Source organism: Musca autumnalis, unplaced genomic scaffold, assembly GCF_047663935.1.
Source record: "Musca autumnalis isolate F117 unplaced genomic scaffold, ASM4766393v1 scaffold_3, whole genome shotgun sequence".
Taxonomy (NCBI): Eukaryota; Metazoa; Arthropoda; class Insecta; order Diptera; family Muscidae; genus Musca; species Musca autumnalis.
Genome location: NW_027411866.1, coordinates 162706908 through 162778996, shown reverse-complemented (window position 1 = coordinate 162778996; position 72089 = coordinate 162706908). Strand labels below are relative to the sequence as shown.

The 72089-nt window shown below is 35.8% G+C and overlaps 3 protein-coding genes and 1 long non-coding RNA gene across 4 annotated transcripts; 3 read left to right on the top strand and 1 right to left on the bottom strand.

The window, feature by feature from the left end:
• The first annotated feature begins 20742 nt into the window (after nucleotides 1-20742).
• On the top strand, nucleotides 20743-21748 carry LOC141396580 (farnesol dehydrogenase-like). Its single transcript, XM_073972148.1, has 2 exons — nucleotides 20743-21470; nucleotides 21541-21748. The coding sequence occupies exons 1-2, from the start codon at nucleotides 20901-20903 to the stop codon at nucleotides 21715-21717; spliced, it is 747 nt and encodes a 248-aa protein (XP_073828249.1). The 5' UTR covers nucleotides 20743-20900; the 3' UTR covers nucleotides 21718-21748.
• A 14796-nt stretch (nucleotides 21749-36544) lies between these two features.
• Nucleotides 36545-37590, top strand: LOC141396579 (farnesol dehydrogenase-like). The gene is made up of 2 exons (XM_073972147.1): nucleotides 36545-37202; nucleotides 37270-37590. Exons 1-2 carry the CDS (start codon nucleotides 36633-36635, stop codon nucleotides 37444-37446), a joined length of 747 nt encoding a protein of 248 aa, XP_073828248.1. The 5' UTR covers nucleotides 36545-36632; the 3' UTR covers nucleotides 37447-37590.
• A 10126-nt stretch (nucleotides 37591-47716) lies between these two features.
• Nucleotides 47717-49594, top strand: LOC141398056 (farnesol dehydrogenase-like). The gene is made up of 2 exons (XM_073975177.1): nucleotides 47717-48863; nucleotides 48941-49594. Exons 1-2 carry the CDS (start codon nucleotides 48294-48296, stop codon nucleotides 49115-49117), a joined length of 747 nt encoding a protein of 248 aa, XP_073831278.1. The 5' UTR covers nucleotides 47717-48293; the 3' UTR covers nucleotides 49118-49594.
• Nucleotides 48963-50947, bottom strand: LOC141398060 (uncharacterized). Its single transcript, XR_012411604.1, has 2 exons — nucleotides 50316-50947; nucleotides 48963-49984 (listed from the first exon to the last, which is right to left on the bottom strand). It is a non-coding gene; the product is annotated as an uncharacterized lncRNA (long non-coding RNA).
• Between the last annotated feature and the right edge of the window lie 21142 nt (nucleotides 50948-72089).

Genomic DNA, 72089 nt, shown 5'->3' with positions numbered 1-72089 from the left:
TGTGGATAAAAAGACAACGTTTTTTCCAAAGCGAATATCTCAGCTTCTGCATCGAGTATACCAAAAGCAAAACCTGACATTGAAAGTAGAATATATCACCTTTCTAATGATGTAAAGTAGGTTCTTGTAGGTGATCAAACAACGAAGATATCACAATAGTCGCAAATAAACCCGAAATTTTCATGTTTGTGATTTTAGTTATAATGACGAATATCACAGCTTTGGCTGGGGACTTTGCTTTTGGCAAAGCTGACTATGAAAGTAGAAGATTCCACCTTTACAATGGTTCAAACTAGGTCGGCGTAGGTGACCAAATAGCGGAGATATCACAATAGTCGGTAATTCATCCAATTTTTCCATTTTTTTTGGAAATCACGCTACAGGCTGCAATTTTGATCGGATCGTCACGAATTGAGAGTTAATGGGGATCTCAAAGTGGAAGAAGCCTATTGATTTTGGTGATGGTCGGATAATATTTAGGGGTCGGAATGGGCAAAAAACTTATTTGGATAAAAAGACAACGTTTTTTCCAAAGCTAATATCTCAGCTTCTATAAGGGGTATACCAAAAGCAAAACCTGACAATGAAAGCAGAAAATATCACCTTTCTAACGATGTAAAGTAGGTTCTCGTTGGTGATCAAACAACGAAGATATCACAATAGTCGCAAATTAAACCCAAATTTTCATTTTTGCGATTTAAGTTATAATGACGAATATCACAGCTTTGGTTGGATACTTTCCAAAAGCATAGACTTACTATGAAAGTAGAAGACCCCATCTTTACAATGATGCAAACTAGGTCGGCGTAGGTGATCAAATAACGGAGATATTGCAATATTGGATAATACATCCCATTTTTCCATTTTTTGGAAATCACGCTACTGGGCGCAATTTTGATCGGATCGTCACGAAATTTCGAGAGTTAATGAGGGTCTCACAGAGGAAGAAGCCTATTGATTTTGATGATGATCGGATAATATTTAGGGGTCGGAATGAGCATAAACTTTATTTGGAGAAAAAGTCTCCATTTTATTCAAAAGCAAATATCTCAGCGTCTATAAGGGGCAAAACCTGGCAATGAAAGTATAAAATATCACCTTTACAACAATGTAACGTAGGTTGTCGTAGGTGATCTAACAACGAAGATATCGCAATAGTCGCTAATAAACCACAACTTCTCATTTTTGCGATTTTAATAATAATGACGGATATCACACCTTTGGTTGGGAACCTTCTAAAAGCAAAGCCTGACTAAGAAAGTAGAAAATCCCATCTTTGAAATTATGCAAAGTAGATTGGCGTAGGTAGTCAAATAATAGAGATATCGCAATAGTCGTTAATGCATCCCTTTTTTCCACTTTTTCTGCAATCACACTACAGGTCGGAATTTTGATCGGATCATCACGATCACAGAGATAGAAGCCTATTGATGTTGGTGATGTCACATATAAAATTAAATATTAATTATTTTGGTTCAGTTCGCCTTAAATCATTTGGTATAAAAGCCAGATAGGTGAAAACTTTCGTATCTCTATAAAAAAATGTTTTCGAGTGAAAAGATCATCACGATCACAGAGATAGAAGCCTATTGATGTTGGTGATGTCACATATAAAATTAAATATTAATTATTTTGGTTCAGTTCGCCTTAAATCATTTGGTATAAAAGCCAGATAGGTGAAAACTTTCGTATCTCTATAAAAAAATGTTTTCGAGTGAAAAGATTATTCACAGAGTTAGTGGCCCCGTACCGACTATAGCCTTTTCTCGCTTGTTATACATACATACATGCGTCGCTTTGCCACCTTTTTGCAAAACGATTCCCCAGCCAGGCAAAATCAAATTTTCAACGGTGGCAAAATATCCTTTAGTAAGGTTTGCGACATTATCTGAGTATTTCAGCCACATAAAACTTCTCTACAAGTGGTGTCTAAGGCACGCCGTTCGGACTCGGAGGCACGCCGTTCGGACTCACTCATTGAGGGAAGTCTCCCTTGTCCCTTCTGAGATGTTTGTGAAACAATTATTATATTATTGTTTAAGCTTGGTGTGATACGGTACCAGAATCCACAAAGTTATTTCGTACAATAAGTTTATTTGTTCCATAAAGAGATTTTGATTTGTGAAAAGTTAATTCCCAGTGGTAAAGGTGTAGGGTATCACATGGTCGGCCACCTTCCGACTATAGCCTTGGCTTACTTGTTTTTATGTTAGAACGTGTTTTTTATGGGTGGAGACGATTTTTGTCAAAGAGAGTAACAACAAGGCTCTCGCAGCTGCGGAATGCTGGTTTATAATAAATAGCTGTGTGCATGGGAGGGATGGAAAATTCAGTACAATAGTACTGTTTTTAGTACCATTTCACTATAAAAAGTACCGAAGTACCTCCGCGGTCATTTCAGTACCATTTCAAATCTACTAGATTTGAAATTTTGACAGTTTTCCTTCGATTTCTAAATTTGTCAAAAAATTTAAAAAATTAGGTTCTGGAACAGAACAATAATGTGAGTAATTCTTAACTCTGGCTACTGAGGCAGCTGAAAATATTGTAGATTGAAAGACAAATAGTATACTTCCACTTTTAATGATACTGTTTCCCACTGAAGAACAACATTTTGAAGTATCAACTCCCAATTTCGAGCTTTATCAAATTATTCTGATTTTAAAAGATCTATTAAATGAATTCTGAGAATTATTGTTTACAGATATACTCATATCCAGACATGCCTTTGGCATTTGATCAATTCCACATTCTTCAGTCAATGTTGATCAAATATTTTTAATTCAAAATGCTACTAATACTAAAGAATAAAATCGTCTACAGCTAGAAAGTCTTTCAAATCTCATAGGGATCTTTTTAATAGAATAATTCTTGCCGTTTTGATTATAAAATTCCAGAAAATGTTCTTAAGAAATATGGATTTAATCTTAAAAAAAAACTTCACAAACATCTTTAAGAAAAATTTGATCTCATGTTTTATGATCCTAAAACAACTCTGCTCAGAACGATATATGTTTTTGTTGAAACCAAAATTTATTAATAATCGTATGGAATTTGAGTTCAGTAAAAAAATAGAACATCAAAATATCTTCAAAAAGTATTTTTTTCCTAATTTTTCTTAATGACATCTTGTTCTCTTTGAGCAGGACTGTCCTAAAAGCTATACATTTACCTACATATGTAGTACATATGTACATAGATATATGTATGTTTTGAACGTAATACTCTGTTTTTTGTATTTACTGAACAAAAAATATTTTTGTTTTTCTTATACATATAAGAATAGAATAAAAAAGTACATTTCATATAAAAATGTACCATTTTAGTACTTTTTGAAATTGTTAATTTTCCATCCTTGGTGCATGGTGTAATAGGAGACCCAGAAGTTTTGTGATGTGAATGCGTAAAACACGTGTGTTTCGTGCTTTGTTGTTGTTGTAGTAGCAAGCGAAGAGGAAAAGAAAAAAAATGGTATTAATTATGTTGGTCATTTTTCTTCAGTGTTCTAGAGACAATAGTTGAGTGAAAACAGTAAAGTGAGTGAATAAATCAGTGTTTTGTCTTTTCTTAAAGAAATTGTGCTTTTTAGTAAATTAAATGTCCAATACATTTTATAATTGAATCAAATAGGTGAATGGAAATATTTTATTGGACAAAGAAGAAACCACTTTTAATATTGGTAATTACATCAATACATTTTTCATATACATATTGTAGTATTAATAGTTAGAGTAGTGCTATTTTAATTGATAGCTAGTGTAAGTAGAATTATCTTGTAAGCAATTAGTATCTAAGATAATTCAGATAATTATGTTACTCTCTTGTACATAAGAGAGTGGGGCGTTGTTGTTATTATGTGTGGGGGCATTGGTGATAGCGATTGACCAACGAGGTTATTAAAACCAGTGATTACAACCAGTTCCAATAGAGACACACATAAGAACAAACGCACCCCGCTCGCTTGCAATAAATAATTGTGAATAGAAAATAATAAAGAAGACGAAATAAACAATTTTAAACAAACAGTGTTCCCCTTTAATAAACGCAAGCCTACTACATTTTCAGAAGTGGCATAGGGAAAAATCGCCTACAAAGTGAAAAAAAATAGACATTTTTTTTTTCTGTTTCCTGACACCAATAAATTTGTTTTACCTAAAAAACAAAATAAACGAAATAGAGAAAACCTGTTTGAAATGAATAGCGTCACAGCTAAGCAACAACAAACATCGTGGACGGCCACTAAAGTGCCAACAACAACGTCAACATGCAGAAAGATCGAAATGCAGAAAACAAATACAGAAAATATAACGGCGCAACACAAAAAAATAATTTTGCCATCAGACAGTGAAGAAGAGGAGAGCGGGGTCGAGTGCAAAAAAGTACGAAATAATGTTAAACAAAAAGTGGAGAAAATACATGATATTGAAGAACATGCAGAAATACACTTTAAGGCGCGACTTGTTAGTGGCGCACACACAAACAAATTGCCGATACAAAAAATTAGAGACACCCACGAATTTTTGAACAAAATTGCCGAAAATGAGGAGAAAGCTACGGGATCAAACTGAAGAACAAAGAAATAGAGTTATTGAATAATGAAAATGAACTTCTGAGACGAGAAAAAGACATTTTAGCGAAAGAAAATATACTGCTGAAGCAAAATTTCAACACCAACAACAACAAAACTACAGATGACCACATTTTTATGAAATTATTAAGCAATTTTATTCCGAATTTTGACGGAAGCACAGACGCAAATTTTTGGGTACAACAGTTACGAGGTTTGCAGCAGCTTTACAACCTGTCGGACGACAAGTTGCGTGTGTTGTTCGCTATGAATCTTACTGGCAAACCATTGCGTTGGCTGCATTCCAGCCGCATCACAATGTTAGACGAGATGTTTAGTCAATTTTGCCTGATGTTTGGCTCAAACCACAGTAAGCTAGAGACCAGAAGGAAGTTTGAACGCCGCGTGTGGCAATTTGGAGAAAACTTTGCTAATTACTGCGATGAAAAGATACAGTTGGCCGAAAAATTAAATCTTGAGGAAGATGAACTGGTGGAGTATATAATCGACGGCATTCCTAATGTGCAGCTCCGACGTCAAACCATCATGCGGCGAATTAACAACGTCAACGAATTATGTAAATCCTTGGCTGCGATCAAATTGCCGAGAGGGAACGAGTTAAAACGGGAGCCACGGAAGGTGGGCGATGTAAAGAGAGGTATTGTCACCGACAAAGCAAATCGTGTGGTGGCTACGTGCGGAAAAAATAGAAAGAAAGGCGCAGCAATGAGTAACAATGATTATGTAAGATATTTTAATTATAGTTTTAGTGCTCCATGTAAAATTTATTTTCCTTTGGAAACGTTAATTGATACCGGTAGTCCAATTAGCTTAATTAGAAGAGACGCGTTGCCAGTCGGAACACAAATTTTTCCATTACCACAAACGAATTATTATGGCTTGAATTTTTCACATTTGATAACATTTGGAATTTCTTTTTGTTTTTTACAATATAACAATAAAAGTGTTGAAGTAAAATTAGTGGTAGTTGATAACGGTTCTATGAAATATTCGGTGTTGTTGGGACGAGATTTTTTGAAAGAAACTCACAGTAAATTATTGTTGTTTGGTTGTGAATCCGATGTAGAGCCAGAACAGAATATTATGAACGAATTCGAATTAGGTGACAAATCGATAGGCACTGAATCTAATTTAGATCAAGAATGTGCAAAATTTGAGAACGACATATTAGCGATAGATGTATCTTCAAATTCTACAGACTTCAACTTGAAAGTCGGTGATGATGTGAACCATCATATTTTGCGGGAATTAAATGTTTTATTTAAGGAAACTTATGTAGATATGAAACGTCCTGAATTACCAGAAATACATTACGAAATGAAATTAATATTAGAAAATTCCAAACCTTTCAACTGTCCTCCGAGACGACTTTCCTATGCTGAAAAACAAGAATTACAGAAAATTTTAGATGATTACTTGGAAAAAGGAACAATAAGGTCGAGTGAATCTGAATATGCCTCACCCATAGTGTTAGTGAAGAAAAAAACTGGAGACCTCCGAATGTGTGTAGATTTTAGAAAATTAAACAAAATTACAGTTAAACACAACTACCCAATTCCTTTAATCGACGATCTTTTAGAAAGCTTAGCAAATAAAAAAATATTTACTAAACTAGACCTCAAGAATGGTTTCCATCACGTTTTTATGAGTGAAGATTCCATAAAATATACAGCGTTCACTACGCCGCTAGGACAATATGAATTCCTGCGTATGCCTTTTGGACTAAAAAATGCTCCGTCAGTTTTTCAAATGTTCATAAACAATGTCTTCAAAGACCTAATTAGAACAGGAGATGTCGTGATATATTTAGACGACATTATGGTCGCCACATGTGACCTCAAACGACATTTAGAAATATTAAGAGAAGTTATGTTGAGACTGGTACAAAACAAACTGGAGTTGCGTTTAGATAAATGTGAATTTTTGCGAGATAAAATCAAATACTTAGGATATACGATTGACCAAGTAGGTATACGAGCTGATGATAAAGGTTTAGAAGCCATAAAAAATTTTCCTGTGCCTGATAAAGTACGCTCAGTACAAAGTTTCCTTGGCCTTTGTTCATATTTCCGACGCTTTATTAAAGATTTTTCAATTCTCGCTAAACCACTTTATGACCTAACCAGGAAAGATAAAAGGTTTAGTTTTGGGAAACTTGAGCTCGAAACTTTTGAATTGTTAAAGGGTAAACTTTTAGAATCCCCAGTTTTAACACTCTATGACCCTTCCGCAGAGACAGAACTACATTGCGATGCGAGTGCGTTAGGTTTCGGGGCTATCCTTATGCAAAAACGAGAAGATAAAAAATGGCACCCCGTATTTTATTTTTCAAAGAGAGCTTCGGATGCTGAGTCTAAGTTTCACAGTTACGAATTAGAAACCTTGGCGATAGTTTATGCTCTTAGAAGATTTCGCGTCTATTTATATGGCAAAACTTTCAAAATAATTACTGATTGCAACTCCTTGACTTTAACCTTAAATAAGAAAGAGCTAAATCCAAGAATTGCTAGATGGGCATTAGAATTACAGAATTTCGACTATGTCGTCGAACATAGAGAAGGAAAGCGTATGCAACATGTAGATGCATTAAGTCGTTCGTTAGACATTATGATTGTAGACACCAATACTTTTGAAGAAAATTTAATCATCGCTCAAAACAAAGATACCGAAATTGTAAAAATTAAAGAAATGTTACAGACAACTGACCATAAATATTACGAGATGAGGAATGGCGTACTATATAGAAAACTTAAGACCGGAAAATTGCTTTTTGTTGTCCCTGCTCAAATGGAATCCCATGTTTTGTTTAGGTACCACGACGAAATGGGACATGTCGGTATTAACAAAGTTACAGAATTAATAAATAAAACTTACTGGTTTCCTCATATAAACAACAAGGTTAAAGATCACGTTCAAAACTGTTTAAAATGCATAGTATTTTCTCCAAAAAGCGGTCCTGTTGAGGGATTTTTACACAATATTCCAAAACCGACGAAACCTTTCGAAATGATACACATAGATCATTATGGACCCGTAGATAGAGACAGTTCAATGAAACACATATTCGTCGTTATCGATTCTTGCTCCAAATTTGTCAAGTTATATCCCACGAAAACTACAGCTACCAAAGAAGTAATAAATGCTTTACGTGAATACTTTAGGTATTACAGCCGACCGCGATACATCGTTTCTGATAGAGGGTCTTGTTTTACTTCGAATGATTTCAAAAAATTTGTTGAAGACAATGACATCCAACATATTAAAATAGCTACGTTTTCACCAGAAGCAAATGGTCAAGTAGAACGGGTTAACAGAAATTTAGGCCCAATGATCGCAAAACTCATAGATACAGAAACTAATACTACTTGGGTAAAAACATTAGAAACCGTAGAATTTGCGTTAAACAATTCCTGCCACAGGATGATTAATGAACATCCTAGTGTAATGTTGTTTGGTGTAAATCAACGAGGAAAAATTTCAGATCAGATTAAGGAAAATATTATGAACGAAGATGTTAGAGATTTAAATTCAATAAGACAAAGTGCAGATGATAGACAACGTGTCGCACAACAATACAATAAAAATTATATAGACCCCAAAAGAAAACAACCGGTACTGTACAAACGTGGTGATTATGTCGTAATAAAAAATATTGACGCTACTATTGGTACGTCTAAGAAATTTATGCCAAAATTTAAGGGCCCGTTTGTAATAACAGAAATACTGGAGAATGATCGTTACGTTTTACAAGATGTAGAAGGTTTCCAGCAAAGCAGAATACCCTATAAAGGAGTATGGGCAGCACACAATATGAAGCATTGGCATAGGGGATCTGGTCAGTTAGTTCAACATAATTTACAATGTTCACAGCAAACCGAATTATCGCCTAGTCCAGTTACAGAACAACATTCAGAACTACCTATTACAAATAATGATAACGTTCCATAAGGCAACCGTAGCAGAAAGAGTCAGGTGATCTTTATAGTCAGGATTGGCCGAATGTAGTATTAATAGTTAGAGTAGTGCTATTTTAATTGATAGCTAGTGTAAGTAGAATTATCTTGTAAGCAATTAGTATCTAAGATAATTCAGATAATTATGTTACTCTCTTGTACATAAGAGAGTGGGGCGTTGTTGTTATTATGTGTGGGGGCATTGGTGATAGCGATTGACCAACGAGGTTATTAAAACCAGTGATTACAACCAGTTCCAATAGAGACACACATAAGAACAAACGCACCCCGCTCGCTTGCAATAAATAATTGTGAATAGAAAATAATAAAGAAGACGAAATAAACAATTTTAAACAAACAGTGTTCCCCTTTAATAAACGCAAGCCTACTACAATATGTACATATATACGTATATTTAAAATATGTATGTGAAGAAAAGACAAAATTTTTTAGTTTTCCATAAAAAAAAAATTAAAAAAATTTTTTTAAGCTACATGAATGATTTTTGGTACATACATTGGGAAAAAAATCCCATTCTTAAATCTGTTCGAGATACTAATTTTGGTTGTTGTGCGCAAAAGTTATGGCGGTTTCAATTCTGATAAAAAGAAAAAAAATCTTTAAAAGACTCTAATCAATTTATTGAGAAACTCTCTTAATTAGGGGCTCCCTACATACTATATGGTTACTGAGGTCCCATAACTTTAGTGAAAAAGTTGTAAATTTTCGCGGAAATTAGGAAATCATTCAAAACAATTGGTAGTTTACAACTTGTTCTAATAAAATTCAAGCGGTTTATGCATCTGAAAAATATATAAAAAATATGTACGTAATCTAAACATCGCGAAGATTCAAATGAAACCAAAACTATACAAATCCGTTTAGTGGTTTTCATATTATAGCGAAAACAAAAAAATATATTGAGGAAATTTATAAAATTTTTGTAAGAGAAAATATTTATTAAAATTTATTTTGTGAGTTAGTTGAACAAAATGTAAGAAAAATAGGTCGGAGTTTTTCTTCTATTTTAGTTAAATTTCACGCAATAAATCACATTTTTTATTCTAATCACTTCTCGAAAACACGCTAACATCTAGCAGAAGATATGGATATCTTTCAAATGAATGTTGGGTTCCTTTAAATGGGGTATAATCTTGAAATAAAATTGTATCGGGTAATGTTCATTTTGAAATGCGTGTAAATCGCGAAATCCTCAAAATCACTTGATGCGCATGCGGTTTGACAATACAGCGAATTCTTCTCTTTTAATTTGTACACATTTGCCAGGATTTACATTGGCCGCTAAGACGTAGCATCGTCTGCAGTTTAGTGTGCAACAAACTGTATTACGCTTATATTTTGCACAAAGTGCATACACTTTTTATGCGCATCCGATTTCACTATCAACCGTGAAAAAATACATCGATCTAAACATATTTCAATAAAATCCATCAAGAACCGTGGATGTAGCATCACACAGTATTTTTTGGATAAATCGGATACAGCTCCCATGCCACTAAATTTTTCAAACCGCTGTTTTCGCACAAACGCGAGTGATGATTCACTTTCTTCATTGAAATGGAAACGATCCACATAAAACGCGAATTAGTCAGCGATATTTTGAAAAACATTTTTCGCAAATTTTTCAATTTTTGCAGTAGACATTTCCGCCGTTCTAGTAAATGGATTTTTACGATCTGTGATTCATATGATCCGGATCGTCGAAAAACTAAAATATCGCGGGGTACCAGCACACTCAAAACGATATTGTAAATACTGTACCCAAAAAATAGTTTTTTTAGAAAAAATATCGCACTAAATTTTGGCCTTTGGCAGTAGATTACTCTGCTGATGTGTGGGCTACATACTTAATATACATATCAGATTATGCGAAATCGCGAGTTCTTTAGTCCTGTAATTGGTTTTTCGAAATATCCAAATGCGCGTCCCAGTTACATAAAAAATACACAAAACACCTGAAATCCGGCTTCAAAATGTCAGCATCCATAAAAGGTGGATGCAGTGGAAATTTTGGAAAGTGATACATTAGAAGTGTAATCTTCATTTTGTATTCTCCAACTTTTACTTTGGACAGATGTCCGTCATTTGAATGGTTTAATCAGAAATCGAATAGCAATGTAAAAAACCTGTTTAGATTCAACGTGTTTTTACCTATGGTTTTTCCTTTACGCGGTCGTAACTACCACGTAAATTAAATTTTTTTGCTAAATTTTTGAGCTTTGTACAAAAACATCTAAATTAATCCAGCAATAGTCATAGTTACTGGCAAACTACAATAGTTCGCGTATTATAATAGTGCAAACCTTGGCTTCATGGAAACTAAAAAATTTTGACTTTTCCTCATGTACCTATTTATTACATTTTATAATCATTTGATTCCAGATGCCGATTTACCACTGATGATTTGAACTTTGAAGAAAATGTGTTTTATTTCACAACTAAGGAGAGATGTTTCTATATAATTTTTTTCTTTTTAAAATTGCGACTTTTTATGTTATTTTATTCAGTTTTTTTCTTTTATTAAAGTCTGCTTTGTCTTTCTTTGGAATTTTGTTATGTACCTATGTGTCTGTAGTGCTTTTGTTTTTTTTTTCTATGCCTTTCAATAAAACACCACCATTTATAAATGTGTGTATATGTTAGAAATAACCAGTAAGCGCTTGCTGAGAGTAGGTGAGCATACATTTCGATGTGTTTCAAATTTATATTTACGTCCCCTTGCTCTCAGAAAGCGCCGACTGGTGCATGTGTTTGTTTTTTTTTGTGATTTTTGGGTTTGTATTTGTTTGCACCCAAACATATAATTTGTGTGTACCCAAACATATAATTTGTTTGCATCCAAACATATAATTTGTTTGCACCCAAACATATAATTCGTTTGCACCCTATATCTGTCCAATTTTGATGAAATTTGCAATGTGTGACGGAATTTGGTCTAGAAATAAATGTGCCTAGTTCTATCGAAATCGGTTCGCATTTAGACATAGCTCCCATAAATATTGTACATATTCACAGTGGTGTAGGGTATCATAAAGTCGGCCTCGCCCGACTTTGATCCCTTCTTTACTGGTTAACATAAATAGTAATATATAATTTTAAATAATTGTTGATATACGTAAAAACTAGTGAGCAAAGGCTACAGTCGGGAAATATGTTTGGATCCAAACAAATTTATGTTTGGGACCGGTTGCAAACATAATATGTTTGTGTCCAAACAAATATATGTGTGCAACATTTTGTAACATATCTCAATTTGATATGTTTTGGGTAAAACATATTTTTTATGTTAGAACATTTTTTTCATGGGTGGAGAGAGGATGTTTGTCAACGAGAGTAATAACAGTGCTCTCGCGGCTGTGGAATGCTGTTTTATAATAAAGAGTTGTGTGTATTGTATAATAGAAGCGAAGAAGGGGGCTTTGGTGGCATGTATGCGTCAAACTCGTTTGTTTCTTGTTTTGTTGTTGTTAACCAACTTAGCTGGCGAAGAAGAAAAGAAGAAATGATATGAATTATATTTTTTTCTTTCTTCAGTGTTTTAGTTGCCTTTGTAGAGTCAAGACGGTAAAATGAGTGAATAAATCAGTGTTTTGTGTTTTCTTAAAGAAATTGTGCTTTTTAGTAAATTAAATGCCCAATACATTTTATAATTGGAAATTTTATTATTGAATCAATAAGGTGTATGGAAATATTTTATTGGACAAGGAAGAACTCGCATTTAATATTGGTAGTTACATACATATGTATATTTGAAATATGACATATCCATATTTATTTATTACATTACATAATCATTTGATTCTAGATGCCGATTACCCGCTGATGATTTCAACTATGAGGACAAAACTAAGAAGAAGCGTTTAACTACGTTTCTATATATTTTTCCTTTTTAAAAGTGTGACTATTTACAAATTATTTCAATCAGATTTTCTTTTATTAAAGTGTGTTATGTACATATTTCTTTGGAATTTTGTATGTACCTATGTGTTTGTTGTTCTTTTGCCTTTCAATAAAAAATCACAACATTTGTGTGTATACATCAGGGGCGAGCTTCTTTGCTTAGATCGTATAGTGAGGGCGCCCACTGAGTTGTTTTTGCATTTGCTTCTCTCTCTCACGTACAGTGTAAATAAATGAAAACAAACAAAAACATAATGTGGTTGTTGCTTTTTTCACTCATACGTTCATACATGTCTTCGCTTTGGTTGTATTTCTGTGGTCGTCGCTGGTATACATTGTACTAGTGATGCGCAAAACAGTACTCTAGCGCAGTGTTCACCAGCGAGCCCGTACTGCAATGGTGCACAAGAAGAGAATGCTATTTTGGGTTTTTGTATGGGAAAGAGAGTTGTAGTTAACTTTTTCGTAAAGACGCGTGCATGGCTGCCGTACTGAGAGCAACTGAGCATACATTCAGTGATGCCAGATTTGCCGATTTATCGGCATTTTGCCGATTTTTAGTCCAAAAAAATAGAAATGCCGATTTGCCGATTTTTACCCCTAAAATGCCGATTTTTAGTTAAGGCAACTTGTTCACATAAAATTTCCGTTTTGTATGAAAATTTTTGTTGCTAGAACTAATTTGGTACAATAACAAAGACAATTATATCGTCAAGAGTAGTTTGATTATTAATAACATTTTTTAACATATTATAAAAACAGTTTGAATTTTGTTGATTACCAAGACGTGTACTTCAGTATACTCGTATACGCCAAGGAAATTGTTCAAAAAACGAAATTGTCGAAAAGTGGGTTAGTGGAAATAATTAAAAACTGCACAAACATTTACAATGAACTTTGCTGTCAGATTTTGAAGCGGTTTAATTTAGAAAATAAACTTAATTGCCTAGCTTCAGTAAATCAAAGTTTTATAATAAATGGCACAGAAGATTAATTTTTCGACATTATAAAGGAATACGAATGCTTTATAAACATAAACGAAAAGCAAGTATCACGCAAACTTTCACGTTTAAATTTCAGAAATTTGTTTAAAGATAAAAACGTAGAGTTGCTAGAATTATGGAAAACAGTGTGTGAATTAATATGTGCAAATTCTGAACCATTATTTCCTATTTTGTCCAAATTTATTAAACATATTTTAGTCTTGCCACATTCTTCAGCAAATGTGGAAAGAGTTTCTAGCCAAGTAAATTTAAATAAATACAAATGCCGAAATCGATAAGTTAGGGACTCTATGGAAGGAATTCTCTTTACTAAAGACTACTTAAAATTAAATAAGTCTAACCCCCATTATTACAAGTCTTCTTTTGTTATTTATTGGATTTTTCGAACAGATTTATATGGTTCCGGTTAACTTAAAATTAAAAGTGATCATTAAATTTGAAGGAGGACCTTCTTAGCATTGAATTTTAATGTGTAAATAATATCTTGAAGTCCTCCAAATTGGTTTATTTTGCGATTTTAAATCCATCCAATAGTAAAAGGCAACATTTAATAATGGCCCTAACTGTTATAATGTTGTCATTAAAAATGATTTGTTACAAACATTTATTACAAAAAAATTATTACAGAAATAGAATTTAATTGTAAGCCAAAATTCCAATACAACTAGTAAGAAAGTGTCAGTCGGCTTTGCTGACAGAGGTATACCCTCAGCCTATGTGAATTGAAACTTTCTTCTTCGGACAGATCGAATGTTTTTAAGGTATTTTCAGAATTTTGTGGCCATTTTTAGACATTTAAACTTGCCGAAAAATGTGGATTAAAATATAAATTCAAAAGTGTTGTGGTGGTGGTACTTAAAGAAATGGACCGACATGAGAGTTATATCTTTTCGATAGATATCGCGTCCACTAGTCATTTCAGTGGGTCATCGTATAACTTTTGGAATCGGTTGATCAGTTCGAGAATTATTGTGCTCTACAGCTACAACATTTGGTGCCATTGGGGTTTTACACCTCTCGGGCTATATTCTCATGAAGTATGGACATGCCCCTGAAAAAGAAAGGCAGCGTATACAAATTGTTACAACAAAAACCAAAGCGATTCGAGAGCAGGCCCTAAACTGAACTTATCCGAAATTTTGTGTGGATGGTTCCCGAAGGAGTGGACCGATTGAGTGCGTATTGGATCCTCATCTAAGTCTCGTAGACATTTCACGATGTGCAAAGTATGGACCAAATAGGTTACTCCCTTCAGGGGCTACCGTACGCACAAATTTTCCGAACATTTTCGAACTTTTGTGGGAGAGGTACCTGAAGGAGTTGACAGATAATGCCCATCTTCGAACTTAAACTACATACATACATATGTTCCCACAACATCCCTGAAGGGACAAGGGAGACTTCTCTCATATCAATGAGTGCACGCCGATTCATATTGGCTCAATGATATGGGACCTACAGTTTATCGCCGAATCCGAACGGCGTGTCTTACGACACCACTTGTAGAGAAGTTCTTCATGGCTGAAATACTCAGGAAATGTCGCCAGCATTACTGAGGGGGAATTTTGCCACCGTTGTAAATTTGATGTTGCTTGGCCTGGGATTCGAACCGCAGACCTAATGAGTGCAAGGCGGACGTGCTAACCATTGCACCATGGTGGACAAAATATTACGAAAGCCAAACTTTGGAAAAAAATCGGCTCATCCTTTCGAGAGTTATCGTGCGTCAGCCAGACAGACAAACGGGCGACTCCAAATTGTCTGAAACACATTTCGTCCAAACATACTTGGGGTCTAAAACCATTATTTCGATGAGGCACATTTTGCCCGTATGGAAGTTTATATACCCTCGTTAGCATAAATGGTGAGGGTATATAAAAACAATCACCTTATTAATCATCCTCTTGAGACAATATTTGTATACGTTTTGTTTAGCTTGACTGAATTGAAAATATATTGATCTCATATATACACGTACTTATAAATATATACATACTACATATGCATATAATAAAACCATTTATTTTCATACATATTTTGAATTATTGCTTTGGTTTATGAATTGTTAATTGTTTTGTTGTACTTAAAATGTTATTTTTTAAACCTATGCTTATTAAATAAAGCGATAATTTGAACTGATATAAATGTTTTTAATTTGCCGATTTTTTGCCGATTTTGAAAAATTTTTGCCGATTTTGGCACCCGAAAAGTGCCGATTTTCGACCAAACTTATCTGGCATCCCTGCATACATTACCGTCTGTTTTTGATTGAAAGTTACGATAATTTGCTCTCAGTAGCAGCTCGCTGGTGAACACTGCTCTAGCGTAAATTTGTTTTTTATTCTCTTGCGCTCAGTCGTTGGCGAGACGTCAACGAAAGCACACATGTTTTACTTAAATAGTGTTTGTACATCAACAAGGCGAATTTAACAAGGTGATCCAATAGTTGACGTTAGGTTGTAGTCTTCATTTGCTGTCAATTTTTTTTTGCGCGAAATATCCACAAAAGTTAGAAGAAAACGTTAAAATATTATTCGCGAAGCTTAAACAAAGATGTTGTACACAAATATTTTTTATAGAAGCGAAATATTTGTTATTTATTTTTGATTAAAAATATGTTTTGACAGCAAATGCAGACATCAGTTGGTATTATTGTATCACCTTCTTTCTTACACCATGGTACATCAGTATTAACACTTGTAATTTATTGTTTGTTATTTAAAATGACTTCTTTAATATGACCATATCAAACAAATAAAGAAAATCTATTAAAAATAACATGTTTAAATTTTGTGCTCAATCGGAGAGTAAATTTGGTACTCTTACCACTACAATCAGATATATTGTTTTGTGCATCCCTAGTCTAAACCAGGGGAAGGCATTGTGACTCACAAGAGAGCCCATGTGCTCTAAGTGAGCGTAAATTTGTTATCGCTCACAGCCTGTGTAGATGCTAACACGTTGTGAACAACAACAAATTTACGCTCATTGAGAGCACAAGAGAGACCCAAAAATTTTGTCTGCCTCACTCTGGTCTAAACGGGCTATAAGGCAGCGAAGACTATAATTCAGAGTGAGACAGAGAAAATTTTTGGGTCTCTCTCAATGAGCGTAAATTTGTTGTTGTTCACAACGTGTTAGCATCTACACAGGCTGTGAGTGATAACAAATTTACGCTCACTTAGAGCACATGGGCTCTCTTGTGAGTCACAATGCCTTCCCCTGCTATAGTTTAAGGCTGTGGAAGGCATTGTGACTCACGAGAGAGCCAATGTGCTCTAAGTGAGCGTAAATTGGCTATCGCTCACAGCCTGTGTAGATGCTAATACGTTGCGAGCAACAACAAATTTACGCTCATTGAGAGCACAAGGGATATCAAAAAAATTTTTCTGCCTCAATCTGGTTTAGGGGTGAGCACGCCTTTGTGCTAGCACACCGGCAAATTGTGAAAACGTACTCTTAGTTTTTTGTGAACCATAAACAATTAAATGTTTATGAAATTTTTTATTTACAGTTAGTCAACTATATTATTGCAAACGATGAATTTTTAAAAATTTAGATGTTTAATGAGGAATTACTATAAGAAATTCTTTCAATAACGTTGGGCTTTTTGTAAATATCTGTTGATTTACTTGTTAATGACAACATCAAGCCAATAAATGCAGAAATTGGTCGGAAATAACAAAAACAACTGTAAAAAGGTACCTGGTTTTTATGGTGTCAACTAAATAATTGCAAAATGAATGAATGTGAAATAAAATCGTGGGATTTTTCCCGCGATTTTTTCCAATAAAGGATTTTTATGACTTTTATCGTATGTGGAAATGTAGATCCATAATTTTTGATCAGAAATTAATTTTTGTGTGTGTAACATAGACAGTATATTTAGAAAAAGTGAAAGTCAGGTAAACGTTTTCGGATAATATGCTACATTTGGTCTATTCCAATTAATAATAATGGTAAATCCGAAAAAGCAATCTTTAAAGTCACCTCTCGTAAGCTGAGAAGTGTATACAACATCAGATACCTCACCGAGCAAGAAGTCAGGCTCAAACTGAAGGCGTTACTTGGCAGGCCCAACATAGTAACCACACGAGTTGACAGGAGAATGATTAAAGAAATTGACGAAAGGGCCCTAAGCAGCACCAGAAAATTTGCATTTTTTTAATTAAAAATGATTTTGGAGTAAGTGTGTCACATGGAAAAGTCAGAAAAGTGCTACCTAATAACAAGCACTCATCACGAGTGACTGGGTAAAAACCATTGCCCTCACAGCACAATATATTGAAACTATTCAGACTTGTTGCAGACAAGTTTTCACGCCATCTTTAGTATCGGCATGACGTTATATTTTCTGATGAGATTAAAATTATGCTGTACTATCACGATGGGTCTCAAAAAGTGTTGCGAAAACCCCTTACAGCCATGGAAAACAAAAATTTAATACATACCATAAATTTCGGAAAACTATCATTTATGGTATGAGGTTGTGTAGCACACAGTGACGTTAGTAACGTCCAGATTTTGGATGAAACAATGACAGAGGATGTTTATTTAGGCCTGTTGGCCCTGAAATTTCAAACAAATTACAATATAAGTACTACCAAGACAACGCCCCTAAGCATAAATCTAATTTATGTAGGAATTGGTTGTTATACAACTGTACCAAAGTCATTTACACCTCGTTCCCATGTGTTGATATTAACCCCATCGACAATTCATGGGTACACCTGAAGGAAAAAGTCGGGAATAGGCCGCCCACTAACCTGGGGTACTAAATAAAATGCAATAAAGAAGAATAGCAAAAATACCATTGGAATACGACATTCCGAAACTTCTTTGTTAAATTCAGGTACGTTTACAAGCTGTTTTTGATGCTAAATGTGGGCATACGAAATATTAGAATCAACTTTTCGAAAAATACCGTGAAAGACTGAAAAGTTGTGATTTTTGCAATTCTTTAGTTGACTGTGCAAATAATGAGTTGTTCTCTTTTTTGTTAATTTTATGAAAATGTTTAGTGAAATTTAGCTACTTTTTATTTTATTATATTAATAAACATCTGTAAGAATGATACTGTTAACCAAAATATTAAAAATGATATTTATACCAATAAAATGATGTTTTATTTTAAATATTGTAATAATTTTGGTTTTGCAATAATTAAGTTGACTAACTGTATATTTTTTAATAATTTGCATTGTGGACGATTTTAGACAACATTAATGTTTAAAAATAAAAAATGTTGAAATAAGTAATGAAACATCAAGAAAAATTAAATATTAATTCTCTCTTAAATTTGCCTCTCTCTCGATTTTGCTCAGCATTGATCTGCTTTAAGGCAATGGTGAGCAAAATAGGGAAAGAGAATATTTAAGGGAGAATTATTATTTATTTTTTCTTGTTGTTTCATAGCATATTTCCAAATTTTTAAGCATTAATGTCGACTATAATCGTTCTACAAATGAATTATTAAAGAATAATTACAAAAAATACTTAAACGCCCAAGAGTTGTAGAATTAATTAAATTAAGAGTATTTTAGAGCATCCACCAGTGCAATGGTGGGCAAATTGCGAGAGACTCATGTATTTTTTACACTTTTGTGTGTGAAGCAGAGCATTTCTGCCCATCAGTGCACCAGTGGATGGCCGTGCACACGTCTGGTTTAAGGTTACGAAGTTTTTCGGCATATCACACACACGCGACCCGAACGCAAACTAAGAGAGCAAATGTTTTGATTTTTTTACTTCAGTCTTGTACTAAATGTCATGCAAGCAGGTTTATACCGCTTTATTTGATTTTTTTTTTTGGTACACTGAAAAGATTTTGCAGTTGTACAGCAAATACATATGTGGAGGGAAGAATTTGAAAATGATTTTTTGCTTTGTTTTAATATTTTAAATGACGCAGAATGCCTCGTCTACAATGCAACAATAAAAATGTATATCCATCTTACCTTAGGCGTCATTATAATATGCATACAAAATATCATTTAATGACGGGAAATGAGCGAAAAAAATAATATGGCAGCTTAAAGATAATTTAACAAATAAAAATAATAGGTGTCTTACAGCCTGTTTCTGTATGTCGAAACGAAAATGTGTGCGAATGAAACACACCTAAACTTTAGTTTTCGAAATATTATTACCTTTGCTCTTGCTTAAAAAAAAAACCAATTTGAAAACACACACACACGATTTTGGTAGCGTTTCTTTCGCACACATTTTCGTTTCGACATACAGAAACAGACAGTTAATATTATAAAAGACAAAGGCAATTATGATAATGCCACAATCAAGGCCTCATATAAGATTGCTTTGGAATTGGCCAAGAAATGTAGACCTTTGAAGATGTAGATATATGAAGAAAAATACTCTTCAAATTATGAAGTTATTTATATTATTTTTAATTTAAGTCATACAAAGCGAACGCGCCAACAATATATTTTTTCATTTCACACTCAATATGAAAATCATCACCCTGTTCTGTCAGTGTAATTTTACCCACACATAAACAATTTAAGCGCTCGCTCTTCTTGGTCGGCTATGACCTAATCTCGAGCAACTTCACTTGCAAACAAAACCAAATCTTTCCCACTGCTATGCGTTCGTCGATTCTCGACAAAAAACACATAACTAATTTGTTGGTATTGCATACTACAGCAATAAACAATAAAATATTAAAACAACGACTATGGAATTACGCCTGACTATTTTGAAAAACAAAATAGTATTTAATTTTATTTATTGGGGATAATAAATAGAACTATGTACTTGGATTTGCATAAAAATGTTTCCTTACCCTTAAAACTCGAGATTTATAGGGTGTATGTAGACTTTATTCTGAGACTGTATATTAGTTTTGACTAATAGGCAAAGTGAATTATGTTAACAATTTGTTATATTTTATTTAACTTTATTTAATTAAACGAACCAAATATTAGCTGTAGACAAAACTTTGTCTAACTACATTAACCAAAGTGTTTTATTTGAACATAGAAATAACCAACCAAATATTTGTATTCATTGAAACCACTGTACAATAGATTTATGCAAATATCGTGTCATTTTATTTTGTTTTATTTCATTTAATAACAATGTACGAATATTTGCAAAAAAATTAAGCTGTTCGTGTTGCTAATTATACCGAAATAAAATGAATTGCTGAGGTATGAATTGTATACCCGAATTTGCATAGCCTACGGCGTATACATTTGCGATTTCTGTTGGCAATAAATGGATAGCTTGTTTTGCGTTTATTTTCAATTTGTTATGTTAAAGATAATTAATTAGGCCATCTTTTTTACAACATTCAAAAAATTCAATTTATGAAAAAAATCCTCGATCGATGACTTAGAGAAATAAGTTAAGCGATATTCAGTTCGTATTTAAGCACTTGTGAAATCAGAAGCCTCTTTCTATAATACACATCAAATGGAACGTTGGCAAAATAAAGTTGCTGTTGTTACCGGAGCTAGTTCTGGTATTGGAGCAGCCCTAGTTAAAGATCTTGTTAATAATGGCTTGCGGGTCATAGGCTTGGCCAGAAGAGTTGAACGTATCGAAGAACTTCGCCAGCAATTGTCTGATGATAAGAAATCACATCTATTCGCCCTAAAATGTGATGTTTCAAATTTGGATTCAGTCAATCAAGCATTTGATGAAATCATTTCCAAATTCGGTGGTATCGATATACTAATAAACAATGCCGGTTGCTTGAAAAGTGGACAATTGGTATCAATGGATGTTAGTGAAATGCAACAAATTCTGCAAACCAATGTTATGGGTGTAATCTATTGTACACAGCGAGCATTTAGGTCAATGAAGGAACGCAATTTCGATGGTCATGTTGTTCTAGTCAATAGCATTGCAGGACACAAAGTGCCAGTTACTCCAGGTGTTCCAGACTTCAATATTTATCCACCAACTAAATATGCCTTAACGGCCATTACAGAACTTTTACGACAAGAATTCAGTGGATTGGGCACAAAGATTAAAGTTACGGTAAGATTTCTATGATTTTGCAGTTTGTTTTGAAAGCTAGTTATGTTTTTTTTATTCCTTCTTCTTGAAGAGTATTAGCCCTGGTGCAGTCGATACAGAGATCCTTAATGATTTTCTTAAAAATGCAACCGAGGGTTGTCGTTTACAATCCGAAGATGTTTCATCCGCTATTATCTATGCTTTATCAACACCACCCCATGTTCAAATTCATGAAATGATAATCAAACCTGTTGGAGAAAGGTTTTGAAACGTAAGCAGTATTTTCAAGTGGCATTGACCTGAATCAACAATTCTACATTTTGTTATATATGTATGTATGTAAAATTTTTATTTTGTCGAAATTAAATGCGTTTTAAATAAATGTGAAATGTATAAATGCAATAAATCGTAATTTGCATATAGGACAATATTGAGTGATGTGAAATTATATACTAGAGTTGTACAATCCAGTTCATTTGAAAGATCTAGTTCAATAGTTCTGATATTTTAACTGAACTAGTGCAGTAATCTAATGGGTGATCCAACAAGAGTTATTTTTTCAACAGCCTTTTTTGACAGATCACGCATGATTCGTGTCACGTGTTCATGTTGTATTTATACCCTCCACCATAATATGGACGGTATAATTAAATTTGTCATTCCGTTTCTAACACATCGAAATATTTATCGGAGACCCTATAAAGTCTGTTGAAATCAAGATACAGCTCGCAATTTTTAAGATAGAGCTTTGTAATTTGGTATAGAAGTTTCTATTACTCCTAGGATGTTTGGTATTGCAAATGGGCTATATCGGTCCACGTACCAACCCCATATAACAGTACCAACCGCTTTTTGGTATTTTTAAGGTTTTAGCTTCATCATTCCAAGGTTGTGGCCTCATTTATTCCTCCGAAATGTCTAAAATTTGGTATTTAGTTGGGGGTATTCAACTTTCCCCCAGAATTTTGTTGGTATAGGTCCACGCCTTCGTATATCCCCCATAGAACGGTACCTCTCGATTTTCGGTATTTTGAAGGTTGTGACCTCAATATTCCACCGAAATGGCTGAAATTTGGTATTTAGTCTTCATATCGACAACTCCAAATAATAGTATGCTAAGTCTAAAAAGTGAGTTTTGCAGGAGAAGCTCTCAAAGTTTGGAAATTTTTTTAAACTTCAGTACTATGCTAAGTCAATATTTGTATATAACTTCTGTTCGGATTGACCGATCATTACCAAAATTAGACAGAATTTAAGTTAAAGGACGTTCGACACCTCCAAATAATAGTTTGCTAATTCTGAAAAGCGAGTTTTGCAGGACAAGCTCTAAAAGTTTGGAAATTTCTTTGACCTTCAGTACTATGCAAAGTAAATATTTGTTTATAACTTCTGTTCGGATTGTCCGATCATTACCAAAATTTGACAGAATTTAAGTTAAAGGACGTTAAATATAAAAATGTAAAGAACTTGAAAACATGCTAAGTCGACTTAGCATACTATTGTTTGGAGGCGTCGATATGGATTATAAAACTTTCGCCCAGAATTTTGTTTGTATGGGTCTACGCCTTCGTTTAGCCCCCATAGAACGGTACCTCCCGATTTTCGGTATTTTGAAGGATGTGGGGGTATTCAACTTTCCCCCAGAATTTTGTTGGTATAGGTCCACGCCTTCGTATAGCCCCCATAGAACGGTAGCTCCCGATTTTCGACATTTTGAAGGTTGAGGCCTCAATATTCCACCAAAATGGCTGAAATTTGGTATTTAGTCTTCATATGGATTATAAAACTTTCGCCCAGAATTTCGTTTGTATGGGTCTACGCCTTCGTTTAGCCCCCATAGAACGGTACCTCCCGATTTTCGGTATTTTGAAGGTTGTGGCCTCATTATTCCTCCGAAATGGCTAAAATTTGGTATTTAGTTTTCGTTGGTGGTATTCAACTTTCCCCCAGAATTTTGTTGGTATAGGTCCACGCCTTCGCATAGCCCCCATAGAACGGTACCTCCCGATTTTCGGTATTTTGAAGGTTGTGGCCTCAATATTACACCGAAATGGCTGAAATTTGGTATTTTGTCTTCATTTGGAGCATGAAACATTACCCTAGAATTTTGTCGGTATAGGTCCACGCCTTCATTTAGCCCCCATAGAACGGTACCTCCCGATTTTCGGTATTTTGAAGGTTGTGGCCTCATTATTCCTCTGAAATGCCTGAAATTTGGTATTTTGTCTTCATTTGGAGTATAAAACTTTCCCCCAGAATTTTGTTGGTATGGGTCCACGCCTTCATTTAGCCCCCATAGAACGGTACCTCCCGATTTTCGGTATTTTGAAGGTTGTGGCCTCATTATTCCACCGAAATGGCTGAAATTTGGTATTTTGTCTTCATTTGGAGTATAAAACTTTCCCCCAGAATTTTGTTGGTATAGGTCCACGCCTTCGTATAGTCCCCATAGAACGGTACCTCCCGATTTTCGTAATTCTAAAGGTTATGACGTCAATATCCCACCGAAATGACAGATTTTTGTTATTCAGTCTTCCAGGGGGTTATAAAGTATTCCTGAAAAGAATTATTAGTATATGTCAACGTCTTACTTTATCCTCCTTAGAAGCATACCTCTTAATTTTTGGCCACATTATCTTACCGAAATATCGGAAATGTGGTAATTGTCTTCTTTGAGTCTAAAAACTAATTGTTCCATTTTACTTCAATATAACTCGTGGTGGAGGGTATAACAAGTTCTGCCCTGCCGAACTTAACTCCGTTCTTACATTTTATCATGGAAAAGTTTACGTCTCTACAACGTTTACAAATCGTTCAAATTTATTACGAAAACTCGCGTTATATGGGGAACACACTCCCCAGACGTATTTTGTAACAAGTAAAAAAGTATCAGTCGGCTTTGCCGACAGAGATATACCCTCAGCCTGTGCAAATTGAAACACTTTTTTCACAAAAAACTTATGTATTTAGGGGGTTTCAAAATTTTGGTCTCGTATGAACCGACAAAAATGTTGATTAGGATTAAAGTTCAAAAATTTTGTTGAAAAGGTACTTAAAGGAATGGACCGACATAGACCATGGGGGTGCCATAGGGGGTTTTTACACCCTTCGGGCTGTTTTCTCAAGAAGTATGGACTTGCCCCTGAAACAACTTTTACCATCGTAATTGAGGCAGCGAATGTAAGTTGCTTCAACAAAAATCAAAGTGATTCAATAGCAGGTCTTAAAGTGAACTTATCCAAAATTTTGTGTGGGAGGTACGGGATGGAGTGGACAAATATAGTCCATATTCGAACCTGATCTATATCTGGTAGATATTATGAGAATGTGTAAAGTATGGACCAAATCGGTCTCTCCCATCAATAGTTATCGTGCCCACAATTTTTCCGAATATTCTTGAACTTTTGTGGGTAGGTACCGGAAGGAGTGGAGCGATATGGTTTATCTACGAACTTAAACTAAGTTTGGAAACAATATAACGAAGGCCAAATTTTGGCCGGAACGGGCATTTCCGTTCCAGAATTATCTTGCGCTTCCACCCATAAACATGGTGTCATAGGTTTTGTTTTTCAACTTTCAGGTTATTTTTTCAGGAAGTATGGACTTGCCCCTGAGGAAACTTGTACCTTCGTATAGGGGACAGTGAATACAAGATGGTAGAACAAAAACCAAGGCGATTCGAGAGCAGGTCCTAAACTGAACTTTTCCGAAATTTTGTGTGGGAGGTACTCGAAGGAGTTTACCGATTGAGTCCATATTGGAACCTAATCTAAGTTTGGTAGAAATTACACGTTGTGCAAAGTATGGACCAAATCGGTTATTCCCTACAAGAGTTATCGTGCGCACAAGTTTTGCGACAATTTTTGAACATTTGTGGGGGAGGTACCTGAAGGAGTGGACCGATATAATCCATCTTTGAACTTGAACTTAGTTTGGACAAAATATTACGAAAGCCAAATTTTGGACCGAATCGGCAGATCCGTTCGAGAGTTACCTTGCGCTCCAACCACTACACACGGTGTCATAGGGAAATTTTGTGTGGGAGGTACCCGAAGGAGTGGACCGATTGAGTCCATATTGGAACCTAATCTAAGTTTGGTAGAAATTACACGTTGTGCAAAGTATGGACCAAATCGGTTATTCCCTACAAGAGTTATCGTGCGCACAAGTTTTGCGACAATTTTTGAACATTTGTGGGGGAGGTACCTGAAGGAGTGGACCTACATATATGGCCCATCTTCGAACTTAAATCGAATCTGGACATAATATTTCGATACCTAAAATTTGAACAGAATCGATTGATCCGTTCGAGAGTTATCGTGCGCACCAGCCAGCCAGACAGACAGACGGACAGACTGACGGACGGACATTGCTAGATCTACTCAAAATTGTCTGAAACGGATATCGTACAAACATACTTGGGGTCTAAAACCATTATTTCGATGAGGCACATTTTTGGTCGTATCAAAGTGTGAATACCCTCTTTAGCCTAAAGGCTGTGGGTATAATGAGGCACATTTCTGGCTTCATAGGTATGTTAAGAAGCAAAATTACCAAATTTGCGAAGGAGAACAGCTTAAAGAGATTCAAGACCTGCCACTTCATCCAGAAAAAATAACGGATTGTGGGTCCGTGGAATCGTCAGACCCTATTTCTTCAAAAATGATGCCGATTGGGACTTCATCATCAATGGCGACCGTTATTGCACCGTGATAACCGACTATTTGATGTCTGAAATTGAATTTCGTGATCTCGGAGACATTTGGTTTCAACAAAACGGCGCCACTTCCCACACATCGCATCAGTCAATGGATTTATTGAAAGAACACTTCGGTGAGCACGTTTTTCGGCCACCAAGATTGTTTCATATCACTCCGTTAGACTTTTTCCTGTGAGAATATGTAAAGTCAAAATTGTATGCGGATAAAGCCGCTTCGATTCCGGCCTTGGGGGAAAACATAACATAAACATTCCCCATTCAATTTGATTTTTCATTGTTTTTGTTTTTTTCCTTAAAGAAAGTAGGAACCCCTCTTTTGTTGTTGTTGTAACAGTGTTTATTATTATGTTTGTATGTTCGTTCATCTGTTCAGTCTGGCTCTGGGTCTATCTCCAGTTCCAGGAAAGTGGCTGCTTCGATGGGATGTAACCACAGATCCACTGGAGTTAGATGAGTAGGTTTGGCTGGGCAGTTGAAAAGGTGTTTTGTGTCGTGCGGGCCCATGCCACATACTGGGTAGATGTTTTGCCCGGCGCGGTCGATATCCGCCCAATAAGAATTTAGGCGACTGCAATATCCCGATCGTAGCTGAGCCAAAACTACTCTGGTTTGTCGTGGCAGCTGACACTCCTCAACTGCAATAGATGGGGGATGTATTTCGAGGACTTTATTCACACTAAACGTGCTTATGGGGGGGCCACCGTGGTGCAATGGTTAGCACGTCCGCCTTGCACTCAGAAGGTCTGCGGTTCGGATCCCAGGCCAAGCAACATCAAATTTTCAACGGTGGCAAAATTCCCCCTCAGTAATGCCGGCAACATTTCCTGAGTATTTAAGCCATGAAAAACTTCTCTACAAAGTGGTGTCGTAAGACACGCCGTTCGGACTCGGCAATAAAAAGTAGGTCCCATATCATTGAGCCAATATGAATCGGCGTGCACTCATTGATATGAGAGAAGTCTCCCTTGTCCCTTCAGGGATGTTGTGGGAACATATGTATGTATGTATGTATACGTGCTTATGGCCTTAGCAACTGCATCCGTGTGAATACTATTTAAACCTGCTTGATATGCCTGTTGATCTAGGAGTTCTCTCCTGTATCGTTGGACCTCTTCCTCTAGATCGTGGATATTCTCCTTGATCCGCTTGAATGTGTCGGGCCTAACCAGCATATGGTGATTGGGATGGCTCTCACGGTAACACCCAAGCAAGTACTGCAACGAAAGCATCTCACTGTGTTGCTGTACTGGAAGAATCTTTGCCTCCTCATGTAGATGGTCCACAGAAAACTTGATGAGGCACCCTGTTGCTGTTCTCATGGCGGCATTCCGGCAGGTTTGAATTCGTATCACATAATCCCGGGGACCAAACTGGCGCCACATAGCTTACCACACACCGACCTATCGCGTTATATGTGGTCAACAAGGTTTCTTTATCTGCACCCCAAGTGCTGCCGGCTAGGGACTTGAGGACCTTGTTCCTACTTCGCAGATAGCTGTGGCGTGCGCGCACGACGTGAGAGTAGTGTCGAATGTGACCCCTAAAATTTTGGGGCAGTTTGTGGTCGGAATTCTGCTACCGTCGACCACGACATTCAATTCTCTTCCAAACTGCGCTGTCTCTGTGGTGAACAGAGTGGCTGTTGATTTTGTGGCGGAAATCTGCATATTCCTCGAATGGAAGAAGGTGGTAATTTAGGTTAAATAGCTGTTTAGTCTCTCACTGATGTCATCAGGATAGGTACCTGACGCCAGGATCGTGCAATCCGCATACGTTACGATCTCGATGCCGTCTGGAGGGGGCGGAATACTGGAGAGGTAGAGGTTAAACTGTTCCGGAGATATCACCCCACCTTGGGGAACTCCCTATTTCACTCTACGGGGTTTGGACTTCTTGTTCCTGAATTCCACGTACGACTGGCGTCCACACATATAATTGACTATTTAACGTTTCAAGCTTGGCCGGAGGGTTGTCCGCTCAATGTCATCAAACAGCGTGCAGTGCCTGACTGTATCAAAGGCTTTTGATAAGTCAAGCGCCACCATCACTGTTCTATCGCACGGCCGTCTCTGGTTGAGTTCTTGACAAATATGTATGGTAATGGCCGTGGTGCCACCGTGGTGCAATGGTATGCACACCCGCCTTGCACGCTAAAGGTTGTGGGTTCGATTCCCAAGCCATTCAACATCAAATATTCAACGGTGGCAAAATACCCCTCAGTGATGTTGGCGACATTTCCTGAGTATTTTAGCCATGTAAAACTTCTCTACAACTGGTGTCTTAGGATACGCCGTTCGGACCCGGCAATAAACATATCGTTGAGCTAATATGAATCGGGGTGCACTCATTGATATGAGAAAAGTCTCCCTTGTCTCATCTGGGATGTTTGTGGAACAATTATTATTATAATGGCGTGCAACACAGTTGTTGTGCTGTGCTGCTTACGGAATCCATGCTGATGATCGGCAACTTGATAGCTATTTCTGATACTGGGGAGGAATAACGCCTCAAGGGTCTTTGCTACGGGCGACAAAAGCGAAATCGGACTATACGATTCACTTTTGCTGGCATCCTTGCCGGGCAAACACTACGAGACCACCCTGCCCATTTTCCAGACTTCGGGAACAATAAGGGTGGATAGCGACAAGTTGAGAACTTTAGTGAGATACTCCACTCCCGGCTCATCCAGCTGATTCAGCATTACCATGGAGATTCCATCAGGGCCCAACGCTTTGGATGATTTAGCGTTCCGGATGGCATTGGCAACATCATCCATTGTAAACTGTGGTGGTTCCTCCTCGGCAGGAAGAGATCTGATGCGACGTAATACTCTTCTCTTCGCCCTGTCACTCTCGGGGTGCTCGACAAACTGTCGATTGAAATAACTTGCGCACCTCTTCGGGTCGGTCAACGTAACGTCGCCAAACGTGACTGAGGTCCTATCTTCCCTTCTTCCAGGGTTCGAGAGTGACTTAACCGTTGCCCACAATTCACCTATACCGGCTCCAATGTTGCAACTCTTCAGATGATTTAACCACTTGTTCCGCGTATCCTCCTTCCTCTCTTTTGTTGTTCATAATATATGCAATTTATATAGCCAATCTCTATAAATTCGATTGCATAATTTTTTATGAATTGTCTGTACCTCCATCTGCATTAATCACTTCTGTCGGTGCAGTGGAGGCAAACTTATGAAAACTCATAACTTTTTTTTCTGGAAAAGAAGTAAAAATGTATCCTGCTTGTGCGAGTTGAGATTTTTATCTATATACAGACCGAAGATGGGCTACAAGCCAATTTTTATCCTAAAAATTGTATAGTCAGCGTGTGCCCTTTTTGGACGTATAAACTTTCCGACAAAAATATCGAAGCATTTGGGGTATATAACTTCACCATTATGGACGTTGCAATTAAATGCTTATGTTGTGTTAATAAGTTTGACTTCGATGAAAATGCAAAATTGTTGAGAAGAAACCTGAAAGAATTTTGGAAGTCATTCCTTTTGATAGATATCGTGTCAAGCCGTTATTTTAGTTGGTCACTGTAAGATTTAGAGCTTTTTAACCATTATGTCAGGAAGTATGGACTTACCGACAAAAAAATAGAATATCGCAGTAAACAAGACCGCAAGGAGTACCATTGGTCAAAATGTCCAATTGATCCTCGATAAGCCATTTATCAGCACATATGTTGAACTTTTGTAAGGGAGGTATCCAAGGATTTTGTCCCATATAGACCCTGTTGGTAATTGATATAAGTATATCTGGAACTAATTTTAGGATGATCAAAGTTTCGGTGAAATCGGATATTTGAAATTTTGTGTGGGAGGTACCTGAAGGAGTGTACCGATATAATCCATCTTCGAACCAAATATATATCTCGAAGAAATCGACTTGAACCTTCGATAGTTATTGTGCACATCATTTTAGCGAAACATTTTTAAATATTTGAAATCTTGTGAAGTGTCCGAAGGAGTGGACCGATATGACTCAAAGTTTGGATAAAATATTGCGACATCCAAAATTTAGACCAAATCCGTTCAAGAGTTATAATGAGCTCGAGCCGGACAGATGGACGAACTGGACTAAATCGGATCATAATTGTTTGTAGCGGATTTCGTCAAAACATATGAGAAGTGTCAGACCATAAGGTGGTGATACAGGTGGTACAGTCAATGCATTGTCCCAATTTGAACTTTTCTATCTCAAAAATTGTGAAAGCTACGAAAATATCATAAAGGTCAATCTGGTAGAGAATTTTCACAACTACAACATTTTTTCAAATCCTGTTTCGGTAGGACTTGCGGTTTCCAAGCAAAATCGTGAAAACCTAAAAAAAATACATAAAATGTTAACTTTGACCGCGATTTATTTAAAAAGCCCCCGGCGATTTTTTATTTTTCTCAACTGTGAACATTGCTGTTTCAGAATCTGCAAAAAATCAGCTGTAAGCACCTTCCATTTAAAATTGGTTGAGACGCACCGTGAGAATTCCAAGACCTTTTATTACTTGATAATGAAATAACATGTCATGAAGAAGTAAGTCAGATTTTACCAGACGTTTCTCTCTCTCTTACGTCCCTGTCGTAGTTATACCATGGATTCCTTGGTGGAGGCCTCTTTTGCGGTTGTTTGCATGAATTGGGCAATAATTTGCCACTGTGTTGAACTGTTTTTGGATCGTGTCATCGTTATCCAATCGCGACATTTGAGTGGAATATGTTGTGGCTATCTGTTGTGGTTGCAGCTTACCGATGTCCAACTTCGGTATTGTGCCTCTTTGTACTTTATTTTCTACGTTCAATGGGGTACGTACCTTTGCTGCAACAATGTGGTGGTGCGAGTATATGTTTGTCCTCGGAACGATCGTACATCCAACATGCTCGTTGAATGACTTCTTGTTTTGTGTCGGGATGCTTAAATCTGACACTGCTAACTACCATGTTTTTTTGTCGATAAGAAGTTTATCAGCTTCATTCCATTGTCAGATGTTTCACTGTGAAGATATTCTCCTTTCCAATTTTGGCATTAAAATATCCTAGAATAATTTTAATGCCATGGGTTGTCACATATATTATTTAAGCGCTCGTAAAATATCTCTTTGGTCTGTCCGTCCTTCTCGTCAGTGGGAGCATGAGCGCAAATAAAGCTGATGTTGAAGAATTTTCGTTTTATCCGTATTTTAGCACGTCTTTCATTCACTGGGGTGAAGCTGGAGATCAGGTGGTTTAACCTCAGGTGGTTTAACCTCAAATCCGCAACCAAATTCATGATTTATGTCATGGCAGCTATAATGCAATGCGTCACCTTTAGGCTTGTTGTGACGCCGTCCTAATACATCGTATTTCTTCTATGACAGTAATATCGGCCTTGTACGTTGAAAGTACTTCTGACAGTGCGAACATTCCAGGTGCAGATTCGTAGATCATGGCCCTTGAAACGTTTGCGGGGGTCGTCTACTTTAGAGGGGTTTGTTTATCTTTTTCTTTGTTTTTTCGTAGTACGTTGTTTTTTTAACCCGACGCCCAAACCATAGTTTTATGGGTGAACGCGCGGAACATGTTAGCTCACTACCTTTAACGGGTGTAAAAACACATGATCCTTTGTATCTTTCATCACCTACGTCATGTACGTACTCAAAATTTCCCGATAGTGCGTGCGATCGTTAAAAAAACGTATAACTATAGTCTAGTACGAACCCTAACCACTATTAATTCGTACACAGACCAAATTTTAACAATGTGTTATTAAAGTATGTATATTAGGGCGACCCAAAAAAACAATTTTGATTATTAGTTTGGAGCTCCACCTCCTAAATTTGTTTCCATTTTATCCAAAAACCTTATATACGAAATTTTACGGCAATCGGTTAAGTGCCAACCGAGCGATCTTTGTTTCTATAGTAATTTGTATGGGGCCAAAGGGGCATTTGAACGAAAATTCTCTAAAGGCCGCAATTATCCAATACAATCCAGTCCAATCGACGAAAAAACCGTACCAGTTCATTGTTGTTGCTAACAAACGATTTCTACAAAAATTTATGACGATCGGTTAACAATAACCCATCCCTTTGGCCGCTACATACTTCACAATAAGCATCGAATGTGTGACGTCATAGATGTTTCTATACCCTCAGCATTTATGCTAACGAGGGTATATCACGAATATTGTCAATTATATCATATTCCATTTCAGAAAAAACGGATAATTTTTCTTCGCGCAAAATCAAAGACTTTTGGAATATACAAAGGTTAAGAAAAAACTTTCCAGTACGAATCTGGTCGCGAGCCAATTTTTGGTTGTTGCGGACAAAAGTTATGGCGGTTTTGTTTAGGCTTTTAAGAAAGAAAATATTATAAAAACGCTAATTATTTTAATGAGCACAATTGTTACTAAAAAGTTCTCTCGTAGTGACATCAGCGATTAGATTGCATAATACATTTAAAACTTTACTCAGAATTCGCGGAGTGTACATACAATTGGTAAATGATTGAAAATAAGTCAAAGTTTACCCAACTAAAGGTCCAATTACCGGTCATAAAATTACATAAAAAATTGTGGTGGATAAAAACTTCACGACTAATTAAATGAGGCTAAAATCATACAGATTGGTATTATAGTTTCGATGTTACAGCCAAAATAAGCACATATTTTGGTCAAAAAATATATTTTTTTAAGAATACTTCCTTCATTTTGCTTAAATCTCCCAATAAAATAGACGAATTTTTAAAGCTTTCCCATTGGGGAAGATAATTGGGTTGCGGAGGATATATCTCAAGGCTTCAGAAATGGAAATAATCAAATAAATCATTTTAATTTATATGCATTTTAAAATACATGTAAATCGCGTAATTATCAAAATCATTTTGTGATTTTCATTTACAGCAAGACCATATCTTCTAAGATGTATATATTTTTCGATATTTAATTTGGAGGCTAAGATGTATCATCGGCTGCATCTTATCATCAAAAACCTATAAAATATCGCTAATTTGCCCAAAGTGCGTACAATTTTTGTCCGCATTCGATTTCAATGTCCACCATGAACATCTATATCGATATACGAGTATATCTATTTCAAGGCGATCAATCAAGAACCGTGGATGTAGCATCACACACAATTTTTTGGATAAATTGAATGTAGCTCCCTTTTCAGTGAAGTTTTCATATCTCTTTTTTCGCTAAAACGAAGATGTTGCACTAGTTTTTTCATTGCAGTGGAAACGAGCCGCAGAAAACGTGATAAAAATAAAACAATTTTAGGTGATTTTTCTAAATGGATGGATTTTAGTAGATGGATTTTCACGGGGAATGATTTATTGGATCCGGAACGTGAAAAGCCAAAATGTGCAATTTAGTACGAGGTATTTTAATGACAATGGCAAATATTAGACCCGAAAAGTGTGATTTTTAGAAATATGTTCACACAAAATTTCCGCATTTGGATGTAGATTTCTATGATTTATTTAAAAACCTGTTTGCGGAATGAAATTGAAATTAGAAAAAAAATCAAAAAACACTGTAAATCTGGGTTCAAAATTACTGCATCATTTAATAGTAGAAGCAGATTAAATTTCGAAAAGAAATACATTAGTGAAATTATCCTTATTTAGTTGGCTTCTACTTTTACTTTGACAGGAAAATCGTGAGAAATGTGGTCTACTCACAAATCGGCAGAAAACAAAAAAGACAAGTTGGCTTCAACACATTTTTACCCATTTTTCGACATAAATATAGCCACAGCATCCACGCAAATTATCTTTTAAGGATAATATAATAAGGATAATATAATGTCCAAAAACATTTCATTTTATTCAAAAATATTTAATTTGTATATTATACAATCACAAGTCGCGTGTTCTAAAAGGGTAAACCTTGGCTTCAGGTATGTTAAATTTTCAAAAATATTGGTGCTATACACTTTCATACGGGCAAAATATGCCTCATTGAAATACTGGTGTTAGACCCCCCAAGTATGTTTGGACGAAGTCCGTTTCAGACAATTTGGAATTGATTCAACCATGTCCGTCCGTCTTTCTGTCTGTCTGGCTGGAGCGTACGATAACTTTCGAACGGATCTGCCGATTCGGTGCTAGTATGGACCCAATCGGTCCACTCCTTCGGATACCTCCCACACAAAATTTCGGAAAAGTTCAGTTTAGGGCCTGCTCTCGAATCGCTTTGATTTTTGTTGTAGCAACTTATATACCCCCCAACGACGGTACAAGTTTCAGTCCATAGCTCCTGAGAAAATAGCCTGAAAGGTGCAAAAAACCCCTATGACACCGTGTGTAGTGGTAGGAGCGTAAGATATCTCTCGAACGGATCTGCAGATGTGGTCCAAAATGTGGTCTTCGCAATATTTTGTGCAAACTTAGTTTAAGTTCAAAGATAAGCTATATCAGTTTACTCCTTCAGGTACCCCCCACAAAAGTTCAAAAATGTTCGGAAGAATTGTGCGCACTCTTGAAGGGATTGACCGAGTTGGTAAATACTTTACACATCCCAATATAGACCAGATTGAAATAAGGACTATATCTGTCTACTCCTTCAGGTACATTCCACACAAAATTTCGGATAAGTTCACTTAAAGACCTGCACTCGAATCGCTTTGATTTTTGTTGAAGCAACTTGCATTCGCTGCCTCAATTACGACTGTAAAAGATTTTTTAAGGGGTAAGTCTATACTTCTTGAAAAAAAAAACCCGAAAGGTGTAAAATATCATTATGCCACTATATGTAGTGGCTGGAGAGCATGATAACTCTCGAACTGATCAACCGATTTGGTTCAAAAATTGCCCACGTCATATATTGTCCAAACTTAGTTTCAGTTTGAAGATTTCCATCTTTCTACAACTTTCGGAACTTCCCCCCATTATTTAAAAAATGTCACTAAAATGGTGTGCACGATATCTCTTGAACGGGGCAACCAATTTGGTCAAAACTTTAGATCTCCTAATATTTTGTCCTAATTTAGTTTAACTTCTAAAATGTGGACGCAATATCTAACGAAAAGATATGACTCCCAAAATAAGATCCACTTTCGCAACACTATTGAACTTTAATCCTAATTCACATTTTTGTCTAAATGCTTTCGATCTGCCCGTAGATGAAAGTTTAAATTCACATAGTCTGAGGGTATATCTCTGTCGACAAAGCCGACTGATACTTTTTACAGTGCTTTATTTGACTTACTTTGGTGTCCGTTTAGTTCAAATCTGGTAACTCATTTTGAACACAGTTGCAGTTGACCAATCGAACTGAAACTTTGCACACATTTTTTCCTAAAGCCCCCATATTAGAGCTGGCAAACCATCGATATTCCCAACATTAGATATTTTCGATATAATGTTTTAAAATATCGATTGCTATCGATATTATCGTCAAGTTGTCATCGCCATTAATTTGGGGATGAAAATGGCCGAAATGTCAATGATTTTCTTGAAATTATGCAAAAGTAGTTCACAAAAATGTAAAGGAGAATAAACAACTGCTTTTATTTTATAAAAAATGTAAAAAATACATTTTATTTTACCGAAAAGTGTATACGTGTGACTACGGACTTACTTTCTTACACGCACATAACCGAAAAGCAGCGAAATTTCTATTTATTTCAGGTTAGTGGTTTTTATTCCAATAATATCGATAGGCAAAACTATCTGTCGATATTGAATTTTTAAATAATAATCGATATTATCGATAGTGCCATCGATTTTTTGCCAGCTCTACCCCATATAACGGTACCACCCGATTTCAGGTGTTTTGAGGATTTTGTCTTAATTTTTTGTCCGAATTGGCTGTAACTTGGCATTTGGAGCTACCAATTGTACAGAAACTCCCCCACCAAAAATTGTGGACATTGGTCAGATTTTGGTGTAGCCCCCATATAACGGTACCACTCGATTTCAGGTAATTTAAAGTGTTTATCTACATTTTCGGCCTAAATTGACAGTAATTTGTTATGGACTTCTCAGTGGTCAAAAAATGTATTTACTGAAAAGTTAAAAATAAAAAATAATTAAAAAAATTATGTTACTGTGTTTTATTTATAAATGTGCTACGAACTAGAAAATAATTTTTCATGATGGAATCACTCAAAAAAACGCTTGTCTTTTAATATTGTCACAATTTTTAATTTAAATGCAAACGTTATATTTGAGAGATTCCATCGTGAAAAATTATTTTCTAGTTTATAGCGCATTTATGAATAAAAAACTGTAACTTATTTTTTAATTATTGCTTATTTACTTGTTAACTAATTAAATTTGCACTGTCATTAATGTAATCATAGGTTACACTCTATTAGGACTCAATACAACTTCCTACTTCATTTATCTTATCATATATTTGTTTGTAGCTCTTCTGACAAGCGTTAGTGCAATAATATAAAATATCGTTACAAATTGAACGAACGTTCATTAATAAATGAATAAAAAACGGTGTAAGTAAAAATACAAATCAATAATGGAACGTTGGCACAATAAAGTTGCCGTTGTTACGGGGGCAAGTTCAGGCATTGGTGCTGCTATTGCCAAGGATTTAATAGAGAATGGCCTACAAGTTGTCGGCTTGGCAAGGAGGTTAGAACGCGTCGAAGCCATACGCAAACAATTACCAACAAAGATGCAAAGAAATTTAACTGCTCTACCATGTGATGTATCAAACTTGGAATCTGTAAATAAAGCCTTCGATCAAATCATAGCAAAATTTGGAAGCATTGACATTTTAGTTAATAATGCCGGTTGTTTGATACTAGGTCAATTAGTTAGCATGAGTGTAAGCGATATTCAGCAAGTTCTACAAACAAATGTCATGGGTGTTGTTCATTGTACACAGAGAGCTTTCACATCAATGAAAGAACGCGATTTCCCCGGTCATATTATACTCATTAACAGCATTGCAGGGCATGATGTTAAAGTGGTACCAGGAGTACCCGAACACAATATATACAGTCCATCGAAATTTGCCATAACAGCCATAACAGAAATCTATCGTCAAGAATTCAAGGGTTTGGATACTAAAATAAAAGTTACGGTAAGTCGAAATGATGTGAATCAGAAATAAAAGAAACAAGTAATACAATTATTTTCCTTTTCAATAGAGTATTAGTCCTGGTTGTGTGGATACGGAAATACTTCCCGACAATATAAAACAATTAATTGGTGAAACTATGCTAAAGTCTCAAGATATTTCATCAGCTGTAATGTATGCCATTTCAACGCCTCCTCATGTCCAAATACATGAAATGATTATAAAACCTCTTGGAGAGATGTTTTAAGTAAACATAACATAAAGTTGATTTAAATATATTGTGTATGTATAATATGATTATTTAAATATATATAAATAAGTAAGTGTAGGGAGAACGTGAGTTTTTTCTTCAAAATATATCTAAAAACACGCCTTTTTCGGTAACATAGGATATTTTCAGGTATTTGCTTTGAATCTCGAGGTGAATCTTAAAGGTTAATAGAATAAGAAATTTCCAGATTTTTGTTCAAAATCATATATTTTTGTGGGCTTACTGAGTGTATACAAATTCCTTCTTCCAACGATATTTTTTGTTTAAACTTTTGTCGATTAATGTCCAAAATACTGCCAATTTTTTTTAAAATATCTTGATCGGTCTATTCTTATTTGAGCTGTAGTGGACATTGCAAACCGCTTCAATTAAAACAATAGTTCGTAGTGGAAAATTTAAAATTCAAATTTGGTAAAATCGAAATTTACTTGTCACTTTCAAAAAATCGAAAAAAAATATTACCCAACAAACCAGTTGCTGATATTTTTCGAATGTTTGTCACAAGTTTCGAAAACGATATCATTTTTGAACGTTTGGCAAATGTTTTTTCTTGCGTTTTTCTTTTGTTCGCCAAAAGTTCGAAAACGAACATTTGGTGAATGTTTTTTCTTCACAAGAAAAATTGTTTCGAGAAACATTTTTTACTTTGGAATTTTTTTTGTTTCGTAGAAGCTATTGTCATTCATTTGCTAATAATATTATTGCCGATATTCGAAATCGAAGATTTTCCTGCCACAAACTGAGCGACGAATGAATCGTTTTCAATTCATTCTCGTGTGCCGTTCTTGAACAAAGTATCCGCAAAACTATCGACAAACATTCGAAAACAATATCGTTTTCGATAGCAATGGTATAGTGGGTAGCTAATTTTGAAGTACTGGTAGTATAGAGTATACCGTAATAATTTCAAGTCGATCGGACAAAATTTGGCTGAGATATGATATACTTGAATGCGTTTGAAGGCAAAATATTCATTGTGATTTGTATGTGATTTGTATATAGAAACATTAAACGCGTGTATTTTCGAAGTCGGTTTTCACTCTAGCTTGAAAATATTTTTGTGGATTTATTGCGTACATCAAAATGTTTTCATTAAACGAGGAATATTTTTAAGTATATGGCCGCTTTATCCAAAAAAAAAAAAAAAACAACTGGTCAATTGTTTGCTAAAAGTTTAAATTTTTAATTTTGACAGTGCGCCAGTTGTTTAAATTAATATTTTTCAACCCCCTTACAAGATTATTTCAAATTTAATAAGCCCACCAACTGCGAATTTAATACTTAACTCGAATCTATTTCTCGGCGCAATACTAATCACATAAACGTTATAGATTAAATAACTTGTGTTTTGAAATAAATGACATACTTTTAGGCTTCGATAATGTGGACACTAAAGTTGCTATTTAAGCTGGGTACACATTGTCAGTTTTGAATGACAGCTTTGTTGGTGCTTGCTAGTGTGGCCGTTCATTTTTGTCATACATCATGCAACCGCAAAATATTTTGTGGTTGCTGGACGGTTGGACAGTTATCGATAATTGCAAAATATCGTCATTCAAAACTGACAATGTGTACCCAGCTTTATGTACGTCGCACAGTGTTGCCTTAGTGGACAAAAATCGAAAAATGTGATGTTAACTTTTACATACGTTTATGTTTCTTTCTTATACTAACACATCAGATACCACGAATCTGAAAGAATTTTGTCGATATGTGCATCCATAACGAATTTATAGCTCTTTAAATATGAAAAATATTTCCCAGGTAATCTAAAGCGATAATCAGATGAAAATTAGGCGACCACTAAAATAATTATTTCTGAAAAAATTGTTGATAATATTAAAAGTTTTTGGATGGGGATTTGATGGGTGGTCTATAAATATAAAATTTTAGTACAATAAGTTGATATCAACTGGACATGGGCAAAGTACCGTTATCAAGAATTAAAAATTTAAATTTGATAAAAAATATAAATCTATATACATATGGAAACGTTATAAAACGCAGGAGCTCCACGAAGCTTATCGCTTGGCAGGAATCTCAGTAAATAGTCAAATTAGGTCAGCCAAAACTGAATATTATTTTTCAAGGTTTAGCTCCGCTCTAGATGCTAAAAGCAGATGGAAAGTTATCCGAGACATTGGTGTGGGAAGATCAAATACTTCAAGATCCTGTAATGTTGATGTGGATGAACTTAATGAAACATTTACAAATATTCCATCAGTGCAAGTTGATCCTTCGTTCTACAGTACATCTCAAGAAGATTTCAATGACGTATCTACTGAAGGTAAATTTGAATTTCGATGCATCACCAATGTAGATGTTATAAATGCTTTTAAACAGATAAAATCGAATGCCATTGGTACTGATGAAATTGATCCAAGGTTTATCCGCATACTTCTTCCATGGTTGTTGCCTTTCTTTACATATTTTTTCAATACAATTTTGACTTCAAGCCTGTACCCCAAACTCTGGAAACACGCAAAAATAATTCCTTTTCCGAAAACGAACATAGATTATCGGCCAGTGGCAATTTTATCATACCTCTCTAAAGTTTTCGAGAAATTAATACATAAACAGATGTCTGATTACATACAACGTGAATCATTGCTTACTGCGGCTCAGTCGGGTTTCCGTGCTGGTCATAGTTGTATTAGCGCTTTGGTAGAAGTTTCGGAGTCGATTAGGACTGCCATAGATGGCAATGAGGTATGTTTACTTGTACTCCTCGATCATTCCAAAGCCTTCGATACCGTGGATCATAATCATCTTTGTTATAAACTTCGTGATCAGTTCAATTTTTCAAACACTGCTACAAAACTTATAAAAACTTATTTGTCCGATAGAACACAATCAGTTTATTCTGGGAACTTAAAATCGAAAGTTTTATCGGTTGGGAAAGGAGTTCCACAGGGCTCCATAATTAGGCCTCTTCTTTTCTCTTTGTACGCAAACGACCTCCCTCTACAACTTGTACACAGCAAAATACACATGTATGCTGATGACGTACAAATATACATAAACTGCCCCATTGATCAAATTAGGTTATGTATGCAAAAGCTTAATGAAGATCTTGATCGGGTAGGTAAGTGGGCTATAGCTAACGGACTTTGTCTAAACCCTCACAAATCAAAGTGTATGCATATTCACAAAAACAATCATTTCTCCATGGACAATTTTGACATTTTTATTAACCAAGAAAAAATTGCTCTCGTCAACAGTGCAAAAAACTTAGGCGTTGTTTTTAATTCTTCGTTAAACTGGAATACCCACATAATCATGGCTGTTGGACAAACTTACTCTAAATTACGTACTTTATGGTTCTCACACTCATTTACTCCACAACATATTAGAGAACTATTAGCTAAAACTTATTTGATACCTGGACTCACATATGGTTGCGAGCTTTTTTCTTATTGCGATACACAAACCTGGCGAAAATTAAATGTGGCATACAATAGTGTAATTCGCTATGTTTACGGCTTGAGAAGAATGCAACATGTTACTCCTTTTTCTTAATCTCTATACGGGATAAGTTTCAGTTCCCTCTTAAAAACTAAATCCTTACTTTTTCTACACAAGCTTATTTATAAACAAACCCCAAAATACCTATTTCAGAGACTTATATTTAGCAGATCCGACAGAGGAAAACAACTTAAACCATTAAAACGTCGGAGTCTTGTTTCAAAGTGGCAATTCTTTATTGGCTTTGTACGTCTATGGAACGCTCTTCCCTTCGAATTACAAGGCATCAGCAACTCCCGTACTTTTAAAACAAGTCTTTTTAAATATTTTAAACATATTGAAACGGTCACTGAAATGTAAACACATTTAATTTTATATGTAAACAATATTCCATTTTCCAATTTTGTTAACTTTCTATTTTTTTTCTTTTTGTCCTATATGTATTAACTGCATTAAAATGTAAAATTTGTATTAGTGTATGTTGGATATTATAAATAATTTACAATTCCTTCACTGTAATTTATTAGATCCATATCTTGTTGTGTAGGAATAAACAAATTAAATAAATAAATAAATATGTAAATAAAAATCAAATGCCGTTCGTTCGTAATGGCATCAGTTGAGAACGGCTGGACCGATTTGGATAATTCTTTTGGTGAAATGTTCGCCATAACCCGACTTAGGGTTTTTTGCAAAGAAAATTTGACCACGCCCACTGGAGAATTCTTTTTATGTGATGTTCGCCATAACCCGACTTAGGTTTTTATACAGAGACCACACAGCTTAGCCCGCTTTTTTTCAATTTTTTCTTTTCCACAATAACTACTGAACCAATTTTCCTGAAATAATCGGGGAATGTACAGGGATGGCCCCCCAGTTAAAATGGGCTACAAATTTTGTAGAATCTCAGAGGGGGTGGGGTACTTCCCCTATACCCTATTTCTTTAAAAATTCTATATCTATAAATAAAAATCGAATGTCGCAATGACATAAGTTGAGAACGGCTGGACCAATTTGGATAATTCTTTCTGTGAAATGTTTGCCATAACCCGACTTAGTTTTTTATGCAAAGAAAATTTGACCACGCCCACTTTTGAGACCACATTTTTCAATTTTAAAATTTAATCTTTTCTACAAAATTTACTTAAACGATTTTCCTGAAATTGCCAGGGAATGTACATGTTCTACAAAACTGCTGAGCCCGGAGCAAATAGGATGCATTTTTTTTGATTTTCGAAGGAGCGCGGAGCCACATTTAAAGAAACGCCATATCTTTATGTATACAAGTCAAATGCCGTCATAACCCAACTTAAATTTTTGTGGAAAGAAAATTTTACCACGCCATCTTTTTTCAATTTTCAATATAATTTTTTCCTGCAAAAACTACTAAACCTATTTTTTCTGAAATTGTCAGGGAATGTACAGGGATTGCCCCCGAAAACAGACTACATATTTTATTGAATTCCAGGGGACGGGGTACCTCCCCTATGCGATATGTTAAAAAATTGCTTAATTTGAAAAAAATTACGCATGTATCGGTTTAAAAAATTACGGTTTAATCTACAATGTAGTACTTCTTTGGGGCCTAAAGACTCGACCACGCCTGTTTTTTTAAATGTTACATGTATCTCCAATACTACTGAACCGATTTCCATCAAATTTTACAGCAAAAGCTCAATGTTTGCTGTTGTAATGTTTATTTTATGAATTTCGGAGGAAGTGGGATACCTCCCCACACCTTTCTTTTAAACACTATATGTGGCAAACTTATGATTATATCGGTTTTAGCATTAATTTTGGGAGGCAATGGGGTTGTGTCTCCGATCCAAGGTACATATTTGGAGACAAAGTCCCGGACCACGCCTACTTTTTTAAAAATGTTATATCTTGAAAATTGATGACCACGCCCACTATTTTAAATACATTATTTTGCCAAAACTACTAAACCTAATTTCATGCAATTTTCAGAAAATGTTCAGGAATATCCCATGGTCCAAAATTCTATATTTGTAGACGAATTTCGGAAGCCTATTGTTTTATAATCGCTATATTTGCTAAACTTATGAGTGCATAGGCTTGCAAATTAATTTTCGAGACAACGCACAGAGGATCCACTTGTATGGAGAAAGTGTCCAAAAATATTTCCCGTGTAAATATCAAGCAAATGCGCTGGGTACAGCTTGGTGCTGCTGGTAAGATTGTTATAAACCATGAGCGTAGAATTCTCCCCTCTTTTTCCTCTGGAGGGGATGTATGCTGTTATGCTGTTAATACAAAATGTCTTGAACAGAAGTACCGATTATCTTATGATGCAAAAATAGGCATAAAGAAACAAAACACCATAAAAACCAACCAAGTTAGCAAGTTGAACAGGTCAACATTTTTGCCTGAAAATTGGTAAAATTTTTAATAAAGATCTTATAGCGTTCATCCTGCAATACACGTACCGCCCACGTAAGCCATATATGGAAGAATTCTTGGCCTTTCCATTAGTGCAAAATATGTTAATGTACGTGGCCAGATAACAGAGTTAAACCCTAATATATCCATAGAAACAATATTCTGGGGCAGCTTTATTCTGCGGCCCACCATTTAAAGTCTGGCACTAGATGGCAGCTCATATTAATACTAGTTAATCTTAAACCCATTGCTTACATTGGATTATTACTCCCAAGGTTGCCACTGGTGGATTGCATGACTAAAACCTTAGGTCAAATGGAATTTTCATTGCAAAATAAACTAAGAAAACATAAAGCTAACTGGAATTCCACTATGAAACATTGCCCACATTGGGAGTTAAAACACTATCTGTTAAAAAAATTAGCTATTACCTCCTCCTTCGAAATACGCTATAATAATTTTAAATATGTATTATGTTCGCGATATTTTGAATATATTTACTTGCACGTAAATTGCAAGTTTTACTCACAAAAAAAATATTAGTAAAATGTTCCGACTTTTGAAGCTGCACAGAAAAAAATAATTACTGCATTTCAGGAATAGTGCTCATAAAGTTTTGCGAAGGTTCACTCTTTTCAATACATTATACCCTCAGCCTTTAGGCTATGAAGGGTATATACACTTTCATACGGGCAAAATGTGCCTCATCGAAATAATGGTTTTAGACCCCAAGTATGTTTGGACGAAATGTGTTTCAGACAATTTGGAGTCGATTGAGCAATGTCCGTCCGTCTGTCTGTCTGTCTGGCTGGCTGGAGCGCACGATAACTCTCGAAGGGATGAACCGATTCGGTTCAAATTTTGGCTTTCGTAATATTTTGCCCAAACTTAGTTTAAGTTCGAAGATGGGCTATATCGGTCCACTCCTTCCGGTACCTCCCACACAAAAGTTCGAAAATGTTCCGAAAATTTGTGCGCACGATAACTTTTAAAGGGAATAACCGATTTGGTCCATACTTTGCACATCGTGAAACTTGTACCAGACTGAGATAAGGTTTCAATATGGACTCAATCGGTCCACTCCTTCGGGTACCTCCCACACAAAATTTCGGAAAAGTTCAGTTTAGGGCCATCTCTCGAATCGCTTTGATTTTTGTTTTAGCAACTTGTATTCACGGCCCCCCATACGGCGGTAAAAGTTTCATCAGTGGCACAACCCTACTTCCTGAGAAAATAGCCTGAAAGGTTCAAAAAACCCCTATGACACCGTGTGTAGTGGTTGGAGCGCAAGATAACTCTCGAACGGATCTGCCGATTCTATCCGAAATTTGGCCTTCATAATATTTTGTCCAAACTTAGTTTAAGTTAGAAGATAAGCCATATCGGTTCACTCCTTCAAGTACCTCCCCCACAAAAATTCAAAAATGTTCGGAAAAATTGTGCGCACGATAACTCTTGAAGGGACGGACCGATTTGGTCCATACTTTACGCATCCTAATATATTTACCAGATATAGATCAGGTTTGAATAAGGACTATATTTGCCCATTCCTTCGGGTACCTCCCACACAAAATTCCGGATAAGTTCACTTTAAGACCAGCTCTTGACTAACTATGAATTCTGATGAAGCAATTTGCAATCGCTGACTCAATTACAACGGTAAAAGTTTTTTCATTAGCAAGTCCATACTTCTTGGGAAAACAGCCCGAAAGTTGTAAAAACCCCCTGTGGCACCATATGTAGTAGTTGGTATGATGTACAGCCATATTATGTTTTCCGTGGACAAGTCCATGCTTCCTGGCATACTGCTCCAACAGGTGTACGATAACCCACTGAAATGACTAGCGCGATATCTATCGAAAAGATATGGCTCTCAAAATAAGATCCACTACCGTAATGCACTATGTCGGTTCATTCCCTTTAATCCTAATCCACGTTTTTGTCGGCAAGTTCAAATGTCCAAAAAGTGGCACAAAATTCTGAAAAGACCCTAAATACATTCGATCTGTCCGTAGATGAAAGTTCCAATTCAAATAGGCTGAGGGTATATCTCTGTCGGCAAAGCCGACTTATACTTTTTTACTTGTTTTTTTGAAAATTACTAAACGTAACTTTATGAAATTTTTTGAAAATGTTCAGGAATATCCCGTGGTCCAAAATGCCTCCGACGAAGAAAAACGATATATTTACAAATTTCCTTAAATGGTGAGGTTCAACGGTCTATCAGCTATGAAAAACTAAAACATACATAACATATCTCAATAAATTTGACTTAACCATTTTTAAACTTTTATAATTAGATCGCTTTAGGATAAAGACCGGGGACATGGACGATAATAAATCCTAAATAGCATCCATGGGCGAAAAAATCAGACAGTCCGTAAGAGAAAAGAAAGGTTACTGACAAAATCTGTTGGTAAATTTATAATCCACCTCGGTTTGACAATGGATCGAAGAAGTGATGTAGAAAATACCTATTTATACCCTACACCACACAGTGGTAAGGGGTATTATGTCTTTGTGCATTTGTATGTAACATACAAAAGGAAACGAAATAGACCCACAGTTCCTTTTGGGGATATACATATAATCACTTTCTGAGTCGATTTATGCGTGTCCGTCCGTCTGTCTGTCTGTCCATGTATTTTTGTTCGCAACATACAGGTCGCATTTTTTGTCCGATTCAGCTGAAAATTGGGGACCACAACTTTTTTAGCCATAGGAAGAACTCTATTGCTTTTGGTGAAAATCGGTTCAGATTTGGATATTTTCGCCCGATTACACGTATTTGCTGCACCAAACACGCTATATACGTCCAATTTTGATGAAACTTTGAATGTGTGACTGAATTTTGTCTACAAATAACCGTGCAAAATTATATCGAAATCGTTTCCGATTTGGATATAGCTCCCATATATATTTTCGGCCGATTTCACGTATTTTATGTACCAAACACGCTATATTTTTCCGATTTCGATGAAATTTGGAATGTGTGACCGAATTCAGTCTAGAAATAAATGTGCCAAATTATATAGAAATCGGTTTAGATTTGGATATAGCTCCCATATATATTTTCGGCCGATTTCACGTATTTTCTGTACCAAGCACGCTATATATTTCCGATTTCGATGAAATTTGGAATGTGTGACGGAATTTGATCCTTTCCTTACTGGTTTTGAACTGTCAAAAGTTGTCATTAAAACTCATTACGACGGATCAGCAATGCAGACCGGGGTCTGCTAGTTTAATTACAAAATTACAGATCAAATACTTCGAAGTATACATCAACAACATACACGCAGAGAAAAAAATATGATTGATCCAACAATATTCGAAGAGCAAAATATGTATTGTAAAGATATTGTTAAATTCCAAATGTAGTATTGTGATTCCAACAATTGGGTTTTGTTAAATCCAAAAATAGTTTTTGTCAACTGGACAATAGTTCTCTCTTTTCTTCGACAATTTTTTCTCTTCCCTCGCTATTCGATGCCGTCTTAAAAAAAAAAAAAAACAATTATGGTGAGTTTTGTTTGTATGACATGATGTCTTCATCTTTGTTTTTGTGTGTATGTATACCAACAATGAGACTCTTGTTTTTATTTGTTTCTGTTTTGTTTCATTCTTCTATCTTCATTGTGCTTTGAGGTTTGGTGTTATACCGGAGTTTGTTATGGTGTTTGATTATTCCTTATGTTGTGGTGGGTGCTTGTGGCTTTTTGTTTGTCTTTGTTGTCAGCCAATGCAGCAAACCATGTAGTGTGTTCATCAATGATAGCAATATTATACGCGACATTTATATCCAAGTTATGTGAAAAGTGTATATGAGAAGCATAAACACTCAAATCAAAAATTTTTGTGCTGGTTTTCTGGGTTGACAATACTTTTTGTAACCAAAATTAGATTATGATAGTTCCTACAATCGGTATTGTTAACGATTTTTACAATATTGCGGAAATTCGAAAGTTGTTTTTGTTTTCTATGTTTGGAACAAAAGATGGTATTTTTGGATTTGTATTACAATGTTTGAACAAAACAAATACATTTTTGGAACCAAAACAGATACTTTTGTTCCAACAAAACGAAAAATATTTTTTCTCTGCGTGTACCAGAATAAACCGCAATACGTGATGTCACAAATTTGTTAAGCGAAGTTAGAAACAGAGAAAATTTCCCGATATTCTAAACAATATTTAATAACTACGTAATTCTAAAACTATTCTTGTAATTGCATTGTGGTCGCCAACATCCGAAAATTTAGTAGGCAAATAATGAAGAAGAAGCAGAAGAATTACGCATGAAAATAGTGCAGAATTTAAACTCAAACCACATGTTCAATCCATAAGCTTTAGTTGTTTCTTATGAAAACACTGAACTTGACTGATATTGCATCGACACAAAACGTTTTGCGTTTTGGTGCTAACCTCAACCTTACTCAAAATCTACAAAAAAGTCAATTAACGAAACCACCCGACATTGCGCTTCAGTTTGTTGTACAGTGAAACACGTTTTCATATTCTACTCTTGGAGTCTTAATTAAGTGTTGTTTATACAGTAGAACCTCGATATTTTGTAAATATTATGAAATCGTTAGTATCAGTCTGTTCCTTGAAATAATGTCTTTCTTATTATTCCCGCTAAACAAAAATCTCGATTAACAATGACGACAAACAATGATCGGACCATTGTCATTATTAATTCTGGAGATTCCACAGTGCTTATATATATTACATACTGTAGATAATAACTATGAATTATAATTATTTGTTTTAATAACTCTTATCTCAAACTTTTTATTTACATTTTACAATGAGAAAATATCCACAATCGTCATGTCATGTTTGTAAATAAATTTGTCATTCTGATGTAATAGTTTTGTTAGTATATATTGAGGTAGTCAATTGTTTTCGTGTTCATTGATAAGTACGCGGAAAAACAAAAACGAACAAAAATACGCTATGGAACGTTGGCAAGGTAAAGTCGCAGTTGTAACGGGTGCCAGCTCAGGCATAGGTTCAGCCATTGTGAAGGATTTAGTAGAAAATGGTTTAAAAGTTGTCGGTTTGGCAAGAAGACTGGAACGTGTCGAGGCTTTACGCAAACAATTGTCACCAAAGAAACAAGGAAATTTAACAGCCCTGCCCTGTGATGTCACCAATGTGGATTCTGTAAATAAGGCATTCGATCAAATTATTGCAAAATTTGGTGGTGTTGATATTTTGGTTAATAATGCCGGTTGTTATAAGCAAGGACAACTGGTTGACATGGATATCAATACAATTCAACAAGTCCTTCAGACAAATGTTATGGGTGTTGTTTATTGTACTCAGCGAGCCTTCAAATCGATGAAGGAACGTAATGTTGCCGGTCATGTTGTACTCATCAACAGTGTGGCTGGTCATGGAGTTGTTTCACCTGGAGGATTACCCGATACCAATATGTATTGTCCATCGAAGTTTGCCATTACAGCCATAACAGAAATCTATCGACAGGAATTTAAGGGTTTGGGTACTAAAATAAAAGTAACTGTAAGTTGAAGTGATATTAAGAGGAAATATTCAAGGAATATAATTTATATTTTGTTTTTTTCTTTTTTTGCACCTAGAGCATTAGTCCTGGTGCTGTGGATACTGAAATTATTCCGGATAATGCAAGGCATTTGATTGGTGAAAATATTTTAAAGGCCGAAGATATTTCATCGGGTGTTATCTATGCTATTTCAACGCCTCCGCATGTACAAATACATGAAATGATCATAAAGCCGATTGGAGAAATATTTTAAGAGCAAATTATATAAACAAATCTTGAGAAGATTATTCATAATGTAATAGCACATATTATATTTCGATTTGTGCCGGAGTGACGGTTAGTTTGTTAAAAATTTGTGTTGTAAAGTTAATTATATTGTGTTGTAACACTTATAATTATTGATGGCAAAGCTTAATTATTGCAAGTCATTTCAAAAATTGCATGTTAGTATGTAAACATTTGAGTAGACTTGCTTATCACGGAAGCAACTACGAAAATAATTTAAAACAAGCATTAATTATTATTTGTATGTTTGTAATAGGTCTGTACGATAACTTTCCAAGCAATAATTACTCCCAAGTTCCAGCAACTTCTCTCAAGCAACAAAAATTCCAGAAAGTTATCGAACAACGTTTTGTAAGCTATTTCCCAAAATATATGAAAATTGTTTTTGTTTCTTTTGATATTTGAAACCAAATGCATAAATTAAATTTAAAATTGCATATTTCAACGCTTTAGAATTTAAAAACTAGTAAGAAAAGTCTATAGTCGGACGGAGCCGACCATGGGATACCCTATACCACTATCCCTGGACAATCGCTCTCCACGGAACTTTTTTTCAATGATTGTGAAAATTTAATTATCAAATATCAGAGATGTAATGTATAATACTTATGACCAAAACCAAAAAGTTATCTAGCATGACAAAGACATTTTTGTAGCAGGAAAGGAAAATTTAGTTCACACAAACTAAAATGTAATGAAACCCACTTATGTAGTACTACTACTTCCGTTGTTTAACAGCTACGTTATTGAAATTTTTACCAATTTCACACAAATGTTTCAGTCCATTTAACCCGCTAAGTATTATCTGATCTTCACGTTGGTTTGTACGCTTCTTCTCCATCATAAACTCAAACATAAACAAACATTGTTCCACAACATCCCATACGGGACAAGGGAGACTTCTCTCATATCAATGAGTGCACCCCGATTCATATTTAGCTCAATGATATGGGACCTACTGTTTATCGCCGAGTCCGAACGGCGTGTCTTAAGACACCACTTGTGGAGAAGTTTTTCAAGGCTGAAATACTCAAGAAATGTCGCCAACATTACTGAGGGGTATTTTGCCACCGTTGAAAAATGTTTGATGTTGCTTGGCCGAGGAATCAAACCCCCGACCTTCTGCGTGCAAGGCGGGCGTGCATACCATTGCACCAAGGTGGCACCCATCATAAACTCAAACTTTGTTTAAAATTTTGCGGGTTATTATTTTGACCTACAGAGCAGCTACAAAATTGGTTAAAATTTTGTTTTTGGTCCATTTCATCCCCTGAACATTTCACGATCATCACCAAAAACTAATCATATCTATTCTGGCCCGAACCCAAACTCCTTAAAAATTCGTTACATTCGGTCTATAATTGCGGCCTTAAGCTTGTTCACAATTTTTAATGGACGGACACACACCGCTAAATCGCTTTATCTCGACGAGATATGAATTTTGGCATACCAAATAAGGGGTCTAGGACGAATATTTCGTGGTGTTACATAAACTTTTGGAGAGACAATATGTAGCATGGGATAAAAATGTGGTTCTCTACACGGAACCCATTATATATTAGGCAGTAGGCCCGTTATCTAGCAAACACTTTATTGCAATTTACATCAGAGGAAAGGTCAGTAGTTTTTTTCCCATATGTAGGCTACTTTGCGAAATATATGTATATGTCCTCAAGGAATTAAAATATCGACCAAAAATAAAATTTTTATATTTTTCATACAAAAGTAATGGTCCATTTCACCCTCTAAAGAATATCAGATCCTCATTCAAAATTGTAGGCATCTTTTCCGACCTATACTCTTACTCGGTGCAAAATTTCGTGACTATTGATGTATAATTGCGACTTCTAGCGAGTTTATTATTACACTACAAACAAATAACGGAATATATTAGGCTGTAACTCTGTTATCTGATCATGCACACCAACATAATTGACATCAATTGAAAGGTCAAGCGTTCCACTTTCAAGTATATCTCACTTGTCCGGAATGTCACTTCCAGGAATTAAGATATAAGCTGTATATTAAAAATTGTCACAATTTTCACACAAAAGTTTTGGTCCATTTAACACTCTAAATATTATCCGATCGCCATCTCAAATTGGAAGTTTCTTCTTTGTGATATACTCTTACCTTATTTAAAAGTACGCGTTGATCGGACTATTATTGAGCCCTACAGAGCCGCTAGAAAATTGGATAAATATTATGTTTTTGGTCCATTTCACCCGTCATCACCAATAAGAACCCAGCAAAATAATTTGGAAGTAGTGCAATGTGGACTAGTTCTTTCACGGCATGTTTAGATGCAGTTCAAACGGAGTCGTGAAAAGGGCACTCCATTCCTCACATTTTAACTGCATTTAGATGCAATCCAAAGAATCACATCCACTTGTAACATTTTAACATCACCCGGATGCAGTTCAACGGAGTCGTGAAAAAGGCACTCCGTTCCCTACATTTTATTAGCAGTTGTTAGAGATCCCTACAAGTACATAAATCAGGCAGCGGCATACATTTTCCAAAAAGAGATAAGCGTGTTAACATTTCCAAAAATTTTTTAATAAATGATATTCAATTTGCGAACGTTTTTTCGGTAAGAAAATTTCCCAATGGAGTGCTGTTGGAGTACATGTCATAATCTTAACTGGTGATGGGAAGACAATATCACACCCATTTAGCAGATGAAGCAAGAACAGTTCAGCTTAGATTAAATGGAGAGCGGAGGAAACACGCATGGATGCGATTGAATTCAATGTAGAATTTTCATAATTTTTGTTAATGTAATAAAGTTTTAATATTTTTGTTTTACATAAATAATAAATGCATTTTATTTGTTCTGGGATATTTTGTAATAGCTTGCACATATTTCGAAGAATGTATCAAAACACAGACCTAATATAAACAAATATCGATATCTAACATGCATTCCAACATACGAGTATATTTGTATGGTTTAGTTTGTACCGGAAGGTGCGACAATAATATTGTCTGCCTCGCAAAAAAAGATCGTACGTCCATTTTTAGAAAATGTTCAAGAGGAAGAAAAAACATTCCAGAGTTTTCTGTATTGAATATTTTATTGCGGTGGTAAAAGCAATATTCCTCCTTTATTTATTCCGCTTGGATACCTGTAATTCCAAGTTACAGCCAATTCGGGCTATGAATGAATATAAAATCGTCAAAATACATGAAAAGTGTTGCGGAGGAGGTACCTAAAGGAATGGACCGACATAGTCCATTATGGAAATGGATCTTATTTTGAGAGTCATATCTTTTCGATAGATATTGCGCCCACTAGTTATTTCAGTGGGTCATCTTATAACATTTCGACCATTATGGACCATTTTAGAAGTTAAAGTAAATTTGAACAAAATATTAGTATATACAAAGTTTGGACCAAATTGGTTGCCCGTTCAAAAAATATCATTTTAGTGCCATTATTTAAATATTGGGGGGATGTACCGGAAGTTGTGGATAGGTATTGCACATCTTCCAACTAAAACTAAGGTTGGACAAAATTAACAAGGACCATATCGTTCAGTTCGAGAATTATCGTTCTCTCCAGCCACCTACACATGGTGTCATAGGGGGTTTTTACACCTTTCGGGCTGTTTCCTCAAGAAGTATGGACTTTCCCCTGAAAAAAACTTTTACCGTCGTAATTGAGGCAGCGAATGCAAGTAGCTTCAAAAAATCAAAGTGATTCGGTAGCAAGTCTTAAAGTGAGGAGGTACCAAAAAAAGTCTGGACAATTATAGTCCATATTCGAACCTGATCTATACCCGGTAGGATATGTGTAAAGTATGGACCAAATCTGTCACTCCCTGGAGGAGTCATTATAACGAAGGCCACATTTTGGACCGAATCGACAGATACGTTCGAGAGTTATCGTGCGCACCAGCCAGTCAGACATACAGACATGGAAAAGTTCAGTTCAAAGTTAGGACTTGCTCTCGAATATCTTTGATTTACAAGTTTCATCAGAGGCAAGCCCATACTTCCTGAGAAAATAGCCTGAAAGGTGCAAAAAAACCCTATGACACCATGTGTAGTGGTTGGAGCGCACGATAACTCTCGAACGGAATATTTTGGCCTTCGCAATATTTTGTCCACACTTAGTTTAAGTTCGAAGATAAGCCATATCGCTCCACTCCTTCAGGTACCTCCTCCATAAAAGTTCAAAAATGTTCGGAAAAATTGTGAGCACGATAACTCTTGAAGGGAGTGACCCATTCGGTAGATACTTTACAAACCCTAATATATCTATCAGAAATAAATTAGGTTAGAATATGGATTATATTTGTCCACTCCTTCGGATACCTCCCACAAAAAAGTTCGGGTAAGTTCACTTTAAGACCTGATCTCGAATCACTTTTATTGGAGCAACTTGCATTCGCTGCCTCCATTACGATGTTAAAAGTTTTTTTTTTCAGGGACAAGTCTATACTTCTTGAGAAAACAGCCCGAAAGTTATAAAAAATGCACCATATGTAGCGGCTGGAGAGCACTATAACTCTCGAACTGATCAACCGATTTCGTCAAAAATTTGGCCTTCGTCATATTTTGTCTAAACTTAGTTTCAGTTCGAAAATGGGCAATACCGGTCCACAACTTCCGATACTTCCCCCTAATATTTAAACAAATATCACTACAATGGATTGCACGATATCTCTTGAATAGGGCAACGAATTTGGTCCAAACGTTGGATCTCCTAATATTTTAGGGTCTGTTCGAAGATTATTTTTAAATGTATACTGATGATGTTCGTTGTGGTCCTGTTTACAACGACATTATGATTTTCGTGGACAAGTCCATGCTTCCTTTCATACTAGTCCAAATGTTGTACTATGACCCACTGAAATGACTAGTGGGCACGATATCTATCGTAATGATATCTATATATATAAAAGAGCTTAGTGAGTGAGTGAGTGACTGAGTGACTGACATATCATCGCCCAGACGAAACCGCTGAAGCTAGAAAGCTGAAATTTTGACTGTGGGTTGCTGTCGGTGTGTAGGGGTGAGATAAGGCTGGGTTTTTGGAAATTCGAACTAGAAGGGTACGAAAAGTACTAAAAGGTACTAAATATGGTACCCTTTGTATTAGGCAAATGGGAAGAGCTAGAATTCTGAAATTTGGAATGAGGGTAACTGATGAAGAGTTAGAAAGATGTACCAAAGGGTTTTGGGAAATTCGACCTCTAAGAGTACGAAAAGTACTAAATTTAATACCAATTGTATATTTTGAACGGGTTTAGCTAGAAACTTGGAATTTAGTATGGAAATGAAGGTTGAGAAGTGGTGTTTATAAAACGAAATGGTTTGTGAAATTCGTACTCATGTGTACGAAAAGTACTAAATGGTACTAAATTTAGTACAATTTGGATTTGGGTGAAAGGATAGAGTTGGAAATCTGAAATTAGGAATTAAGATTACTGACGGAGTATAGGATTGAGGTATAGGGGTAGTTTTGGAAATTCGTACTTATGTGTACGAAAAGTACTAAATTTAGTACAACTTGGATTTGGATGAACGGATAGAGCTAGAAACCTGAAATTTAGAATTAAGATTACTGACGGAGTATAGGATTGCAATATGGGGGTAGTTTTCGAAATTTGTACTTATTTGTACGACAAGTTCTAAATGGTACTAAATTACGTACAATTGGGATTTGGGTGTACGGATAGGGCTGGAAACTTGAATTTCCGAATTAAGATAACTGTGTAAGTGTACGATTGATATATGGGGTAGTTTTAGTACTTATGTTTACGAAAAGTACTAAATGGTACTAAATTTGGTACAATTTGGATTTGGTTGAAGGAAGCAATTTCGTACTTATTTCGTACAAAATATGGAATCCATGGTATTAGGCAATCGGGAAGAGCTAGAATTCTGAAATTTGGAACGAGGGTCCCTGATGGAGAGTTATAGAGAGAACCCTTTGGTATGGTTTTTGGAAATTCTACCTATAAGTGTACGAAAAGTACTGAAGTTACTAAATTTGGTACCAATTGTATATTTTGAGCGGATATAGCTACAATCTTCATATTTGGTATGGGAATCAGGGTTGGGAAGTGGTGTTGATATAAGGAAATGATTTTGGAAGTTCGTACTTATGTGTACGAGAAGTAATAAATGGTACTAAATTTGGTACAATTTGGATTTGGGTGATCGGATAGGCCTGAAAACCTGAAATTTGGAATTTATATTACAGTCGAAGTGAAATATGGGGGTAGTTTTGGAAATTCATACTTATGTGTACGAAAAGTACTTAATGGTACTAAATTTGGTTCAATTTGGATTTGAGTGAACGGAGAGAGGAATCCTGAAATTTAGATTACTGTTGGAGTGTAGGACTGAAATAGTTTTGGAAATTCGTATGTGTGGTTACGAAAAATACTAAATGGTACTAAATTTGGTACAATTTAGTTTTGGGTGGACAGAATTGGAATTGGAATTACTGTTGGAGATAGTTATTGAAATTCGTACTTTCATACGAAAAGTATTAATGGTATTATGGATAGAGATGGAATTCGGAAATTTGGTATTATAGTCCCTCTTGATGTGTAGGGTTGAGATATGGATGTGGTTGTGGTTATGCGTACAATAAGTGTACGAAAATTACAAAATGGCACAGAATTTGGTTAAAATTGTTATTGTGTACATTAGTAGAGCTGAAATTGTGAAATTCGGTATTACGTATACGTACTTATGTATGTATACGAAAAATACTAAATTGCGGTTGGGATTTAGTTTTGGATAAAAGGCGGTAGTTCTTTAACTTATATGTACATATTATAAGTACTGAATTTGGACCAGTTTGGCGTTGCTTGAACGGATAAAGGTGGAATTTCGAATTGTTGTATGAGGGATGGTGTTGGTGTTTAGATAAGGATTTTTTGAAATGCATACAAATTCTGAAGTTAGGTTGAGGGCTGGCTGACTTATTGAGAAATACGAAATGGTAATAAATTTGACGTTGGTGTAGCAATGAAGCTGGGATTATATAATTAGTGTGTGAAAAGTACAAAATTGCAATAAATTTGGTATTGGGCTAAGGAATAGAAGTGGAATTCTGATTTATTATTTATTTGTCAGGTTCATTGTTAGAAGTGGTCGTACAATAAATGTACTAGAAGTATTAACTAATACTAAATATTGAAGCACTGGTATTGAGTGAATCGATAAATGAAATTTGTTGTGAGGATAACTGATGAGATTGGATCAGAATGTTTATTTAAATCCGTCTTTAAATGTATGAAAGGTTTCTACATGTAATACCATTGGCATTGAGTTAACAAGTAGAGCTAAAACTGTAAAGCGGGCCATAGACTATCAAATTGGCTTGTCCATCCGATGAACTCCTTCTGTACGTGTGTGCTTGATAAGTGTGTAGCAAAGCATTCAATCAGCCTTCAATCTGCAACCGAAATCTTCAAATTGTTCTCTAAAAAACGAATGAACTTAATTTTTATTATTTCTTTTCAAACACAATGTTTCCTTTTTTCAAAATTAATTTTTGACAATTTTGAAAATAAACCCTATTCATCGGATTGATTGGGTTCCATTTTGAAAATCAAAACTATTTTGATTTTCCTCAAACCATAAAATACACACACACATTCTCATATTTTGAAAAATGTACACATACTACTACAAATGTTGACATCAAAATTTGATAGTGTATGGGGCGCTTAACATATGAACTAAGGTTCTGGATTCTAAAAATTGTACTGAATCATGTACTATTGTTTCTATGTTAACACGAATTCGGTTTCTAAATAATGAAATAATTTTTCCACAAACATCCCAGACGGGACAATGAGTGCACCCCGTTTCATATTAGCTCAATGTTATGGGACCTACTGTTTATCCGAACGGCGTGCCTTACGACACCACTTGTAAAGAAGTTTTAAATGCCTGAAATACTCAGGAAATGTCGCCAACATTACTGAGGGGTATTTTGAAAATTTGATGTTGCCTGACCGGGAAATCGATCGGTTTTCTACATTTTGATATCACAAATTCCAAAATTCGTTTGGAAATGTGGATAAAATTTTCAAAATACCCATACCGTTCTAATAAAACATGGACTGAAATTTAAAATGTAGACCGCTGTTCAAGTGTCAAGGTCTTTTTTTTAGATTCGAACAAAATGTGTACGAACAGTACCTGAAAGAAATGAAATGTCAATTCAAATAGGTATTAGTACATAAAATTGTTCAGTCTTCACCAATTAAATATTGTTTATACGAAGTAGCGGGTATTTTGCTAGTGACTTCATAAATAAGATCCACTTCTATAATAGACTATGTCGGTCCATTCCTTCAAGTACTGTCTCCGCATCACTTTTGAACTTTAATCAAAATCCACATTTTTATCGGCAAGATCAAATGTCCAAAAATGGCCAGAAAAATCTGAAAAGACTCTAATCACATTCGATCTGTCCGTAGATGAAAGTTTCAATTTACATAGGCTGAGGGTATATCTCTGTCGGCAAAGCCGACTGATACTTTTTTACTTTTTAAAGTATTTTTACGTACGCTGTTTATACCCTACACAACACTGTGGTAAGAGGTATTATGTCTTTGTGCATTTGTATATAACATACAAAAGGAAACGAAATAGGCCCATAGTTCCTTTTGGGGATATACATACAATCACTTTCTGAGTCGATTTATGCATGTCCGTCCGTCCGTCCGTCCGTCCTTATGTCCATGTATTTTTGTTCGCAACGTACAGGTCGCATTTTTTGTCCGATTCAGCTGAAAATTGGGGAATATATTTTTTTAGCCATGGGAAGAACGCTATTGCTTTTGGTGAAAATCGGTTCAGATTTGGATATAGCTCTAATATTTATTTTCGGCCGATTTGACGTATTTGCTGCACCAAACACGATATATACGTCCGATTTTGATGAAATTTGGATTGTGTGACTGAACGCAGTCTAGAAATAAGTGTGCCAAATTATATCGAAATCGGTTCAGATTTGGATATATCTCCTATATATATTTTCGCCCGATTTCGCGTATTTGCTGCACCAAACACCCTATATCTGCCCAATTTTGATAAAAATTGGAATGTGTGACGGAATTTTGTCTACACCTTTTTCAGATGTAATTCGAATTATTTTAATTGTAATTCGAGAATTCCATTTGTAATTCGAATTATTCCATTTGTAATTCGAATTATTCCATTTGTAATTCGAATTGTTTAATTTGCAATTCGAATTATTCCATTTGTAATTCGAATTGTTTAATTTGTAATTCGAATTATTCCATTTGTAATTCCATTCCATTGCACATTTTGACCAATGTACTCTTTGCGGTCTGGTTTACAGCGATATTGTATTTTTCGTGGACAGGTCTATTGTTATGTCAGGATTGGCCCAAAAGCTCTAGATTTTACCGCGACCAACTAAATTGACGGTATGACACCATAACTATCAAGAGGAATGACTTCCAAAATTAGGACCACTTCCAAAATGGACTGTATCAGTCGACTCTTTCAGGTATCTTCTGTACAAAAGTGGAAAACATTTGCACTTTCATCGAAGTCAAATTTTTGAGCACAACATAAGCATTCATTCGCAACGCCAACAATCGTGAAATTGTATACCCCAAATGATTCAATATTATTGTCAGAAAGTTTATACGTCCAAAAAAGGACACGAAATTCTGAAACTTCCTGGCTATACAATTTGTAGAAAAAAATTTTGGCAATGTAGCCCGTATTCGATCTGTCTATATGTAAAAGTCTCAACTCGCACATGCTGAGGATATATCTCTGTCAGCGAACCCGACTGTTACTTTTATACTTGTTTTTCAGAAAAAAATTATGAATTTTCATAAGTTTGCCTCCGCTGTGCCGACAGAAGTGATTGGTATTTGTATAGTTTTTAATGTCATCGAGTCCATAAACTTCTAGTCGTACAAATAAGACTTAACCTATTTTTTCAGGACTTAGCTAAAATTTTGTCGAGCGTTTTTTAGAGATATTTTTTCGATCGTGTTTCTGCGTAGTCTCAAACAGTACTGCGAGTTGGATTCGGAGTTTATGAGTTGTAGATTGCACCGCCCGGCTCCTGATAAAAATGTTTTCCTTTTCTAATAAAATGGTAAAGCTTTGGTGTTTTTATGACATTAAAGAATATTATTTACTTACAATAATACTAAACAAGAAAAGACGTTATATTCGGGCCGAACTGTTTATATCCTCCAAACACTGTATATCTCTATTCGACATATCAGCGAATGTAATCCCTGTATTCTATTTTCACCAATTTTTGCATGAAGGTTCTCCCACCAAAAGGATTTCCAAAATATTACGGGCGATATTTTTAAAAATTATGCTAATAGCTTCGAATTATAGAAAATCTTTAGAAAGCTATTTTCTGCGGAATTTGGAGCCCAAAATACCAAATAAGAGCTAATGTGGTTGACAATTCTGGGATACACCAAAAAGTAAATCTATATGGGTAATATTCATTTGAAAGATTGTTTAGTTATTTCTGTAGAATTTGGTTAAATACTTTTGTATGGGGACTTTACGGAACGTGGTATGATACGGTTCATTTTCAATTCTAAACATCCAAGGACTAATATATTATACTCTGTTCCAAATTTCAATCTTACATCTAAAATATTGTGATCTCTCTCTATTGAATGTATATACTTTGTGACAATATTGTATATACATAGGTTAGGTTAGGTTGAAAAGAGGGGCGCAAGTCGCCACATGTCCAATGGACATTAGGGCTATAACCAAAAAAATACCACCACATAGCCGTGAAGAGCATGGAAAACTATTATGAAATACGGCGTCAATTTTTCTCTATCGCGAAAATAGTTTCCGCACCAAATGCATTGAAGTTCAGTAATGCATTTTTTAATTTTAGCTGTTATGACAACATATTTGCTTTTAATTAAAATTTTTATTTTTTTGTAATCTAATTTAAAATCATTATCAAAGCGTTCTGGACCAATTTGTTCTCAAATCGCGCCATTTCGGAGCATATTAGGAACTTTTGATACTATTGCAATTTTTGTCTTTTCTTTATAAACTCGTGAATTTTATGTTTATATTTTTTGTACCTACCGGACAAAAGCATATGGGGTCATTTGCAACGAAGTCGCGATGGGTCTAACTACGCTTTTGTATAGCCAGTGTGTCATCTTTGGATTGAGACCCCATTTAGAGCCTATGGCCCCTCTACAGGTTGACCAACATCTGTATGCTTTGTTGGCTCGTTCTTGGATATGATCCTTCTATTTAAGTTTCTTATCCAGGATTACTCCCAGATATTTGACCTTATTGGAAATCTTAATAGTCTTGTTAAGGAAAACAGGTTCCTCGATGTGACCCAGTTTTGTTTTCCTAGTGAAAGGCATATTTCTGTTTTTTCCGGGTTTACGCTTAGACCTCTTGATCTAGCCCAGTTATATGTAAGTTTTAGAGCCGATTCGGCCCTTCTGCATAACAAATTAGGGTTTCTTCCCCTCAGAAGTATTATAACGTCGTCTGAATAACAGACTGGTTCAAATCCCTCTTTAGTTAAAGTCCTCAGTAGGCTATTTATGGTAGTAACCCATAGGAGAGGTGACAAAATCCCCCCTTGTGGCGTTCCCTGACCAACTTTATCCCGTTTCGTTACGTCGTGTAGCCCGCAACTTTTCCATCTATTCCTTAGCATATTGCTTACCCAGTTCCTAAGGGCCCGGTCCACATAAAAATTATCTAAGGATTGGATAAGGGTTTCAGTGCTGACGTTATTGAAAGCACCCTCGATGTCAATGCATACTGCCAGTGTATACATCTTCTTGTCGAAGGTGTTTTCGATGTGGTGTACTACCTCATGTAAAGCGGTTTCCACTGATCTACCTTTAACGTATGCATGTTGTTTATATTTAAGCATATCGTTTGGGATCTTGCTCTTAATCATGGTATCGACTATACGTTCCACGGTTTTGAGTAGGAAAGAAGTTAGACTTATCGGGCGATAAGACTTAGGAATTGCGTAGCTAGCCTTTCCAGGTTTGGGGATAAACACTACACTCGCCTCCTTCCAGGCTTTACGGGTATACGCAAATTGTAAGCATGCGTTGAAGATACCAGCTAATTTGGACGAAATATAGTCCACCTCCTTTTTGAGTAAGGCCGGAAAGACCTGGTCTGGTCCCGCTGCTTTAAAAGGTTTGAAACTGTTGATGGTATCATTAACCATTGCTTCAGCAATGTTTGGTGCTTCGTCCGTAGCATTTCCCCATCTGCCGATATCCCTACATTTGCAGTAGTGCTCGGCGGGAAATGCGTATTCATCAAAAGCCCCAACGTGTCCTCAATTGTTTCCATCTTATTTCCCATATCATTCACCATAATCTCGGTTTGTGTATGGGTTTTCGATAGAAACTTTTTTTATTTTAGATACATCATTTACGCTGTTTACCTGTTCACAAAAGAGTTTTTGTTGTCATTTTGTTGTGTTCTTTATGTTTTGTGTGATAGTTATCCCAGAATACAGCTAATTTTTACGTCGAGCTCTGTTGTAAAGCCTTCGGACCTCTTTGCCTTTGTTACGAATTTCTCCTGACATCCAGGGTTTTTCGTAGGCAGATTTCCTCTCTCGAAGGGACAACTTTCTTCGAATGATTTTACTAAGACCTCCGTTATAATTTTGACATTTCTGTCTATATCTTCCGTGCTTGAGCATTCATAGCTATCGTGTCCTAGCCTTTCTTTTATTAGTTTTCCAAATTTTATCCAGTTGGTTTTGGATTTATTTCGGAAACTTATAGGTTTCGGCGATGGCCGAGTTAGTTCAAATCTTATATACCGATGATCTGAGAAGGAGTGCTCTTTCGAGACCCTCCAATTCTGCACATCGTTTATAAGATTTTCGGAACATATTGTTATATCTAATACCTCTTCCCTAATCTTGTTAACAAAGGTGGGTGTGTTCCCTGTGTTAAGTGTTATTAGGTCGTTAGTATTCAAGTAATATAAAAGGGCTTGGATCCTTTTGTTAGTATTAGTACTTCCCCACGTGACGTGGTGTGAGTTAGCGTCGTTACGAACTAGTACTTCGTTACCTGTTTGTTTTGCTTCCTCACCAGCCGCTGCAGCTCCGACCTAGGTGGTAGTGTCGGTGAATCATACGGCAGATATACTGACGCCAGGTATATGTTGCCATTCCCCTGCTTCAGTACAGTTGCGTCCGATGTTGACAACTCTGGGGAGAAAAGCAAACTTACGTTTTTGTGGCATATTATACAGGTTCTCGGGCGAGACCCTGTATTAGCATAAAAAAGTTGGTAATTTATATGGTTTAGTCCAGAGACCTTGTTCTGAATAGTCCATGGTTCCTGGATCAAACCGATGTGTACTTTACCTGTGTTAATTTGCTCCATCAGTGCCATGGTTGCCGTCTCGCTCCGATGGAGGTTTATCTGGATGACTCCGATCATTTTTCCTCCAGTAAACGGTATTCTTGGGAAGCGCTGATTTGAATGTCGGCTCCCTGTAAGTTGTTGCTTGGAGGTGAAGCCTCCTCGCGGTTATTTTTGGCTTCCTCGTTTACGCCGATGCTTGCCTTTCCCGTTTTGAAGCGGACAGCGTTTGAAAAGTAATAGGCCATGCCCATTGTCTTTGTCAGACTGGACATGGAGAGTTGGTCAATTCCGACCACAAGGAGAGTACCATCTTCATGCTCCTCCCTGTGGAAGACCTCCCATCTCTTCACATCCAATGTCCTGTTCTGACGACCAAAGACCTCGAGCATGCGTTCCGTCTCGAACTTGCTGCCCCAACCTCGGACAAAAACGAATGCCTTAGTAAGTTGAGGAATTTGGTTTTTCCTCACCAGCTTGAGTTTGCCGCTTTCCCATGGAGGTCTTATACTACTGACAATATCCTTGAGGGCGGCAACGTTTGCATGCTGGGCAAATTGGTAAACAATCATGTCACCTTTGACCCCGCTGCTGACAATTTTAATTGGATCTCCTCCCTGCATTAGGTGATCCAAAATTAAGTTATTGACCTCATCTTCAATGGCTTGAATTTGGTCCTTGGGTAGCTTGCCGGAACCTCTACTGGTGTCGATCACTGCACAGAGCTCGTCCATGTAGCGTTTCTTTGCTACCTTGGCGTAAGATGGCGGCTCTTTACCAGTTTCCGCAGCCCTCTTCCTCTTCCCCTTGGTCCGGGATTTCTTTACGGAAACCCCAGGTTTTGCAGTCGATTCCGCGGCCGGGCACACCTTTTTCATGTTCGAGCTCACTTTGTCGCCCTCAGCCAAGGGATTCTCGGTACAGCCTCCCTTGCGAGGTTCTTGGCGCGGCTTGCTCGAATCATTTGAAGGTGTGGAGCTCTTTTTCTGTTTTGTTGGCTTTGCAGTGTTCTGCTCTTCAGGAGATCTGATCCTCTTTCCAGCTTCCAAGGAATTTGAGGGAGTGTTCGTGACCTCTTTGGGAGCATCCTGCAGAATTGCCTCTTTGCTTGCCTGTTGCTTTTTGAGCTTGCGCCGTTGAGCCCCAGACAGCTGTTTTTTGTGTGTTGTGAGGTTTTCAAAGCCCTTTCCTACATCATCTACCATCTTGTGGATCTCCACCTTTGCGGTTTTCCACGATGGTTTTATTTGTTTGGGATTCGGAGTCTGAGTCACTATGCCTCTGAAGGCTGGGTCGAGCTTGAGCTTCCCCTGAGTTTCTTAGCTACCTCCTCCCTGTAATTGCCCTTCGGCTGTGTGCTTGTCGCATTATCTTCGACCACAGATGCCAAGGCACCCACATCTGTGGGAGAGATTTGCTTACGATCGCATGATGACGACGGGGTGTGACTCGTAGGCAGATCAACAACCCCCGCCGGTACTGGGTTTATTAAGCCCTGCACCGTAACTTTATCAACTTTTCCGACTTTCATCATATTTGTTTTTTGTTTTAGGGGAACACCCCCGTAGTCAGTTTTTGTCCGCGGGGAAAATAAATTCCCAGAGGCAGGTGATCTCACTACTTCGCACCGAAAACAGGTCATACCACAAGTGATTTCCCTAGTTAAGAAACGAAGTAGTATGATCATCCACCTCCCCCTATCCGCCGGTGGGGACGCGCCCGGTAGGTGAACTGACAAACACCCTCGGGTTGTATATACATAAAATCAACTAAAAAATTGTTAAAACAGCTTTATGTAATGATACACAACATTTTTAGTTTTCAAGATTTTTGGTCAAGTTGGGCCCACCCCGAAATGAAATCCTGCGTACGTCCCTGATATACGTACAACATGCTAGGGATTTTGTAAGTTATCGAGCGGATATCGGCTCAAATATAGTAGATAATGTTTGTATCTATTGGTCGTTGGTCAATATTATCAGTAATAAAGTCTGCAAACCAAAAAAACGTATTTTTCCAACGCTTCTACTCTATAAAATGTCAATACTAGAATTCCAAATTATACGAACCCAACCATTTACCTCAAAACAAGCTAATTTTTGAAGTATATATGTATGATAAATATAGATAAAATTTTCCTCTAGAATTATATGAGCTTACCCGCAATGGCCCAACGTAACAATTGGTTACTCCCTAACCGCAAGGTATTGTAAAACATTTTTTCACAGTCTTATTTTTGCGACTACTAATCATAATAAATACCAAAAATATTTTTATCTCAACGGACAAAAATCGGTGTTCAAGGGGTTAATATAGATTCAATTTCATTGACTTAAAATATTGCATTTTTGCTTAGAACATTATATTAATATTTTTCAATTGAAATGCCAAAAATTCAATTTATAAATTATTAGATTTTTAAAATTCAGTTTAAAGCAAATTCCACAAGCTTTTTGTAAGCAAAATATTTCTATTTAGAATTTGTGTTTATCTGCAGTTTATTGAAATAAATTTACTTGGAAATATCTTGTTTTATGCATGATTGAGTATTGCAAGAATTACTTGCTTTGAAGAGTAGATTGTTGGTATGCTAAAGAGCTATGTATGCATATTATTGATGGTTTGTGGATATTAGTAATACAGTAGAATATAATTTGCAATCCAAAGAACAGGCAAGTTTTTACGAATCGTCTGGGTCAGAATGCAAGGGAAACTGCTTCAAGGGAGCAACATGGGTTATTACACATTTTTTGAGGTTTTTGTTTTACGTAGGTAGGAATTATCGCTATTCTACTGTATACATATGTATGTGTAATATTTAAACATTTGATAAAATCAATTTTTAAATACGAAAATAATTTATAAAATTTTCTTACTACTACGAGAGGCACTAAAAAACCTTCTGGCCTAGGCAACACATTTGGCATTTTTTTGAAATGTTTGACAGTTTTTAGCCTAAGCATACTCAGGACAGTTTGACATACGACCATGTGTGGTTGTTTGCAATGGCTTGATTGAGACATCTACAAAACATCGTTTTTGAATGCTTTTACAGAATATTCTGACGACGAAAATCGTTGAGCACGCCATTTTTCTTGATGCGCTGGAATCAAATGAAGTCATTGGATCCACAGTCAGGGCTGTATGGCGCATGGCCCATCAATTCCATGTTTTGTTCGGTCAAACAGGCGCTGCTTTGAATCGATGTGTGAAAGCTCGCCGTCTTCTCTTGTTCGTTTTTCGAATTTCACAGGAGACTTCAGGCAAACAAATTGTAGTGTAACACTCAGAATTAACCATCCAACATTTTTCAAGCCGTATAGTAGTCACTTTTTGACATTTTTTCCCAAAAATGATTTCCTGTAGTGAGAATTAATGAACTCTTGCCTATTAATGACTAAAAAAACATTCTTTCCATTTTATCATAAACAAAGGTTCCCGCCAAGCCAAATAAAAAAAAATGAAAAAAAATCTATGAAATTGAAAAAAAATTGTCTCAAAAAATTATTTCCTGTTGCACGAATGAACGGTCTATTGCCTATCTATATATATAAAAGAGCTCAGTGAGTGACTGACATATCATCGCCCTGACGAAACCGCTGAAGCTAGAATGCTGAAATTTTGACTGTGGATTGCTGTCGGTGTGTAGGGGTGAGATAAGGCTGGGTTTTTGGAAATTCGACCTAGAATGGTACTAAAAGGTGTTAAATATGGTCCCCTTTGTATTAGGCAAACGGGAAGAGCTAGAATTCTGAAATTTGGAATTAGGGTAACTGATGGAGAGTTAGAAAGATGTACCAAAGGGTTTTCGACCTATAAGTGTACGAAAAGTTACTAAATTTGGTACCAATTGTATATTTTGAGCGGATATAACTACAATCTTCATATTTGGTATGGGAATCAAGGTTGGGAAGTGGTGTTGATATAAGGAAATGATTTTGGAAGTTCGTACTTATGTGTACGAGTAGTACTAAATGGTACTAAATTTGGTACAATTTGGATTTGGGTGAACGGATAGAGCTAAAAACCTGAAATTTGGAATTTAGATTACCGTTGACGTGTACGATTGAGATATGGGGGTAGTTTTGGAAATTCATACACATGTGTACGAAAAGTACTAAATGGTACCAAATTTGGTACAATTTGGATTTAGTTGAACAGATAGAGTTGGAATCCTGAAATTTCGAATTAAGGTTACTGATGGAGTGTAGGATTGGGGTAGTTTTGGAAATTGATACTTATGGGTACGAAAAGTAGTAAACGGTACTAAATTTGGTACAAATTATATTTGGGTGTACGGATAGAGCTGGAATCCTGAAATTTGGAATTTAATTACTTTTGGAGTGTAGGATTGAGTTAGTCTTTGAAATTTGTACTTATGGGTACGGAAAGTACTAAATGGTACTAAATTTGGGACAATTTAAATTTAGTTGAACGGATAGAGTTGGAATCCTGAAATTTCGAATTAAGGTTACTGATGGAGTGTAGGATTGATGTAGTTTTGGAAATTCATACTTATGGGTACGGAAAGTACTAAATGTACTAAATTTGGTACAATTTATATTTGGGTGAACGGATAGAGTTGGAATCTTGAAATTTCGAATTAAGATTACTGTTGGAGTGTAGGATTGAAGAAGTTTTTTGAAATTCGTACTTATGTGTACGAAAAGTACTAAATTTGGTACAATTTGGGGGAACGAATAGAGCTGGGGTCCTGAAATTTGGAATTATGATTACTGTTGGATTGACTTAGTCTTGGAAATTCGGAAAGTACTAAATACTACTAAATATGGTACAATTAAATTTAGGTGGAAGGATAGAGCTGAAATCCTGAAATTTGGAATTATGATTACTTATGGAGTGTAGGATTGAGGTAGTTTCGGATATTCGTACTTATGGGTACGGAAAGTACTAAATGGTACTATGTTTGGTACATCTTGGATTTGGGTGTACAGATAGAGCTGAAATCGTGAAATTTATAATTAAGATTACTTATGGAGTGTTGCATTGAGGTAGCTTTTGAAATTCGTACTTATGGGTACGAAAATTAATAAATGGTACTAAATTTGGTAAAATTTTGATTTCGGTGGACGTTTAGAGGTGGAATCCTGAAATTCGCAATTACTGTTGGAGATAGTTATTGAAATTCGTACATTCATACGAAAAGTATTAATGGCATTATCAATAGAAGTGGAGTTCGGAAATTTTGTATTATAGCCGCTGTTGGTGTGTAGGGTTGAGATATGGATGTGGTTGTGGATATACATACAATAAGTGTACGAAAATTACTAAATGGCACAGAATTTGGTCCAAATTGTTATTGTGTAAAGGGGTAGAGCTGAAATTGTGAAATTTGGTATTAGTATAGCAGTTGACGTTTAGAGTGGAGATAGAGAGGAAGTTTTGCAAATTCGTACTAATTTATACGAAAAATACTAAATCGCGGTTTGGATATAGTTTTGGATAAAAGGAAGTAATTTTTGGAACTTATACATACTATAAGTACTAAATTTGGTGCCAGTTTGGTGTTGCATGATGGGATATAGGTGGAATTTCGAATTGTTGTATGAGGGATTATGTTGGTGTTTAGATACGGATTTTTTGAAATGCATACAAATTCTAAAATTAGGCTGAGGGCTGGTTGATTTATTGAGAAATACGAAATGTACTAAATGCTATTTAATTTGACGTTGGGTGTAGCAATGAAGATGGAATTATATCATTAGTGCGTGAAAAGTACAAAATTGCAATAAATTTGGTATAGAAGTGAAATTCTGATATATTATTGATTTGTCAGGTTCATAGTTAGAGGTGATCGTATAATAAGTGTACTAGAAGTATAAAATAATACTAAACATTGAAGCACTGGTACTGGGTGAATCGATAAATGAAATTTGTTATGAGGATAACTGTTGAGATTGGATCAGAATGTTTATTTAAATCCACCTTTAAATGTATGAAAGGTTTCTACATGTAATACCATTGACATTGGGCGAACAGGTAGAGCTAAAACTGTAACATTTGAGGTAAGGTCCTGGATTTTAAAAATTGTACTGCATAATGTACTATTGTATCTAGGTTAACACGAATTCGGTTTCTAAGTAATGTACTGAAATCAAAAAGTCAAACGTACCTATTCAACAAAATTGTTTTTATCTTTGTTGTCTATTCTATTCTAAAGTTCATTTGAAAAGGTAGATCTATGCGGCTAATGTTTTACAAGAAGGTTTTTACATCCTGAGAAAAAAGGCCTAAAATAAAATGTATCAAAAATTAACTGTTATATAGGGTAACATCTTCTGAATAAAGGTTTTCTACATTTTGATATCACAAATTCCAAAATTCGGTTGGAAAATGTGGATAAAATTTTCAAAATACCCACACCGTTCTAATAAAACATGGACTGGAATTAAAAATTTAGGCCGCTGTTGAAGTGTAGAGGTCTTTTTCTGAAATTCGAACAAAACGTATACGAGCAGTACTTGAAAGAAATTAAATATCAATTCAAATAAGTATTAGTACATCAAACTTTTCAGTGTTCTCCATATTAAATATTGTTTATTTGTATATTATTCCTTTTCCTATTTCGAAGTGGCGGGCACTTTGCTAGTTAATAAATAAAATAACTTTTATTCCATTTAAATATTAACAAGTAAAAAAGTATCAGTCGGCTTTGCCGACAGAGATATACCCTAAGCCTGTGTATATTGAAACAATTTTTCCCAAAATACGTATGTATTTAGGGGTTTTTAAAAATGTTGGGCGTTTGAACAGACAAAAATGATGATTGGATTAAAGATCAAAAGTTTTGCGGAGGAGATACTAAATGGAATGGATCGACACTGACCGTTATGGAAGTGGATCTCCAGCCACAACATATGGTGCCATAGGGGTTTTTTACACTCCTCGGGCTGTTTGCTCAAGAAGTACGGACTTGCCCCTAAAAAACTTTTACCATCGTAATTGGGCAAAATATTACGAAAGCCAAAATTTGAACCGAATCGGTTCATCCGTTCGAGAGTTATCGTGCGCTCCAGCCAGCAGGACAGACAGACAGACGGACGGACGGACATGGCTAGATCGACTCCAAATTGTCTGAAACACATTTCGTCCAAACATACTTGGGGTCTAAAACCATTATTTCGGTGAGGCACATTTTCATCGTATCAAAGTGTATATACCCTCCTTAGCCTAAAGGCTGAGGGTATAAAAAAGGTCCCCCACAAACCACTTTTAATTTGTATAACATATGACACAAATTTATATCTATATATATAAAATTGAAATTTGTTTGTACGTTTGTTTGTTTGTTTGTTTGTTTGTTCGTTTGTTTGTGCCTTATGGACTCGAAAACCGCTGAACAGATCTTAAAGAAATTTTTAGGGTACATTGCTACATGGCCTGGAATGAAAATAGGCTATATAATTTTTTGAAATTTCGTGTTGATCTGGAGATATAGCATCAAAACCGGAGGTACCTCCAAAAAATTTAGATTTTGTATGCAAATATATTTAGAACTATTACAGGTACAACCTCCAAATTTTGTATGTGTGACGGAATTTGATGTAGAAATAAATTTACCAAATTATATTCACATCGGGTCAGATTTGGATATAGCTCCCACATACATATATTTTCGGCCGATTTCCTTATTTTATGTACCACACATGCTATTTATGTCCAATTTCAATGAAATTTGGAATGTGTGACGGAACTTGGTCTGGAAATAAACGTGCCAAATTATATCAAAATCGGTTCAGATTTGGATATAGCTCCTATATATATTTTCTGCCGATTTCATGTATTTGAGGCACCAAACACGCTATTTATATCCAATTTGAATAAAATTTGGAGTGTGTGACTGAACTTGGTCTAGAAATACATGAGCCAAATTCAGGTTCAGATTTTGATATAGCTCCCATATATATTTTCGGCCGATTTTCAGCATTTGATGCTATATATGTCCAATTTCGCTGAAATTTGGAATGTGTTACAGAACTTGGTCTAGAAATAAATGTGCCAAATTATATCGAAATCGGTTCAGATTTGGATATAGCTCCTGTATATATTTTCGCCCGATTTCCTGTATTTTATGCACCAAACTCGCTATATATGTCTAATTTCGCTGAAATTTAGAATGCGTAACGGGATTTGGTCTAGACATAAATTTCCCAAATTATATCGAAATCGGTTCAGATTTAGATATTGCTCCTATATATATTTTCGGCCGATTTTGTGTATTTGATGCATCAAACAAGCTATATGTGTCCAATGTCGCTTTGGGATGTCTGACGGAATTTGTTCCAAAAACAAATGTGCTAAATTATATCGAGACCGGTTCAGATTTGGACACACTATATATGTCCAATTTCGCTGAAATTTGGAATGTGTTACAGAACTTGGTCTAGAAATAAATGTGCCAAATTATATCGAAATCGGTTCAGATTTGGATATAGCTCCTGTATATATTTTCGCCTGATTTCCTGTATTTTATGCACCAAACTCGCTATATATGTCTAATTTCGCTGAAATTTAGAATGCGTAACGGGATTTGGTCTAGACATAAATGTGCCGAATTATATCGAAATCGGTTCAGATTTGGATATAGCTCCAATATATATTTTCGGCCGATTTTCGACATTTGATGCACCAAACACGCTATATATGTCAAATTTCGTTGAAATTTGGAGGGTCTGACGGAATTCGTTCTAGAAATAAATGTGCTAAATTATATCGAGATCGGTTCAGATTAGAATATAGCTCCCATATATATTTTCGCGATGTTTTTGTTACATATGTTCAATTTCAATACATTTTTGAAGACTTAGCAGTCAGTAGAACTCATCATTATATAGACAAGTACTTATAGTTGGAAAGGAATTGACCAAGGATACTGCTATTAAGTATCATATCTTTGAGAGACTTCTTAAGATTTATGTTTTATTATGATATATCTAAATCATTAGGAATACTTATTGGCGGAAAGGCTTTCGGAGGAGTGTTACCTCCTGAAACATACAAAAAATAACATAGTAGCTCCATAACAACCCTGAATAGGTATATAACGCCTTCATATCTCCTATATTTATTCGTTAAAATATTAAAAACGTTAATATAATTATGGCATTCCATTATATTTTATCGTAGTCGGGGCAGCAAAGCGCACCGGGTTCAGCTAGTATAATATAAAATGATATATATGAAAAAATACGATGATAAAATTATTGAGAAACAAACGGTTAGGTTATTTTGGTTATGCCGTGTGCCACTATACCTCGCTTTCAGTTAAATATCTGCTTTCAATGTCTTACTTACTTACTTAGCTGGCCCATTACACAACATTTGTTCCATAGACCGAACTAAGAAAAGATCTCCAATTCTCCCTGTTTAGTGCTTCGCTTTCTGGAATACCGCGCCTGTCATCTCTTCATCCACTTGTTTGCGCCATCTGTTCTTTGGCCTGCCAATTGGGCGTGCACCGCCACGTGGCTCGAATTTATACGCCTTTTTAGCGGGTTCATCATCGTTCATTCTTATTATATGGCCTAGCCAACG

Bases quoted from the DNA above. Each gene is read 5' to 3' on its own strand.
- LOC141396580 (XM_073972148.1), top strand. From the start codon at position 20,901: ATGGAACGTTGGCAAAATAAAGTTGCTGTTGTTACCGGAGCTAGTTCT. The intron at 21,471-21,540 runs GTAAGATTTCTA...TTCTTCTTGAAG, and splicing joins GCACAAAGATTAAAGTTACG to AGTATTAGCCCTGGTGCAGT.
- LOC141398056 (XM_073975177.1), top strand. From the start codon at position 48,294: ATGGAACGTTGGCAAGGTAAAGTCGCAGTTGTAACGGGTGCCAGCTCA. The intron at 48,864-48,940 runs GTAAGTTGAAGT...TTTTGCACCTAG, and splicing joins GTACTAAAATAAAAGTAACT to AGCATTAGTCCTGGTGCTGT.
- LOC141396579 (XM_073972147.1), top strand. From the start codon at position 36,633: ATGGAACGTTGGCACAATAAAGTTGCCGTTGTTACGGGGGCAAGTTCA. The intron at 37,203-37,269 runs GTAAGTCGAAAT...CCTTTTCAATAG, and splicing joins ATACTAAAATAAAAGTTACG to AGTATTAGTCCTGGTTGTGT.